Raw genomic sequence first — 69921 nt, 5'->3', positions numbered from 1 at the left:
CTGATCCTTTGGGATTGGAAGAACCTTTTCTTTTATATGATGAAGTAAGATTCTCAGGAATCATCATCATATCTGACAGGTGTGTCTGGACGGAGGCCTGAGTCTGGGCACTTTAAGGGAACTGCGTGGTTTGGACTTCTAAGTGACCAGTGAGGTACTGTAGAAGCTGTTTTGTGCTGGTTGGTAAATCTAAGTATTGGAATATCCACCAGCGTTTGGGGTTTGTCTGCCCCGTTTAGTTTGCAGTTCACCCTGATTGAGTGACCTCAGCTGGCTCCCACTGGCAGCCCCGTCACATCCCCGGCGGGCCTCGGGACCAGGGTGGAGTAGAGGCTGGTCCACCGGGGCTCCTCACCCTCCAGAGGGGGCAGGAGGTCCTGCCACTTGGTGTTGGGGCGGGACACGAGGGTGAGGAAATGAAGGGTGTGGAGCACGAGCGTGTAGAGATGCTTCCCTGGCGCGGTTTGGAAATGGACTGGCTGCAGATCGTGCAGCCGGCTTGCGGCGGAGGGGTGGGGGGGTCGGTCAGGTCCACGGGGCAGGGGCCCGATGAAAAGGTCTGGAGGACTCGGGGTGGGGGGTGGGCGGGGCGTGCCCTCACGCAGGACCTGGTCGAGGTAGGCCTGAGCAGCGGGCGGCAAAGCGGCCTTCACCTCCTGTAGTACGCGCCGGGGAGTACAAGGTCTGGAGAGCCCCATACGCCGAGCGAGTGTCAGGGGATCCAGCCAGTCTCCCCGGTCGTAGTCCAGGAGGTCTCCGACCCTGGTGGCTTCTGCCAGGACCAGCCTCTGGCGCACCGTGGGGGACTCCGCCACCTGCACATGGAGCTGGGGGTTGTGTAGCAGGGGCTCCGCGAGGAGATCAGCCCCCTCGGTGGCGGCCATGGACCTGGTCGCGGAGAACAGCTTTCAGGTCTGGAGGAGGTCCTGGTAGAAGACCGGCAGCCCGGAGAGGTCTCGCGGAAGACCCCTCGGATCGAGATAAAGGAGCTGCCGGTCGTACCGGAGCCCTCGGAAGCGGCGCAGGAAGGCATGCGCCAGGGCTCTCCACGCCGGACTACCCGCACCATAAAGGAGCCTCTGCAGTGCCTGGAGGCGGAAGACGTGGACCTGAGTGCGGAGGCACTTCAGGCCCTGTCCTCCCTCCTCCAGGGGCAGGTGGAGCACCCCTGCAGGGACCCAGTGCAGTCCTGGCCAAAAGAACTCCAGAACCACCTTCCGGAGGTCGGCCAGGAACACCGGGGCCGGGACCAGGGTGTTGAGCCGGTACCAGAGCATGGACAGGACCAGTTGATTGAGCACCAGGGCCCTCCCTCGGAGGGAAAGGCACCGGAGGAGTCCTGTCCATTTCCGGAGCCGCTCCGCCACCCTGCCCTGCAAACCTTGCCAGTTCTCTGGCGGAGACGGATGTGTGGCAGAAAGGTAAACACCGAGATAGAGCAGCGGACCCGCGCTCCACCAGATGGCCTGAAGCACGGGTGGGAGGGAGCTCGCCTGCCACCCGTCCCCGACCACCAGGCCAGAGCTCTTGACCCAGTTGTCCCGGGCAGAGGAGGTCGCCGAGTACACGGCCTGGCAGGCCTCCACCCGCGCCAAGTCGCCCGGGTCCTGGACCACGAGGAGCACATCGTCGGCGTACGCCAACAGGACCAGCCGCAGCTCCGGCTCCCGAAGCACCAACCCCGTCAACCTCCTGTGGAGGAGACAGAGGAAGGGCTCGATCGCCAGGGCGTACAGCTGGCCCGAGAGGGGGCACCCCTGCTGCACTCCCCTCCTGAAGCTGACTGGCTCGGTCAGGGTCCAGTTGAGCCTGACCAGACACTCTGCGGAAGCGTACAGCACCTGGAGAAAACCCACAAACTGGGACCCGAAGCCTAACGCTTGCAGAGTGCCCAGGAGATACCCGTGGTCCACCCTGTCGAATGCCTTCTCCTGATCCAGGGACAGGAGGGCGAACAACAGATCATCCCTGCACCCAAGCTCCAAGAGATCCCAGACCAGATACAGGTTATCGAAGATGCTACGACCCGGGACGGTGTAGGTCTGGTCTGGGTGGATCACGTCCTCCAGCACGGCCCCCAGCCACAGCGAGATGGCCTTGGCTTTGATCTTGTAGTCCGTGCTGAGGAGCAAGACGGGACGCCAATTCCGTAAGTCGCGGAGGTCCGCCTTCTTCGGCAGTAAGGCGAGCACGGCTCACCTGCACGAGAGAGGGAGGACCCCGCTCCGCAAGGACTCGGCCCAGACGGCGACCAGGTCCAGGCCGAGGATGTCCCAGAACACGCGGTAGAATTCCACGGTCAGCCCGTCCGTGCCCGGAGACTTGTTGGTGGGCATGCGGCGGAGGGCTTCCAAGAACTCAGCCAGAGAGAGAGGCAGCTCTAGCTGGTCCCGGTCGCCCGCGCTGACCGTCGGGAGCCCATCCCAGAGCACTCTGCAAGCGGCTGGATTGGTCGGATCCGGGGAGAAAAGGCGCATGTAGAAGGTCTGGGCCCTCTCGCACATCTCCGCCGGATCCGTGAGGGGGTGCCGTCCTCTGCCAGAAGGCAGGTGACGTGCTTCTTGGCCCCCCTCCGTTTCTCCAGGGCGTAGAAGAAGAGGGAGCCGCAATCCATCTCCCGAAGGAGGTGGATGCGGGATCAAACAAAGGCGCCCCGGGCCCGATGGTCTTCGAGGACCCGGAGCTCCTCCCACTTCTCCCAGCATGCTCCGCAAAGGGATGGGTCCTCGGGGCTGGCGGCCAGACGCCTCCAGCTCTAAGACCTCCCGCTCCAACTGCCCTATTGCCGCATCCCTCCGTCGGCTGGCACCCTGGGTGTAGTCACGACAGAAGAGCCGGGCACGCACCTTCCCCACATCCCACCACCGCCGCGCTGAGGGAAAGGCACGCCGCTGCCCTCGCCAGGCCAGCCAGAACTCCCGGAAGGACACCACGAAGCCCCCATCCTCCAGCAAGCTGTTGTTAAAATGCCAATAGGCCGGCCCCGGCCTCTCCGCACAGAGAGAGGCCGTCACGATGACGAGGTGGTGGTCCAAAAAAGGGGCCGGCCAGATGCTGGAGGACTGGACCCATGAGAGATGGAAACGTGACAAATAGATGCGGTCCAACCGAGAGTGGCACGACCGATGGGCTTCCACCCGGACATAGGTGAACGTGGAGACATCGTCCAGGTGGTGGTCGCGCCAGACGTCCACCAGGGAGTGATGGGTGACAATCTCCCGGAGGACATCCACGGCGGCCGGGCTCTGCTCGGTTCCCGAGCAGTCCCGCTCCTCTAGGACGGTGTTAAAGTCCCCGCCCAGGACCAGGCACTCACGAGGATCCAAGGAGCAGAGGAAGGCGGACGCCTGCTGATAGAACCGCAGCTGCTCCGGGGCCAATGTCGGGGCATAGACGTTCACGAGGTTGACCACAAGCCCCTCCATGCGGACCCGGAGGTGCAGCAGGCGGCCTGGCACAGCCTCGGTGACCCCCAGCACCTCGGGCCGTAGGTCGGGGGAGAACAGGGTAGCCACTCCAGCCCGACGGGTTGTGAGATGGCTGAAGTAGACCCGGTCCCCCCACTCCAGCCGCCAGCTAGCTTCGGTGGCTGGATCCATGTGGGTCTCCTGCAGGAAAACCACAGAGTACCCCCCCTCCCGAAGGAAAGAGAGAACCTGGCTCCTGCGGAAACCCACCCTACAGCTCCGGGTGTTCAGTGTGGCAAAGGTGACGAGTGCCATGAGGAGGGCTGGGGGGGGATCCTCGCCAGCAGGGGCGCTCACGGCCCCCGGTGGGCCGTGCAGCAAACCGAGGCCCACCCCGAAGATGAGCAAGGAGTCACGGAAGCTGCAGACCCAATGGTAAGCCGCGGCACCCTGCTCCCCGGTCCTCTTGCCCTCCCCCATGAGGGCCCTCGCGGCCTGGAAGATCTGGTGGAAGTCCCCCCAGCGCTGGAGAGCAAGCAGGACCTTGTTGCGGGAGCCCCGGACGTCCTCTAGGAACTCCTGCAACTCCTCTCTCAGCGTATGGGGGGGTGGGGTCACTGGCCTCCGGTGATCCACCGGTGGGGCCTCTGGCGCAGCCCCGTGGCCTACTGGGGCGGGCAAGCAAGGGGCGGACCCACGACGTGGTGCCCGATGGGCCGGCGCCACCTGGTCCGCCCTGGACCCTGGCTTAGTGGGGGGCGGCGGAGGGAAGAGTGCAGCCCCTAGTGGGTTGGGACTGTGAAACTCAAAGGCCGCTCCCTGGAGTCATCCTCCGGGAAAGGGAAGGAGACAGCCCCAGGGGCGGCAATAACATCATGGGAGGTGGAGGGGGTAGGGACGGGGCCAGGAGTAAGGGCAGGGCTGGGGTCAGGAGCAGGGGTGGGAGGAGGGACAGAGATGGGACCCTGGGCCGCAGGAGCTGGACCAGCAGTAGGTGGCTCCTCGCGGCCAGGCACGGGGGTTTGAGGGGTAGGGAGGGGGTCCCCAGTGACACCGGGCTCGGGCTCGACGGCAGGTAGAGCAGCCTCGGCATGGAGAAATGCAGAACCCTCAGGGGGGCCCCCGCCTGGGAAGGTACTCAGTTGCCCCGCACCACCGAGGGGCACCCCTGGTGGCCCGTCTCCCGGCCACAAGGCACCAGCCGTTGCCGCAACAGGCTCGGCGGCCAGCAGCAGGGTGCCATCCGCAGCCGGGCAGGTCGAGGAGTCCAGGGAACCCTCAGAGGCAGGCGCGGACACGGCAGTCAGGATGATGGAACACAGGGAAGGGGAAGCTGGGGTGAGGTCGGCTAGGTCGAGGCCCGCTGGCAGGAGGTCGTCCTCCCCCGGGGTGACCAGGGTCAGAGCCAGGGCCTCGATCTCCGCAAAGATAGAAGGGAGCTCACCTCCCACCACCCCAGGGTCCTCCCCACTCACACCTGAGGCAACGTTCACCTCCGGTATTGCAGGGGCCACAGGCAGCAAGGGAACAGGAGGGGCCTCATCGGAGGCCTCTGCAGGGAGGGACTGTGGAGGAGGGATGGTGGTACCTTCTGGTGCTGCCACGTCTTCCCTAGCCGGCACTGGCAGATGGGCCGACCCCATGGGCATGGCGGAAGGCTCGGTGTCTGCGGCCCCCTCTCTGGTCTTATGGGGGGCTTCCGCCTCAGGTGGCACGAGCGGAGCACGAGCCGTCCGCTTGCCCCGCTTACCCTGTACCCGGGTCCAGCCCTCCATGGCATCGCCCGCGGGCTGGTCGACAGGGGTTGGGGAAGGGAAGACAGTTTGGGGGCTTGGAGAGGCACAGGTGGGACAGCAGGAGGGAGGGAAGAGTCCCCCTGGGGAGAGCCCCCTCCCATGCCCAGTAGTACCCCTGCCGCACCCTCCGCCACAGGCCCCGCCAGAGTGCAGGCAGCAGAGGCAGGGCTCTTCCGCTCATCTGGGCACACTGGAGGACGTACCCCTGAGGCCCGAGCGGGAGCAGTGATGGGCTGAGGAGGGGCAGCTCTGGGTACTGGGCAGCCAGGGGCGCCGGCGATGACAGGGCCGGCACCCTGCCGGGGCTCGGGGGTCCTGGGCGCTCCTCCGTGCCGGGCCAAGGGGAAGTCCCTCCGAACGTGCCCCGTCGCCTGGCAGAGGTAGCACCGGGCCTCCCCTGTGGTGTAATGTACCCGGTAATGGGCCCCCTGATAGGGGACCAGGAAAGACCCCTCGAGTGCCTCTCCGCCACGCGCCACCGGCGGCAGTTGAAGCTTCACCTGCCGGCGGAACGAGAGGACATGACGGAGGGTGGGGTCTTTGCAGCCCAAGGGGAGAGGGCTCACCACGGAAATGGGCTTCCCCAGAGTAGACAGGGCGGGTAACAGGGTGACATTGGGCAGGAAGGGAGGGACGGAGGTCAGGACCATACGGACTCCCAGGTCCTCCAGCGGCTCCAGGGGGACGAACACGCCCCCCACCGCCAGGCCGTTCTCCACCGCCTCCTGGGCGGCGGCCTCCGAGGCAAGGAAGAAGACCACCTTGCCGTACATTTTGGAGGCTGCCACGATGGCCGTGGGCCCCACCACCCTCGCCAACGCCCGCACGTAGGTCTCCACGTGGGGCGAGGCGGGCACCAGGAGGCAACGGACGCCGTGCTTCCTGGTCAAGGTGGGGAAGGGGCCCCGGCCGCTGTAGATGGTAGCAGAGGCGGCGGTCGGGGGAGATGACGTAGCGGCAGGCAGGGGGGGTGCCGCCACCTGGGCGTACACTCTGGGGTCCGAGGAAGGGGCACCCGCAGAGCTGGTGGAGGGGACAGCGGGGAGGGACGCCGCGGCTGGTGGCGGGGCCGCGGCAGCGGTGGCAGGCTCCGCCATGGAGGGCTTAGTCTTCCTAGCGGGGCCCTTTCCCTTCTTTTTGCCCTGGCCCTTTCCGCCAGCTGGGGGGGCTCCCCCAGAGTTGGAGGGGGCGAGGGACGTGGCAGCAGCAGAGAGCACCCCATCTCCCGCCGCTGCCGGCGCCTCAGCGGGAACGGTGGCAGGTGGTCCGGCAGCGGCGGTTGAGGTCGAGACTAGGAGGTTTTGGGGGGGAGCAGGTGGGGAAGCGGGGACAGGCGTTGTCCCAGGGGTCCCACCCACCGCGACTCCCACCACGATGGGTAGTGAGGGAGGAAGGGAAAACACCAGAGAAAGGGAGGAGGGGGGAAGCAGGTCAACCACTCCTCCCTGCTAGGCTGTGGGCAGGGGAGGAGGGTGCCAAGATGGGCGGGGGGGCAGGTAAGGGGACTATCAAGGACTTGGGGGGGGCGGTCAGTCACCGACACAGGATTGAAATCCGGCACCTCTAGCTGCACTAGGGGAGGGGAGGGGAAACAAGAGCAATGGGGGGGTGCAGTGCAATAGGGGCAAACTTAAACAGGGGAGAAGCACAAGCGCACTGATGGGGGCATGGGCGTACGAGGGGAGGGGCTAAGCAGGGTGAGGGGCCATGGAGGGAGGGGAGCAACCAGGCTGGGAGTGGGGCAGAGGGACCAAGGGGTTGGCTTCAGGGCTGGGGCGGGACAAACCAAGCTGCAAAGGGAGACGGGCGGGGCAGGCAAACAAACTGAAGCTGGGCAGGTGGGGTGGGGAAGGCTAGGAGGGACAAACGGGGCAGGCAACAAGGGGCAAAGCTAGGGGGCCTGTTGCAGAGGGGAAGGGGTCAGTCCAGGGAAGGGGGAAGGGCGCGTGCACCCACGAGCACTTGTGCAAAGTCAGTATGGGGCTGGCTGCCGCTGGAGGCCCAAACGGTGGCAATAGGGCGTGGCAGGCCAGGCGAGCAGCTGAGTCCCAGAGGCAGGAACCGAGGCAGATGGTAAGTGGCCCGCGGGGGTGGTGGAGGGGGCAGCGGTGGTGGTGGGGGTTGGGGAGGGGACACAGATGGACCAGGGGGCAGGCTCGACGCCACACTCCCCATGTCCCCACAAACACAGTCTAAACCCCCACCACTAGAGCACAGTTAGAGAGTTACTCAGTCTTTGATGGCCCCCTCCACGGTGGTCTCTAGAGTCCTGTGCGCTCCCCAGCAGCCAGTGGTCTTCTCAAGCCTGGTCTACACTAGGAGGTTATGTCGAATTTAGCAGCGTTAAATCGAATTAACCCTGCACCCGTCCACACAACAAAGCTATTTAGTTCGACATACAGGTCTCTTTAGTTCGATTTCTGTACTCCTCCCTGACGAGGGGAGTAGCACTAAATTCGGCATGGCCATGTCGAATTAGGGTAGGTGTGGATGGAATTCGACGCTAATAGCTCCGGGAGCTATCCCACAGTGCACCACTCTGTTGACGCTCTGGACAGCAGTCCGAGATCGGATGCTCTGACCAGCCACACAGGAAAAGCCCCAGGAAAATTTGAATTCCTTTTCCTGTCTGGCCAGTTTGAATCTCATTTCCCATTTGGACATCGTGGTGAGCTCAGCAGCACTGGCAACGATGCAGAGCTCTCCAGCAGAGGTGTCCATGCAATCTCAGAATAGAAAGAGGGCCCCAGCATGGACTGATCGGGAAGTCTTGGATCTGATCGCTGTGTGGGGCGATGAGTCTGTGCTTTCGGAGCTGCGCTCCAAAAAACGGAATGCGAAGATCTACAAGAAGATCTCCAAAGCCATGACAGAGAGAGGATACAGCCGGGATGCAACGCAGTCCCGCGTGAAAATCAAGGACCTGAGACAAGGCTACCAGAAGACCAAAGCGGCAAACGGATGCTCCGGATCCCAGCCCCAGACATGCCATTTCTATGAGGCACTGCATTCCATTCTAGGTGCGGCCGCCACCACTACCCCCACCACTGACCGTGGACTCAGAGGATGGGATAGTGTCAACGGCCGGTTCCTTGGAGATGTTCACAGACGGGGAAGATGAGGAAGGAGATGAGGAGGACGAGGCAGTTGACAGCGCTTACAACGCTGATTTCCCCGACAGCCAGGATCTCTTCATCACCCTCACGGAGATCCCCTACCAACCCTCCCCAGCCATTAACCCGGATCCTGAATCAGGGGAAGGATCAGTCGGTAAGTGCTTTAAACATGTAAACATTTATTTTTAACAGAACAGGAATATTAACAATGGGGAAAGAAGGTCAATATGTACGGGGATAGAACAGAAATCCTCATGGGAGATCTCCACGAAGCTCTCCTGGAGGTAATTGGAAAGCCTCTGCATGAGGTTCCTGGGGAGAGCGGCCTTATTGCGTCCTCCGTGGTAGCACACTTTTCCGTGCCAGGCTATCATCAGGTACTCGGGTATCATTGCCTCGCAGAGCATGGCGGCATAGGGTGTGACGTTATTGATATAAATGGGGATCATATAGAACATGGGTTGCAACCAAGGTCCTGTAGTGGCACCAAATCCTAAGTAAAGGGGGTCATATAAGGTGTCTAAGACCAGGTTCCGGGTTGCTGGTTATAATTATGCTGTCTGTATGTCTGTATCATTTTTAGTTGAAGTTATGAATGTTGGCTCTATGCTGTCAGTATTTCAAGTTTGTGCTGTGCTTCTGGGGGAAGCCTCCCAGACAAGCTGGTGTTAGCTCTGCCTAGCCTGTTTGATGGCCCATTAAGGACCATTAAGGACACAATGGACCCATGGAGAGAAGGCAGACACGCCTTGTGACTCAGCAAAGTATGCAGGGACTGGCTCAGGTGACTCAGGGCTCCATTTTGCTGTAAATTTCCACAATGAAGACAAAGGGATTCTTACACCTGGAAAAGTCTATATAAGCCTAATGCCTCATCTCCATCTTGTCTTCAATCCTGCTTCTGACCTCTGGAGGGACTTTGCTACAAACTGAAGCTCTACACCAGGGACTGAGGACCCATCCCAGCGGGGGATGCATTCCAGAGACTTAAATTGAACCTGCAGTTTACTCCAGCACTGCTGCAAGCCTGAACTAAGAACTTGGCCATTACTGTATGTAATTGATTGCATTTAACCAATTCTACCTCTCTTCTCTACCTTTTTCCCTTTGTAAATAAACCTTTAGATTTTAGATTCTAAAGGATTGGCAACAGCGTGATTTGTGGGTAAGATCTGATGTGTATATTGACCTGGGTCTGGGGCTTGGTCCTTTGGGATTGAGAGAACCTTTTTCTTTTATTGGGGTGTTGGTTTTCATAACCATTCATCCCCAGGACGAGTGCACTGGTGGTGATACTGGGAGACTGGAGTGTCTAAGGAAATTGCTTGTGTGACTTGTGGTTAGCCAGTGGGGTGAGACCAAAGTCCTTTTTGCCTGGCTGGTTTGGTTTGCCTTAGAGGTGGAAAAACCCCAGCCTAGGGCTGTGACTGCCCTGTTTAAGCAATTGGTCCTGATTTGGCACTCTCAGTTGGGTCCCGCCAGAATCGCTCCGTCACATAGGGCCCTGGTTTTTGCTGGCTTTCACGCAGCATGCGGTCTTTATCTGTGTCACTGATCCTCATCAGGGTGATGTCGCTCATGGTGACCTGCTTTGAATTAGGGGAATGTTAGTATTGGGACTGCTTGCCTGTTCCTTTACATAACTGTAACTGGCGGTTTACAGCCACGCGGTGGAGGCGGGACAGGGGCCGCATACAGGGATCTTTCCCGGGGACAGCTGCAAGGGGGTGGGACAGGGGCAGAGTTCATGCTTTCTGGATTGCCGGCAGCAGGAACTGGCCAACGCTAGGAGCATTGCTTTGACTGTGAAAACTGTCACTCCACCCCTGCAGAGTGCTCCATTACAAGAAGGCTCTCATTCCCAAAATTTTGATAAGTCCTTTCCTTCCCGCCTCACCCAAGCCCCCATCCCAGTTTCATCCCCTAACTGTCTAGTTGATAATAAAAAATACTTTTCTGTTAATTACTGTTTCCGTCATGTTTTTAGAGGAGACTGTGTTTGAAGGGGGGGAAGGGGGTTGGTAATTGGACAGGACAGTCACCTTTACCAGGGTACAGACATGGGGGCAGGTTCAGCAGCAGGTCACACACACAGTGCAGTCACTAGGCACCCTGGTCAGTCTGGGAGGTGGTTTTCATGTTCGAGGGGGGGCTATGTGACTTTGTGGCGGGGGAGGGCGGTTAGAGATCTTATGCAGCGGTCCTTATCCTGGATCACAGAGCCACGCAGCAGGGGATCTGTAACCATCCTCCCCTGCCACAGAGTCACATAGCCCCCACACACAGAGTCCCGAAAAGGAGTGGTGGCAGGCTCAGTTGAAACAACCAGTCCGCCACTGCGGACCGCTCTAGGAGCAGGAGCCTGTCATTCCTCGAGTTTAGAAGCGGTCTTTACATCACTACTCACCCTACCCACCACAGTCTGCGTCCCAGTTTCAACCCTTTACCGCGAAATCAGTAATAAAGAAAACAGTGTTAATTAACAAAGTTCCATGAATTTTATTTTTAAACGTGTGTTGGAAGGGGGGAACGGGGTGAACGGGGTATGTAACTGCAGAGGATAGTCAACATTAACTGGGTAAAGAAACGGGGGCAGGTTCAGCTTCTCTGTAAACAAACGTAATAGTCACAGGTTACCCTGTTCACTGAGGAACCTAGCTTTCGAAGCCTCCCGGATGCACAGCGCTTCCCGCTGGGCTCTTCTAATCACACGGCTGTCTGGCTGGGCGTAATCAGCAGCCAGGCTATTTGCCTCAACCTCCCATCCTGCCATAAAGGTCTCCCCCTTGCTCTCACAAAGATTGTGGAGCACACAGCAAGCTGCAATAACAATGGGGATATTGGTTTCGCTGAGATCTGAGCGAGTCAGTAAGCTTCTCCATCTCCCCTTGAGACGTCCAAAAGCACACTCCACCACCATTCTGCACTTGCTCAGCCGGTAGTTGAAGAGTTCTTTGTCACTGTCCATGGCGCCTGTATAGGGCTTCATGAGCCAAGGCATTAGCGGGTAGGCTGGGTCCCCGAGGATCACTATAGGCATCTCCACATCCCCAACAGTTATTTTGTGGTCCGGGAAGAAAATACCTTCCTGCAGGCGTCTAAACAGACCAGAGTTCCTGAAAACACGTGCGTCATGAATCTTGCCTGGCCATCCGACGTTGATGTTGGTAAAACGTCCCCTATGGTCCACCAGTGCTTGCAGCACCATTGAAAAGTAGCCCTTTCGGTTAATACACTGGCTGGCCTGGTGGTCCGGTCCCAGGATAGGGATGTGAGTTCCATCTATAGCCCCACCGCAGTTTGGGAATCCCATCGCGGCGAAGCCATCTATGATGACCTGAACGTTTCCCAGGGTCACTACCTTTGAGAGCAGTAGCTCAACGATTGCATTGGCTACTTGCATCACAGCAACCCCCATGGTAGATTTGCCCACGCCAAAGTGGTTCGCTACTGACCGGTAGCTATCTGGCGTTGCAAGTTTCCAGAGGGCTATGGCCACTCACTTCTGCACACTCAGGGCTGCTCGCATCCAGGTGTCCTTGCGCTTCAGGGCAGGGGACAGCAACTCACACAGTTCAAGAAAAGTTCCCTTACGCATCCTAAAGTTTCGCAGCCACTGTGATTCATCCCAGACCTGCAGCACTATGCCGTCCCACCAGTCCGTGCTTGTTTCCCAGGCCCAGAATCGCTGTTCCACAGCATGAACATGACCCATTGCCACCATGATGTCCACGGCGCAGGGTCCCGTGCTTTGTGAGAGGTCTCAGACTTCATGTCCTCACCGCACTGCCATAGCCTCCTCGCCCGATTTCTCAGCATCTGACTGTGAAAAAGGTGGACGATAAGGTGCGAGGAGTTGACAACGGCCATAACTGCAGCGATGATCGCAGCAGGCTCCATGCTCACAGTGCTGTGGCATCCGCACAGTCACTCACCAGAAAAGTGCGCGACCTGATTGCCAGCCGGCACTTTCAGGGAGGGAGGGCGGGAGTGACAGTTGAATGACGACAGTTACCTAAAACCACCCTCGACACATTTTTTCCCCCAGCAAGCATTGGGGGCTCGCCCCAGAATTCCAATGGGCAGCGGGGACTGCAGGAACTGTGGGATCGTTGCCCACAGTGCACCGCTTCCAATGTCGATGCTTGCCCCGTTAGTGTGGACTCTCAAAGTCGAACTACTGTCCTTAGTGTGGATACACACGTTCGACTTTGTAATATCGGTTCCACAAATTCGATTTAAGTAGAATCGAACTACTCTGGTAGTGTAGACATACCCTCAGTCCTTCTCTTCCTTCTCCAGGCTCCAGCAGCGCCCCAGTACAAACACAGCTCCAGCAGCAGCAGCTCCTCCTCCAGCAAGGAGGTGGCCAGGCAGCAAGGACCCCCCAACAGGTGGTAGCTGTAGTGGTGGTGGTAGGGTCCTGGCTTCTCCCTCCAGAGAGGGGGGGGGGGAGTGGGGGCTGGCCAGCAATGCCCCCCCCACCTCTCGCTCACTCACTCAGCAGCAGTGGCAGCAGCAGTTCAGGGAAGGAGCACTCCAGCCAGCAGCAGCAGTCCAGGAAGGGAGAAGGAGCTCCAGCCAGCAAGGCAGCCAGAGAAGGGGGAGCACTCCAGCCAGCAGGGCAGCCCAAGCAGACAGAGTGCTCCCGGTAGCGGGGTGCTTACCCTGCTCCTGCTCTGAAGGGCTTGAACCAACCCTGGGAAGGGGCTGGGGCTGGGGCTGGAGAAAGCAGCCTTTAGGCTGGACTGATTGGGGAAGTGGCTGCATCTGGGGCCACGGAAGCCAGAAGAAACGGCCAGGGAAGCCAGAAGAAATGGCCAGGGAAGCCAGAAGAAAGACAGTCTCTCTCTGTCTGTGGAGGGAGAAGGGCCTGGCTGCAGGGAGCTAGACTGGGTACCTGAGTGGAGCAGGGCTGGGGAAAGGCAGAGGAGCTGGGGAGCTCCAGCCTGGAAAGCTCCAGGCTGCGGCCTAGCAGAGGGCTAACAGGTACTGGGGGTTGCAGAGGCAGCCCAGGGGTAGACCAAAGCAGCAGGTCCAAACCCTCCTTGCCAGTGATGAATAGTCTGATACTGCAGTCTGCCCCAGGATGTGGGTCTAGACAATGGCTGGCAGTGGCCATACATTGAGGCAAGGTGGGGATAGAGGGTGGGGGTTCCCTGAGAGGGGAGACCCTGAGAGAAAGGGGTTACTGCTGGGGGGCAGCGCCCCATGTAAAAGGGCACCAGGGTCCAGGGAGGGACTTGGGGCCAGAGAACAGGTGGATCACTGGCCTGCAGAGGGTGCTCCGGGCTGGAAACTGAGCTAATTCCCCGGAGTCACCAGCAGGAGGCGCTGCAGGGGTGAGTTCGGCCTGTCTACACCCCTGAAACATATAGAGTTAAATTTAGGAATCTTAAGAGGGATATTGGTATAAGTAATGGGGAATAGGTAAACAAAATGAAAGATTTGTTGGGAAAATGGGTGAGGGGTAAAGAGGTGGCAAGTTTTGAGGGAATGTTGGATCTTGTTGCTTAAGAACATTTCCTAAGCATATGTAAGGCTGATGTAAAGCAGTGTCTATGGGACAAAGATGTAAAGTGCATGGTGTGGAAGGGGATGCTGAATGCTTTGAGGTCAGACCCAGGAAGGTAGAAGCTATGTGAGCTTCTTGCCCTGGAGATAGTATGCTCAGAGAGAGAAGGCTCCCCTAGAGTCCTGGCTGGCTTGGTATGGAGTAGTTCCAGTGCATTGTCCCAGTGACTCTGTGACAGAGCCCAGAGGAGGAAACTAGGGAAGGAATAGTGGGGGTACAGGGATGTCTCCTCACTAGTCACTTAGAGCAGAATGCCCAGGAGGATGTCTGGGGCAGCATCTGTGCACCCAGGCACTCAGCCTGTGACCCAGGGTAGGTCCATACTTACCCGCTGGGTCGACGCGGAGAGTTCGACTTCTCGGAGTTCGAACTATCACGTCTAATCTAGACGCGATAGTTCGAACTCCGGACGCACTCCCGTCGACTCTGGAACTCCACCACCGCGAACGGCGGTGGTGGAGTCGACGGGGAGCCGCAGACTTCGATCCCGCAGCATCAGGACGGGTAAGTTAGTCGAACTAAGTTAGTTCGACTTCAGCTACGCTATTCACGAAGGGCAGGTCTACACTAAGAGCGGGGGTCGAACTAGGGTACGCAAGTTCAGCTACGTGAATAGCGTAGCTGAATTCGAAGTACCCTAGTTCGAACTACTCACCCATCCAGACGCCGCGGAATCGAAGTCCGCGGCTCCAAGGTCGACTCCGCCACCGCCTTTTGCAGTGGTGGAGTACCGAAGTCGACCCCGGCGCTTCCGGAGTTCGAACTATCGCATCCAGATTAGACGCGATAGTTCGAACTCCGAGAAGTCGAACTCACCGCGTCGACCCGGCTGGTAAGTGTAGACTAGCCCGTAGCCGAAGTCGCGTACCTTAGTTCGACCCCCCCCCCCCCAGTGTAGACCAGGCCCCAGGTTTTGAGAAGAAGCTGTGTAATTGACCTCCTAGAGGGGAGCAGTTGCACAGCTGACTTCTCAGGGACAGACAAAGGGGTGGTGGAAGGTACTCCAATCCAGGTCCCAATTTTTCAGGATGCTATTTCTGATAAGTTTTTGGAAAGTAACTGTGTCTCTTTAAATCAAGATGCAGCTCCAATGCCTATGATAATAGAGGAGTTGGGACCAGGAAATTGCTAGGTGGTAGTTTGCCAAAATACAAATGACCCAACTGACAGAAAAGGGGATGTTTTCCCCCAGGCTGGTGAAACATGGAGCAGTTATGGGAAAGCTGCTGTGAAAAGGTGAATCTGATCAAAGGGTAAACACACCTAGCCCAGAGAGCACATATCACAGCCCTCAAGGGGATAGGGAAGGACTCAGTGCTGGGAGGGGAACCACTGGGTAACCCGAAAAGGGGAGCTGGATTTTTTTGTATATGTACAGTCCTGGGGTTGGGAGACCGCTCCTCAAAGGGCCAGTCAATGTGCAGGAGCCCCCTGAACACTGATCTTGCCAGACCTCGGGGCACCAAAATTCCAGAAACATGATTAAATTAAGAGCCCACACAGAGGGGAACACTGGAGGGAAGGAAAAGCCAGTGACTGATTACACAGGAGAAAGTCAAAGGACTCCAAGGGTAAAGAACAAACTACCATAACCTCAAACTAGAATATCTGAACAGAGGGCGTGGTATCATAAAGATACTTGTAAACAAGTATCTGAGACAAATTTTGGTACTAATGTTAAGTTTTGGGGATAAGAATTTTGACATGGATGTTAAACCTTATGATAGTGCTACTTTTCAATTCATACCTGTAAACAGGTTTAAAGCTTATCACAGCAGAGAAACCATAAAAAACCTAGTTTGCTGTGTGTGTGAATGGGGAAACTAAGGCATGCTGTCTCATGGCCTTAATGGCTGGATGCCAAGAGAACTATAACACTGTCTTTGAGCTAGTCCAAGGGTGGGCAAACTTTTTGGCCTGAGGGCCACATTGGGGAATAGAAATTGTATGGCGGACCATGAATGCTCACAAAATTGGGGTTGGGGTGTGTGGGGGGGGAGTGAGGGCTCTGGTTGGGGGTGCGGGCTCTGGGTTGTGGCAGGGGATGACAGGTTTGGAGTGCAGAAGGGTGCTTCAGACTGGGATTTAGAGGTATGGAGAGCGGGAGGGGGATCAGGGTTGGGGCAGAGGTTTGGGGCATGGGGAGAGTGTAGCTCAGGAGTGCAGGCTACAAGCAGTGTTTACCTCAAGAGGCTCCCAGACACAGCAGCACATCCGTTCTCTGGCTCTTACGTGTGGAGCGGCCCCCGACCCTCGGAGTGGGGCCATGCATCTGCTTCCGGGAGCCACGTGGTGCAGCTCCGAATCCGGTGCCCCGGCTAGAAAGCGTGGGCTGGCTTAAAATGGCTTGTGGGCTGGATCTGGCCTGCGGGCCATAGTTTGCCCACCCCTGAGCAACTCAGTGACTAACCCTCTTGCAGTAAACTAAGGGGGGAGATGTGACGCTCTGTATGTCGGGAGAACTCCCAGAACCCCTATGTTCATCCTTGTAAAATGATTATGTGGTATCCAATGCAAAGTTTGTCATGTTGGGTGTCTTCAGAAGGCTCATGATGCACTGAGCATTGTTGTTATAGTGATGTTATAGTAATTGTTGTAGTAGTAATGTTATGTTATAATTTCATGTATATAGTTATGAGGCTGAAAATGTATCCTCATGGCTTAAAATAAGTCCAGGCAAAAACTCTCTAAGAGCAGAGAGGCAGTTCACACCTCATCAAGGCATGTATGGGACAAAGCCAGCCCAGCCTCACAGGAACAAAGGATGCTGGCCTAGGCAGGAACAAGGATCTGTTGGATTTTCAAGTGAGTCACCCCCCCCCTTCCTTTGGTCAGTTTGGGACTGCAATGAGGTAGTGCTCAACTGACTCTGAAGTCAGGGGAGGGCGGGGGGGGGGGAGCCAAGAGGGAAGAAAGAACATGATAAAAGGGAGAGATGTTTGCCATGCTCTTCCCCTCTCTTCCACCTACACCTACAGATACCACACCAAGTGACTGAAACACTGAACAAAGGGGAGAGCCTGGCTGAAGAGCAACCAGCCAGCCTGTGGTGAGAAGCATCTAAGTTTATAAGGGCATTGAAAGTGTTAAGATCAACTTAGAATGTGTTTTGCTTTTATTTCATTTGACCAAATCTGACTTGTTATGCTTTGACTTACAATCACTTGAATTTTATCTTTGCAGTTGTAAGCAGAGTCAGGATGAGCTCTAACCTGACATCTGGTGGGGAAGTATGGGGAGTGTGGAAAGGAATTTCAGGTATTTGCATTGGCACACCCACTCCATCTAGCATAGCCCACGGCAGCCTGGGATGGTTATTTTGGCAGCTCTGGGATCCCCAATTTCTTTGTTATTGGGGCAGGAGGAATAAAGTGTTGTCGCCCTGATTATGTGAATGAGGAGCTATGAGACTGCGTTAGGACAGATGTCTCACTATCCATTAAGTAGCACTTGCTAGACAAGGGACATTGGTGTCAAAACCCAGTGAATTGAGAGAGGTTGGGGGACTGGTGTGTGTACCTGATGGTATGGGCCTGGAACACCAATTGCACTTCCTCCTCTCTCCACTGTTGAAGAGCAGAGCTAATTTTGAATCCTTTAGGAGTCCATCTAGAGGCTGCTGACCTGAATTCATGTTGGGCCAATGGTGCACCAGCACCGGGGCTCCCCTACTACAAGCTGAAATCATTAAAAGAGCTAAGCTTACTGAGCTGAGATCCCTGAGTGCTGTGTTAACTAGTGGGGGAGCCTGAAGATCTATCGCTAGGCGGCTGGCAGAGCGGAGCAGTTTGCAGCATGTTGGAGCAGCCCATGGAACAGTGAGCAGAGTGGAGCGGTTTGTGGGGACGGCTGAAGCGGTTCACGGGTCGGCTGGAGGAGCAGCACAGCTGGAGGAGTGGAGCCAGTCATGGTGAAGGCTGCAGCTGAACTCCACAGAGAGGCGGAGCAGTTGGCTCCTGCCCACGTAAGGTGCCCCTTAACACCCTGTGTGTGCCCCCCCCCATTTCCACCCGGGCTGGGGGGTAAAACTCCGCAGATTAACTGTTGAACTCTGGGGTGGCACTGACCAGAGACAGAGACTTTTGGGTTGTTGGACTTTGGGGTGATTGGACTTAAGACCCTAAGAGTGAAAGGACATTGCCAAACGTACTTGGAGGTGGATTGTTTTTTTTGTTTTTGTTTTTCTTGCTTATGGTTTGTGTTATAATCTGGTTTGTCGTGTTTCTCCAATGGTGATGCCGCATTGTTTCCCTCCTTTATTAAAAGGATTTTGCTACACAGACTCCGTGCTTGCGAGTGGGGAAGTATTGCCTCCTAGAGGCACCCGGGGGGGGAGGGTATGTAATTGTCCCAGGTCACTGGGTGGGGGCTCGAGCATTGTGTTATTGAAACGGAACCCCTGGATACTGAACCCAGCCCTTGTTGCTGCCAACTCAGAGGGGCAGAAGGGTTACACAGTTAATAAAGCTGTTTGTTTATTCTACCTAGGAGGGTGGTGAAGCACTGGAATGGGTTACCTAGGGAGGTGGTGGAATCTCCATCCTTAGAGGTTTTTAAGGCTGGACTTGACAAAGGTCCTGCTTTGAGCAGGGGGTTGGATTAGATGACCTCATGAGGTCTGTTCCACAGAATCACAGAAGAGACTGTTTGAGACCCCAGTTATAGTCCATTCATCCAATCCATACTTCTTTAACTTACTGGCAAGAATACTGTGGGAGACTGTGTGAAAAGCTTTGCTAAAGTCAAGATGTATCATGTCCACTGCTTTCCCCATATACACAGAACCAGTTATCTCATCATAGAAGGCAATCAGGTTGGTCAGGCATGACTTGACCTTGGTGAATCCATGTTGATTGTTCCCGATCACCTTCCTCTCCTCCAAGTGCTTCAAAATGGTTTCCTTGAGGACCTGCTCCATGATTTTTCCAGGGACTGAGGTGAGGCTGATTGGTCTGTAGTTCCCTGAGTTCTCCTTCTTCCCGTTTTTAAGGATAGGCACTATATTTGCCTTTTTCCAATCATCCAGGACCTCCCCTGATCGCCATGCGTTTTCAAAGATAATGGACAATGGCTCTGCAATCACATCAGCCAATTCCCTCAGCACACTTGGATGCATTAGATCTGGACCCATGGACTTGTGCATGTTCAGCTTTTCTAAATAGTCCTTAACCTGTTCTTTCACCACTGACGGCTGCTCACCTCATCCCCATACTGTGTTGCTCAGGACAGCAGTGTGGGAGCTGCCCTTGTCTGTGAAGACCAAGGCAAAAAAAGCAGAGTACTTCAGCTTTTTCCACATCATCTGTCACTAGGTTGCCTCCACCATTCATTAAGTGTCCCACACTTGCCCTGACCTATTTCTTGTTGCTAACATACCTGTAGAAACCCTTCTTGTTGCTCTTCACATCCCTTGCTAGAGGCAACTCCAGTTGTGTTTTGGCCTTCCTGATACACCCCTGCATGCTTGAGGAGTATTTTTATACTCCTCCCTAGTCATCTGCCCAAATTTTCACTTTTTGTAAGCTTCCTTTTTGAGTTTAAGCTCACCAAAGATTTCACTGTTAAGCCAAGCTGGTTGCTTGCCATATTTGCTATTCTTTCTGCACATCAGGATGATTTGTTCCTGCGCCCTCAATAAGGATTCTTTAAAATACAGCCAGCCCTCCTGGACTCCTTTCCCCCTCCTATTAGCCTCCCAGGATTCTGCCCATCAGTTCCCTAAGTGAGACAAAGTCATAGAATCATAGAATATTAGGGTTGGAAGAGACCTCAGGAGGTCATCTAGTCCAATCCCTTGCTCAAAGCAGGACCAACACCAACTATATCATCCTAGCCAGGGCTTTGTCAAGCCGGGACTTAAAAACCTCTAAGGATGGAGTTTCCACCACCTCACTAGGTAATCCATGCCAGTGCTTCACCACCTTCCTAGTGAAACAGTGTTTCCTAATATCCAACCTAAACCTCCCCCACTGCAACTTGAGACCATTGCTTCTTGTTCTGTCATCTGCTACCACTGAGAACAGCTGAGCTCCATCCTCTTTGGAACCTCCCTTCAGGTAGTTGAAGGCTGCTATCAAATCCCCTCACTCTTCTCTTCTGCAGACTAAATAACCCCAGTTCCCTCAGCCTCTCCTCGTAAGTCATGTGCCGCAGCCCCCTGATCATTTTTCTTGCCGTCCGCTGGATTCTCTCCAATTTGTCCACATCCTTTCTGGAGTGGGGAGCCCAAAACTGGATGCAATACTCCAGGTGTCTGCTTTTCTGAAGTCCAGGGTCTGTATTTTGCTACTCTCATTTCCTCTTTTTGTGAGGGTCCTGAACTCAACTATCTCATAGTCACTGCTGCCAAGCTTGCCATCCACTTCTACTTCCCAACCCTAACCTTCTATGATTCTAACTGAAGCAGTGCATTTGGTTTGAAGTGTGCCAGAGACTCCCCTTGGGACAACAAGCCTGGTAAATATCAATTTGTTTGTTTAAATTAATGAACTCATATAAGCTTGCAGTATCCAGCAGACATAACTGGACACTGCAAGATGGAGGTTCCTAAGTTTGTGTCTGGGACCGGAGATATTAGCTAGTGTCATTCAGTTGCACAATCCAAGGAGCAGCTTTATATGCCAGAGGCTGTGCATGAACAGCCCAGGAGTGGGGGTTCTTACAGCAGAGCAGGGTAAGGCTGGTTCCCAGAGTCAAGGATTGGGGTGACCTAGCAGATCACCAGTCCAGATAACACCAGAGGGGAACATCACACCCTTGACCCCTGTTCCTTCCCAGCCCCCGCTCCCCCAAACCCTGCTCCCTCGCAGCCCCTGCCCCTCACATCCCTACTCCCTCACAGTGCCTGACTCCCAATCCCTGTTACCTCCCAGCCTGTGCTTCCTCCCAACCCCTGGCCCCCGACCCCTGCTCCCTCCAAACCCCTGGCCCCTCTCAGCCCCTGCCCCCCCAACCACTTATCCCCCCCAAGCCTTTTCCCCCCAACCCCTGCTCCTCCTGACCCCTGCTCCCTTCCAGTGCCTGGCCCCCTGCTACCTCCCAACCCTTGGCCCCAAACCTCTGCTCCCTCCCTGTTGCTGGCGCCCAACCCCTGCTCCCACCCAGCCCGTGGCCCCTGACCTCTGTTCCCCTGGCCCCCAACCCCTACTCACTCCCAGCTCGCAGGCCCCAACCCCTGCTCCCTCCCAGCCCCAATCCGTGCTCCCTCTGATCCCCTGATCCCTTCCAGCCTCTGGCCCCTGGTCCCTCCTGGCCCCCAACCCGTTCTCCCTCCCATGGCCATAGTCCATATTCAGGGTGACTCCAGTCAGTGACTGGGGACTCAATTCTTATGGCTTAGGGTTTCCCCTTCTTGAAACCCAAAGCAGATCTGAGATGAAGATGGATTGTGTCCCAGGGTTTTTATACATTTTATACATCCCATATGGATCCAGCCAGTAAAAGCAATTGGAGGCTCACCTGGACTTTGCAGAACGGTGCAGGTGGGTTCAGAGGCAGAAGATCCATCCTTGTCGCCAAAATGTTGTATCAACCAGGCAAGGTACTAACAAACTTCAACAGGACTTTATTTTTACAGTGAAAACCTCTTTACCAAGCTACTGCTGCACCCTCTGTAATTCTCACTCAGCCTCCTCAACTCCTCCCCATTCCTTCCTGTTTCCTGTCCTTTCAGACTCCCAACAGCCCGTGCTCCCAGTTCTAATAATACAAGCAGCATCTAAATACCACATTCCCTCCTCTCTTGAAACTTTCCCAAATAAACATTGTTGTTCTAACCACAGGAACAAATAGGAAACAAGACATTATACTATTGGCAAAAATATTACACTGAAAACACTGTAGATACTACATAACATAGTCTCTAGCCCAGGCAGGTGGTCGTCTGGATCTGACAGGCCGTCTCTCAAGCCCCGGTTCCAGTCCAATGTCTTGTTGTGTTGGTTCTATGGTGAAGTCATCCAATGCAGACTGGGTGTTGTCATAATCTCCTCTTGGTGCATAGGCAGGTGCAAGATAAGAAGCATTCCATACCCGCCCATCAGAAAGTTGATAGGTGTAAGGTCCCTTCTCTATGATTTTAAGAGGGGCTGTGAATTTATGTATCAGAGGCGTAGCCGTGTTAGTCTGGATCTGTAAAAGTAGCAAAGAGTCCTTGGCACCGTATAGACTAATAGATTTATTGGAGCTTTCGTGGGTGAATAACCACTTCGTCGGATGCATGTAGTGGAAATTTCCAGAGGCAGGTATAATTTCCAGAGGCAGGTATATATATATGCAAGCAAGCATATATATACCTGCCTCTGGAAATTTCCACTACATGCATCCGACGAAGTGGGTATTCACCCACGAAAGCTCATGCTCCAATACGTCTGTTAGTCTATAAGGTGCCACAGGACTCTTTGCTTTTTGTGAATTTTATGGTCCCCTTTGCGTAAGATTCCAGGTTTTCGTATTCTAACAAAGGAACCACACTCAGACTTTGGTTCCTTAGCACCCCGTCGCTTGTCTGTGAAAGCCTTAGACTTTGCTTGGTTCTGTTCAACTGTTTTTCTCACATCATCCTCATTTGGGGCATCAGGTTGTGCCTTTACCAATCCAGCAATGTTCAGTTTAGTATTCATCTGTTTCCCATGCAGTAACTCTGCGGGTGATCTTTGCATTGTGACATATCGTGTAGCCCGGTATGCTTGCAAGAAATCATTAGTGAAGGGTATCCACAATCGCCCTTCCAGTTTAGCTGTTTGCAAACTCTCTTTCAAACTTCTGTTAAATCATTTGATTTCCCCTTTGGCCTGAGGGTAATATAGGGATGACCTTCTGTGTAAAATGTTCCTCTCTGCTAGAAAAGTTTCAAACTCCAGGGAAATAAATTGACTACCATTATCTGAAACCAGTTCTTTGGGGTTACCTTCCCTGCTAAAAACTGAAGAGAGGAACTTAATTACTGTTGCAGAAGGGATTTGCGATGTAAATGCTACCTCAGGCCATTTACTGAAATAGTCTAGTAAAGTGATGGCATAATGAGAGTCAATTGGAGCAGTATCAAAGGGTCCTACAATGTCAATCTCCACTTTTTCCCATGCAGATTCAGGAAGAGGAACAGGCTGTAATGGAGGGGTAGATGTCACTGCTGTCTTATTATGCATTTGGCAAGTGACACAGGATTTTGAGTGTTTCAGTTTGAGTCTCCATCCTTGGCCACCAATACAGATCCCATAGTCGTTGTCTGGTTCTGACAATTCCTTGATGAGTATCATGTACCAGGTCTATGAGTTTTGACTGTAATTCTTCTGGCCCAGTAGCCGGCGTATACCTCGTAGCACATAGCCATCAAGCAAAGAAAGTTCGTACCGAACTCTAAAATAAGGCAGCAAAACTGGGATTTTAGGGTTACTGGGCTATCGCTTTGTCAGAAATTCCTGTAGTTTGTGTTGACTTGGACACACTGAACAAGCAGCTTGAAATTGTTCTCTTTTAACTGCAGTAAGAGTGCTTGTAATAAGTGCAACTACTACATCCTCATCCTCCAGTGGACCATCTGGTGAAGGCAAAGGCAGGCGAGAAAGGCAATCAGCTACCACATTTTTGTTTCCAGGCTTATGTTCCAGTTCATAAGTGAAAGAGAGTAGCCTTGCAGACCATCTAGCAATATGATAGCCTGCTCTTCCCAGTCCTTTCATGGTGAGCAATGTCGTCAAAGGGCTGTGGTCTGTGCACAACTTGAACGTGTGGCCCCACAGGTAAGTTCTCAATTTTTCAGTAGCCCAGACACAAGCAAGTGCTTCTTTTTCGACTGGAGAATATTTTCTCTCAGCATTACTTAGTGTCCTTGAAGCAAATGCAACAGTCCTCTCTGTGTTGTCCTCATGAAGGTGTATGAGGACAGCCCCAAGTCCATAATCAGAAGCATCAGTATTTACAATTGTGGGCAATGCGGGACTGAATAGTGCAAGTACTAGACTATGTACAATCAAGTCTTTCACTGTTTCAAAACTAGCTTGTGCATCCCTTGTCCACACTAAGGTTGAACTTCTCCGTAGTAATTCTCGCAATGTTTCAATGACAGAAGCATAATTGGGAATGAATTTTGCACACCAGGAGGTAAGACCCAAGAAGGAACGTAGGATTTGCAAGTCTGTTGGAGGAGGAGCATTTGAAATTGCCAGGAAATGATCTAGATCAGGTTTTAGACCAGCCTGTGAAACTGTATGCCCCAGAAAGGAGAGTTCAGTTTTCTAAATTTGCATTTGGACCTATTGAGCTTGAGGCCTGCTTTGCTGATGCAGTTTAGTACAGACTACAGGTTATTGTCATGCTCCTCAGTAGTATTTCCAAACACGATAATATCATCGAAATAGCACTGAACTCCATGTTGATTCTTCAGAATCAATGACATCATTTTTTGGAAGGCACTTGGGGCTGATGCGAGACTATATGGAATACGTTTAAAACAAAATAGTCCCTCATGTGTAATAAATGCTGTGAGGTCTCTGCTATCTTCATGCAACATACCTGGTGGTATGCACTCCGCAAATCAAGAGTGGAAAACATCTTTGCTCCATGGAGTTCTGTAAATACTTCTTCTGTGTGAAGAAGTGGATGGATGGCTGTCAATCACAATAGCTTTATTCGGCTCCCTTAAGTCCACACAAAGGTGAATACCTCCACCCTTCTTCTGTGTCACTACTATAGGTGAAACCCATTCCAAGGAGTTAATCTCTTCAATAATGTCCTTTTGAACAAGTTGTCTAAGTTCCTCTGAAACAGCTGGCTGAGAGTCACGTCTGACTGCGGAATTGGGGTGCAGGGCCCTCTGGCTTCCCCAGGAGCCCCACCTGGGCGGACTCACTTGGGAAGCCCATAGTGTGGAAGGGGATGCTGAATGCTCCGAGGTCAGACCCAGGAAGGTGGAATCTGGGTAAGCTTCTTGCCTTGGAGACAGTATGCTCAGAGAGAGGACGCTCCCCCAGGGTCCTGACTGGCTTCATAGGGAGTAGTTCCAGAGCATCACCCCAGTGACTCCATGACATTGGGAAGGAGCAGCGGTCGGGGGCTGGAAGGGAGCAGGACTTAGAGGCCAGGGGCTAGGAGGGAGCTGGGGTAGACATTCACGTAGTGGGAGGGTGCCGGGGTTGGGGACTGGGAGGGAGCAGGGATTGGGGCCCACAAGCCTAGAGGGAGCAGGGGTCGGGGGCTGGGAGGGAGCAGGGATTGATGGGACAGGCATGGGAGGGAGCACTGGTTGGGGGCCAGGAGGAGGCAGGGACCAGGAGCTGGTTGGGAGCAGGGCTTGGGGACCAGCGGCTGGGAGGGAGCAGGGGCTCAGAGGGAGCATGGGTTGGGGCTGGGAGGCAGCAGGAGTCGTGGGGGCAGTGTGGTGTTTAGATGCTGCTTGTATTATTAGAACTGGGAGGGAGGGGCTGTTGGGAGTCTGAAAGGACAGGAAACAGGAAGGAGGAGGGAGAAGTTGAGGAGGCTGAGTGAGAGTTACAGAGGGTGCAGCAGCAGCTTGGTAAAGAGGTTTCCACTATAAAAATAAAGTCCTGTTGAAGTTTGTTAGTACCTTGCCTGGTTGATACAACATTTTGGCGACAAGGATGGATCTTCTGCCTCTGAACCCACCTGCACCTTTCTGCAAAGTCCAGGTGAGCCTCCAATTGCTTTTACTGGCTGGATCCATATGTTTCAGACTTATCTGCTTGCAATTAGTGCTACAGAGATTTCTGAAGTAAGAAAGCATGCTCTGCTAATCCACTGCCTTGGAGCAGAAGGGCAGCAAATATTTTACACTTTTCCCCTTGCAGATGATAAATATGAGACTGCACTCACTGCATTAAAGAACTTTTTTTTTGCCAAAAGTTAATGTAGTAGCTAATCACTACAGATTTCGCCAGCGTGAGCAAAAACCAGGGGAGACTATAATGCAGTATATTGTCTGATTGTAACTTGTGGCTTTGGTAAAGTTAAGCTTTGGGAATATGGATTTAATTTATAAATTACCCTGTGCTAATTGCCATGATGTTTGGGAGAAGGAAAGTTAAGCTTATTGTTTTTTCAGGCCAAAAGGCTGCTGGAAATGTATAAAAACCCTGGGACACGATCCATCTTCATCTCAGATCTGCTTTGGGATTCAAGAAGGGGAAACCCTAAGCCATAAGAATTGAGTCCCCAGTCACTGACTGGAGTCACCCTGAATATGGACTATGGACTATATCTAAAAGAACGTTTGGCAACTATAAACTGACCATCTCTGCTGTGTATCTGGACCTCAAGAAATTGAACTCAAATCTCTCTATATATTGATCTTTCAACCAACTCCCTCTCTTTTCTTTTTTAATAAATTTCAGTTTAGTTAATAAGAATTGGCTATAAGCGTGTATTTTGGGTAAGATCTAAGTTATAATTTGACCTCGGTCTGGGGCTTGGCCCTTTGGGATCAGGAGAACCTTTTTACTTTTACTGGGATATTGGTTTTCATACCCATTCAGCCCCATAATGAGTGGCATTGGTGGTGATACTGGGAAACTGGAGTGTCTAAGGGAATTGCTTGTATGACATCTGGATAGCCAGTGGGGTAAAACCAAAGTCTTCTCTGTTTGGCTGGTTTGGTTTGCCTTGGTGTGCAAAGGAACCCCAGCCTTGGGCTGTGCCTGCCCTGCTCTAAGCAATTTGTCCTGAATTAGTACTCTCAGTTGCGTCCCATCAAGGGCAGCATAATTACAGAGGAGGTGGAGGGAAAAGGGGAGCGCTCTCCAGGGGGATGGAGGGGGAGGTGTCCGAGGGCGCAGAGGGAGCACTGATCAGGGTGCAGAGGGAGAGGGGAAGGAGGATGGAGGGAGAGGGGGAGTGTGGGCCAAGGGAGCAGAGTTGGAGGGGGAGTGCTGTCCGAGGGGGAAGAAGGGCAGGTGGAGCGTTGATCAGGGGGCGGAGGGAGAGGGGGAGCGTGGGCCAAGAGGCAGAGAGAGAGGGGTAGTGCTGTCCAGGGGGAGGGAGAGGGAGCGCTGTCCATGGGGCGGACGCAGGGAGGAACCCTGTCTGAGGGGGCAGAGGGAGAGGGGAAGCACTGTCTGAGGGGGGCAAACAGAGTGGGGAGCGCTGTCTGAGGGGGCAGAGCGGGGAGTGCTGTACAGAGAGCCTTCTAGCATGCTTGGTCCAGACCACCTTGTCTGGCTTTCCCTTCTTGCATAGCTCAGTGATGGGGGCGGGCCCGGCGGCTATGGAGCTAAAGTGGGGCACGAATCTTTGACAGTACCCCGCCATCCCAATAAACCTGCTTTTTGGTTTGCGAGCAGGCCAGTCTCTGATCGCCTCCACCTTGGTTGGTTCTGGCTTTAGGCAGCCGCTCCCCACCCGGTGGCCCAGGTAAGATACTTCGGCCATCCTCACCTTGTACTTTTCAGCTTTTATGGTCAGCCCAGCCTCCTGGAGTTGGTCCAGCACTTATTTAACCTGGGACACATGGTCCTCCCAGGTCTGCCTAAAGACACAGATGTCATCAACGTACGCCACGGCAAAACGCTTCATCCCCCTCAGTAGCTGATCCACCAGGTGCTGGAAGGTAGCAGGTGCCCCCTTGAGGCCGAAAGGCAGGGCCAGGAACTCATAGAGACCCAGAAGAGTGATAAAGGCAGATTTCAGCGTGGCATCTGCAACTAGTGGCACTTGCCAGTAGCCCTTTGTAAGATCCATAGTGGTAAGGTAGCGAGCTCCACCCAGCTTTTCTAGGAGATTGTCAGGCCTGGGCATGGGGAAGCATCAGACATAGTGATGGCATTAAGTTTCCGATAGGCCACACAGAACAGGTTTGACCTGTCCTTTTTGGGGACCAACACCACAGGAGATGCCCAAGGGCTGGAAGATGGCTGGATCACCCCCAAAGTCAGCATGTGACTCATCTCTCTTTCCATATTATGAGCAGTTTTCCCTGTAACTCGGAAGGGGGAGCATCTTATAGGAGGATGCAATCCTGTCTCCACCTGGTGGAAAGTCAGATTAGTGAGTCCAGGCTGATTGGAAAACAGCTGTCGGTACAAATGCAGCACCCCTCTGAATTCAGCTTGCTGGGCAGGTGTTAGCTGATCAGAGAGGGGAATTGTTTCCAGGGAGGAACTAGCTCCTGTCTCAGGGACTAGATCTACTAAAGGGTCATCTCCAGTGGTGAGCTGGAGCCGGTTCACACCGGTTTGCAGGAACTGGTTGTTAAATTTAAAAGCCCTTTTAGAATCGGTTGTCCCCATGGACAACTGGTAAAGCTCCAGCTCCCAGCCCCCGGCAATGGCCCCAGCTCACCTCTGCTTCCTCGGCTCCTCCCCTGAACGCTCTGCCCCCCTTCTCCTCCCCCTCCCCTGCTTCCCGTGAATCAGATGTTCGTGCAGGAAGCCTGGGAGGGTTCAGAAACAAGCGGTGGCTTCGCAAGGTAAGCTGGGGTGGGGGGTAGGGGGCGCGAGGAGGGCTTCAGGGAGGCGCGGTGTGGTCTGTGCAGTCCTGCTCTGGCCGAGCGGCTCTGGCCCCAGTCCTCTTCCTGGCCCGGCCCCGGCCGAGCGGCCCCGCAGCCCCGGCCCGGGCCCAACTGAGCGGCTCTGGCCCCGGCCGAGCCGCTCCGGCCCCAGCCCAGCCCTGTCTCCGGCCCCGGCCCTGGACCCTTTCCCCAAGTTACATGGCCCCTCAGCAGTTGGTGAGTTTGCATCACACCCACAAGAATCTAAGGGCTAGTCTACACTTACGAGCCGGGTCGACGCGGTGAGTTCGACTTCTCGGAGTTCGAACTATCGCGTCTAATCTGGATGCGATAGTTCGAACTCCGGAAGCGATAGTTCGAACTCCGGTACTCCACCACTGCAAAAGGCAGTGGTGGAGTCGACCTTGGAGCCGCGGACTTCGATTCCGCGGCGTCTGGACGGGTGAGTAGTTCGAACTAGGGTACTTTGAATTCAGCTACGCTATTCACGTAGCTGAATTTGCGTACCCTAGTTCGACCCCGCTTCTTAGTGTGGACCAGCCCCAAAAGGCGGTGGCGGAGTCGACCTTGGAGCCGCGGACTTCGATTCCGCGGCGTCTGGACAGGTGAGTAGTTCGAACTATGGTACTTCAAATTCAGCTACGCTATTCACGTAGCTGAACTTGCGTACCCTAGTTCGACCCCCGCCCTTAGTGTAGACCTGCCCTAAGGGTAGGTCTATACTTACCCGCCGGGTCGACGCATAGAGTTCGACTTCTTGGCGTTCGAACTAGCGCGTCTAATCTAGATGCGATAGTTTGAACTCCGAACGTGCTCCCGTCGACTCCGGAACTCCACCACCCCGAACGGCGGTGGCGGAGTCGACAGGGGAGCCGCAGACTTCAATCCCGCGGCGTTTGGACAGGTAGGCAGTTCAAACTAAGGTAGTTCGACTTCAGCTATTCTATTCGCGTAGCTGAAGTCGCGTACCTTAGTTCGACCCCCGCGCAGTGTAGACCAGGCCTCAGTCCCAGAATCTCTTCACCCCCTGAATGTCTTCCCACTGACCCCCACCTGCCACTCTCACTGGGGATCAGAGGGGCAGGGCCTGAGCCCAGGAGTCACAAGCAGACATAACTGCTGGGCTTGGAGTAGAAGCCCATCTACCTTCCCCGCTCTCCTGGCCAGATCTGCCCCAGAAACTGGCTGGGTGACGGGTTCCCAGCTCGCTCTCTCAGCTTGTGTTACAGGCCGTCTCCCCTTCACCCGTTAACCCTTCGAGGGTTCTTTTGGACAGAAATGTCCTGTGTCCTTTGGGCATGACACCACCTTGTGTTATTTTTGGCCACAGTAATTAAATTTCAGGTCCCTCAAGTCCCATGAAGGGGGTTGGCCCCCCCCCCGGCCTTCATGGGCACCCCTGAGTTGGGCTTCCTGGAGTCCCACCTTTGCGAGATCTCTGGGTGACTCCCCTTCTGAGTCCCCCATGTGGGTCTCCCGCTCCCCCCCCCAGATCTTCTGTCCACAAACTCATCCGTGAGTGTACCCGCACTGCACAGATCTTTAGGTTAGCTTCCGGTCCACTAACCATATCTTAAGGTCTGGAGGGCAAATGTCATACAGCTGCTCCAACCCCACCAGGTTATATACGTCCTTGACAATAGTGGCCCCTGTGCCCTTTCCCCACTTGCAGAGATATTCCCCCAGCAGGTCGGCGACCTCCTTGTAGTTGATGCCTGAGGTCTTGCGTACACCCTGGAATCATTTCATGTACGCCTCAAGGGTCAGTTCAAACTTCAGCACCAAAGCCTGTTTGAACAGGTCATAGTCCCCCATCTCAATACCATCCATTTGGCTGAATGCCTCTATGGCCTTGGGACCCAGCAAGGACAGGGGCAGCAGGTTTGTATAATTTTTGGTGGTGACCAGAACAAGTCCAAGTCCACCCCCCTCCACACACACACCTGCCTTGTAAGCCAATCTACAGTAACTCCTCACTTAAAGTCATCCCGGTTAATGTTGCTTTGTTGTTACATTGTGGATCAATTAGAGCAGTGGCTCTCAAACTTTTTTTTCCGTGGACCACTTGAAAAGTGCTGAGGGTCTTGGCGGACCACTTAATAATCTTTCCAAATGTTGTATGTACCATTAGCTAACTATTGCAAAAAACCCTAAATAATAATTAACTTTTTTTGTTATACACATAAAAGCACACAACTCATATTTTAATATCCGTAATCTTAACCTTTCTAAGGAGATGGATGTTCCCTCTCGTCCATGCCGCAGCAGCTCCCAAGCTGAGACTGGGAAGAAGGGGGTTCTCTCCCTCTCTTCCCCACCGCAGCAGCCGCTGAGCTCTGGCTGGAAAGGAGCAAGGGTTCTCCCCTGCCACAGCAGCCACAGAGCTGAAGCTGGGAAGGAAGGGGATCTCTCCCCAGCAGCCGCAGCCCTGAGCCTCTTTCTCTGGCCGCCGTAGCCCCACACATCCCAAATTCCCCCCACCCCCTCTTCTCACACCACTGCCCCCTCCTACCTACTTCCTACTCCCCCCTCCAAGGCCACCACCTCACCTTACATGTGCATCTTCTCCAGGGTCCAGGCACCTAACTAGAGGAGCCACACCTGCGTGGCTCCACTAATTAAGTGGGTGGTCCTTCATTCTCTCATGTGCAGCCGGCCAGAAGTGCACCTTAGAGGGAACTATTCACGGACCACTTGAATGGAGCTCGTGGACCAGTGGTGAGGTCCGTGGACCACAGTTTGAGAACCTCTGAATTAGAGAACATGCTCGTTTAAAGTTGCGCAATGCTCCTTTATATTGTTGTTTGGCAGCCGCCTGCTTTGTCCACTGCTTGACGAAGGAGCATCCCGTTGGAGCCAGCTGGTGGAACCAGGGTGGGCCGACAGCCTCCCTATCAGCTCCCCTAAGTTCTCTGTGCGGCTGCCGCCCTTCAGACTATCAATTGCTGGGCAGTTCAGGTGTCCCTCCCACCCACTGCCCTGGGCTGTTCCTGCCCTCTGTCTTGGAGCTGCTCTGGGAGCCTCCAGCTTGCTGTGCAGGTAGGGTGATCAGATGTCCCGATTTTATAGGGACAGTCCTGATTTTGGGGTCTTTTTCATATGTAGGCTCCTATTATCCCCCCCACCCCCATCCTGATTTACAGATACATGCTGTCTGGTCACCCTATATGCAAGGGCAGGAAGGGGAAGAGGGGTGCTATTGTCAGGGTGTCCCCTTCCCCCATTCCTGCCCCCTATCTCCTCTTCACATCCACTGGGGGGAACTCAAGTGGGAAGCCCCCCTCTTGGCTGGGGAATTGGGTCTGGTGGACCCCCTGCCACTATCCCAACTGCCTCCTCCTACTCCCAGGCTCTCTGGAGATCCAGGAAACCCCGCTGGGATCTGAAGCTTGGTCCTCAGATTTGTCACTCTCTACCAGTTGGGCAATAAGCTGCTCCATAGTGAGCCTCCACATGCTCAGCCCTCTCTCCCTGCACAGATGTGCCAAGTCCCTCTTACGGAGCTGGTTATAGGCCATTTCTGTGCTGGTTCCTTCAATTCTCTCATTTTATCGCTGGCAGCTGCTCATTGCAAAGTGCCTGAGCTCACAGCCAACTATCTACAGGGATCAGAGGGGTAGCCGTGTTAGTCTGGATCTGTAAAAGCAACAAAGCATCCTGTGGCACCTTATAGACTAACAGACGTTTTGCAGCATGAGCTTTCGCGTTGTCACGGACTCACAGGTCGTGCCCACTCTTGGTCCCGTATGGTCCCTGGGGGGAACCCCCTTCAGTGTCACAGCCCTTCTGGGGGTCCACTCTCTCTTGGGGGTTAAGCCTCTCCACCTCCTGGAACCACACCTGTCTCTCGCTGTGGGCCCCCTCAGGGAGTCCACTCGCTCTGGACCCCCGGGGCCTCCACTCCCAGAGGGAATAATGCAACCCTTTTTTCTAGACCGGAGTGACTCTCAGCCAGCATAAAACAGGAGGGTTTATTGAGCGTCTGAACACAGCATAGGAAACTCTCAGGGCCCTCAGGCCTGGCCTCCCTCAGCACAGTACATCTAAGTCTCCCCTGCATCCAGGTGGGCTCCGGCTACTCTCTCCAGCTGGGCATCTGATATCGCCTGGCCCCAACAGCTCCTCCCCCATCCTTTATCTTCCATCCCAGGTAAACAGATTGCTGGGGCCCTCTCTCTTCTGACCTTTGCTCTCCTCTGGCTGGAATCAGCTGGTCAGGTCACCAGGGTCCTCTCTCCTCAGCCCTTTGTCCTCCCACTGGCCAGAACCAGCTGACTGCCAAACTGGGGTGGGCCTCTTAGTCTCCACTTCATCAGTTGTTAGGGTCCCCCATCTCCAGGCCATTGTCCGGGGGTCCCAGCTGCTAGGTGAGGTCACACCTGGTCCTCTGCAACAACAAACCCTCTCCCACCACCTTATTAAACATGCAGCACACAGGGAAACTTAGGCATGCACACACTATTCACGTAAAACACTACGAAAATCCCCAACTTCGTCACAACTCCCTTGTTGGTTTTTTATTTCGGATAATCTTAAACTCCAAAGATAGATGCAGGTAGCGAGACAAATCTCTCAACTGGTCTCCGGGCATCCTAAAACTGGTCAACAAAAGGTGCCCAATGGACAAGGGGGGTGTCACGAGGTCACCAGGTCCATACAAAGCCAGTCAGGACTCTGGGGGAGCCTCCTCTCTGAGCATACTGTCTCCAGTTGCAAGAAGCTTCCACAGCTTCCACCTTCCTGGGTCTGACCTCAGCACATTCAGCATCTCCTTCTACACTGGGGCTTCCTGCAGTGAATCTGCCTGGGTGAGGCTTCTGGGGAAGGACCGCAACTCCACAGTCGGACGTGACTCTCAACCAGCCAGTAAAACAAAAGGTTTATTAGTTGACAGGAACAGTGTGGGACAGAACTTAGTACAGAAATCAGTGACTTTCAGCAAAGTCCATCTTGGGGGTGGGGGAGGGGAGCCCAGAGCCCCAAGCCAACCGAGACTGTCTCGCTTCCAGCTACCTGGCCCTTGCCCAGCCCATTGCTCCTCCTCTGGCCTTTGTCTCACTTCCAGGGCCAAGAGTCACCTAGTCGCATCCCCCTCCGGGGTCTCAGGTTACGAAGGGGCGGCCATAGCATCCATGCAGGCAGCTGGAGCAACCTCCGCAAAAGTCACACACGCTTATTTCCACCACCTAGACATTGTTGCAATAAATAGGGAAACTGGAGCACACACAATATTCATGCAAAACAGTAAGACTCACATAGGCTTACATACAACATAACAAGGGAGAATCCCCAGTACGTCACAGGAGTGCCACGAGGTGAAGAAACCAGCTTGTGGCTAAGCTCGGTGCAAAGAGGAACAGTGAATCTATGGAGCACGGCAAGCCAAAGGGAGGCAAAGAACAGGACAGTGTGAGTGGAGCCGGACTTCCAGCCAAGACGGAGAAGTTGATTCTTCTTGCAGTGACCCAACCTATTGTAAATACTCTCTTCTGTGTCTGTTCATAGCAATGCATTTGATGCTAGCCGCACAGTGTGGCCAAGTTCCCCAAGTCTCGTGAGCTGGTCCCCCTGAGGTTATTACCAAGAGTAGGTCTTTGGCAGTTGTCTCTATTATTTATTCTCTGCCCCTCCTCCCAGTTAGCACAGCTTGGCCTAGCTGGGTCCCTACACCTGGGCTGGACAATGGAGCCAAGCTCATTCAAAATGATTCTATTCCTGGAAGCCCACGTTACCCACAAGTGAATGGGGAGGTGGTGGGAGCTGTACAGAAAGCCAAGAAAATCCTGCAGCAGGAAGATCCATTCCTTGCTCCTTTGGGCTGCAGATCAGCATTGATAACAGCTCCTTGCTGTTGTCTAGCACAAGGCAGCTCAGAGCTATTGTTCGGGCTTTGCCAAAGAGCCTAGCTCCCAAGTGGCAAGGCACGAAGAAGGGCCAAATCAGATAAAGGCACCAAGAGCTTACGGACGGGGCGGCTCCAGGCACCAGCACGCCAAGCACGTGCCTGGGGCGGCAAGCCACGGGGGGGTGCTCTGCCAGTCGCCGTAAGGGCGGCAGGCAGGTTGCCTTCGGCGACACGCCTGCGGAAGGTCCGCTGTTCCTGCGGCTTCGGCGGACCTCCCGCAGGCATGCCGCCGAATCAGTGGGACCGGGGACCTCCTGCAGGCAAGCCACCGAAGGCAGCCTGCCTGCCGTGCTTTAGGCAGCAAAATACTTAGAGCCGCCCCTGCTTATGGAGGCTTTTACAACAGACCTCGCTCAGCTTGAGAAGCGCCAGGGTTAGCGCCCGGGGACTGTGTTTGGGTCAAACCAGATGGAGAGAAATGCGGGAGAACTCCAGAATTCATCGCCAAGCCCACCAGTGGAGAGCGCCTCAGGAATCATAATGTGCCTGATGAGAGCGCGTCTTCATCACCCCACCAAAGGAGAGGCAAGGGCTATCTAGAGGCCAAACTATGTTTTCTCTCAATCAGTCGGGGCAAAGGAGAATCAGGGAAATGGGGGGGGGAAATCACAAGTAAATCGGAGTTAGTTGTTCGATTGTTCTCCACTGACAGGGCCTGGGATCCTAATAACACTCCCATTGTAGGTAACGATGGACATTTCTGAAAGTGCAGAATCTGGAATAGAAAAAACAAGGCCATAGAATCTAGCCCCTCCAGCCATTCCCTGTCCTGTGGCTCCATTTGGAGCCTCTGCAAGGAGGAAAAGTTCTTCAGCTGCTTAGCCACATCTGTCGCAGGCAGGACATGGGCAATGAGCCCCGGTAGCTGGAGCCAGAGTGAGAGTTGGCTGGGTCAGGGAGGTCAGAACTAGGAATCAGATGCTGGGGTCACGCCAGGTTGGCTGGCAGGAAATCATGCCCTTGGAGCAGGAAGCATGAGGTCCACAGTCCAGAGTGGGGAGGAGTCCAGTTGTTCAGACAGCTCCTGGGCCTGCTTCTGGCTTAAGCCCCCGCCCCAAAGCTGTGCCAGGTTGAGCTCACCCCGGATTCTGGGCAGTTCTCTGAGCCTCTCTCCCCAGTGCAGGGCACCCACAGCCGGACAGGGCTGCTCACGGCTCACCCTCCAACCTGGCTGCAGCGAGTCCCTGCTGGGCATGTGGCAGTTTGCCCTGCACCAGCGGGGACTCTGTGCCAGGCCTGGGGCAACCGAGCTCTGAGCAGAGCCCAGGGAGGTGACCCCAGGCCCAGGTGTTTTCCCAGCCATGCTGGAGCAGCTGGCCAGGAGCCTCCTGCAGCCTCTCCCTGCATGTCAGGCTATGCCCAGCTCTGGCACTGACCCCTTCCAGCCTTGACCACACCTCCTGATCCTCCGGTTTCGGCCTCTGGCTGCCCCTGCACTCCAGCTACAGTTCTGGTTCTGGCCGGCCTCTGTTCTTGGTTCTGACCCTGGCCTGGCTTCTGATCTCATCTCCAGGGCTGTCCTCAGCCTGCTCCCAACATATGGCATTGCCTGCTGCTCCAACCATTAGGCTTGTCTGTTTCACCAGGTGCGCCCTTTTCAAAAAACAATTCTCAACACCCTATTGCTGCACCCATTGCTCCTTCCACCCAACAGCCTCCAGGCCAAGGGGCATCTGTGTAGCCCCCTGCCCCAAGCCATGGCTGTGTAACTGCTCCCTCCAAGCACTCAGCCACAGGCTCAGCCCTGGCCTGAGCTGCAGGCTGCCTTCCTGGCTGGTCAGAGGCCACTCGCCCCTCAGCCCTGGGCAGACCTAGTTTCCTCATGCCTTGGGCACTGTGCCTGCTTGTGCCCCATTCTCCCCAGTATCCCTGTCTCTCTCCTCCCCCCACCCCCCCAGGCTCGGGTCATCCCTGGCAGGGTCCCCTGCGGTGGAGTGGAAGTTGTTTGTGATTCCTCTGTGTGCCGTGGTTTCCCCATGCATGATGACAGGGGTCGGTCTGTGCTCAGGGTGTGTCATGAGCTGAACTGATCCAAAAGCCTAGCCTGGGGGAAGCTCCTTCTGGGCTGAAGGGAGTGGGCATGGTACTCCAAGCCCGCTATGGACCTCCCTACACGTGCAGGTGGGCACTGTTGCAGCCTCGCTAGGGAAGCAATGAGCCCCATAAGAGGGCTGCTTGGGATGGGCAGTCCCACAAAGGAGGCTTGCTTCGGGGCAAGGGCTGGGCAGAGCTTTCCTAGAGCTCTGGGAGTCAAGGATCAGTATGGGCCTGCCCCGCCCAAGCTTCCCCATCAACCTGCCACCCAGCAGTCTCTGCAGGGAGCTGGGTGGGCCTGGGGCACAGGCAGGGGAGGAGAAGAAGGGCTCCTCACCCCAGTCTCAACCTGTGCTCATGGGAAAAGAGTCCCTGTTGTGGGGTGACAGACCCCAGGGCTGGGCTGGGGCAGGTCCCTGGCAGGGGCGTGTAATAATCCGGTACGGGGGCCGGGCCCTCTCAGGGGCCGCCGGGAGCCAGGCCGCCTCACTACACGGCCTGGATCAGTCTTCGGGTTCTGAAGGTCTCAGGGCCCCGCCCCTCAGGCAGGGGCTGAAACAGAAGGCACACGGTCACTGCAATGGGTCCAGGGGGCTCAGGTCCTTCCTGCAGGCTGAGCACCACAAAGTTAATGAGCTAAGCCCAGGCCCTCAATCAGGGCGGGGCAGCAACACAGTCAATTCTAGGCTCAGCTCCTTACAGCCGGAGCTGAGCAGTAATACCAGTTCAGGGCTCAGGTCCTTACTTCAGGAGCTGAGCAGCGGCATCAGTCTCAGGAAGCCCAGGCCCTCAATCAGGGCGGGGCAAGAAACAATAGTTCAAGGCTCAGGTTCTTATAGCAGGAGCTGAACACACAGGGGCACTAGCAGGCCCAGGCCCTCAGTCAGGGCGGGGCACCAAACACTCAGTACTAGGCTTATGGCTCAGGTCCTTACCTCAGGAGCTGAGCAGTAATAATAGTTTCAGGGCTCAGGTCCTGGCCTCAGGAGCTGAGCAGGAATAGTCCGAAGCCCAAGCCCTAGGTCAGGGCGGGGCAACCACAATAGTGCAAAGGGCTCAGGCCCTCGGGCAGGGGCTGAGCAGCAACAGGGACAGTTCAGGGCTCAGGTCCTTGTACCAGGAGCTGAGCAGTCACAACAATACAGGGGCTCAGGTCCTTGTGTCAGGCTCCGAGCCACAGCAGGTAAGTGCAGGCTTTTCTGCCTGACCGCTGGTAGGAGGGGGAGTCTGCCACCCGTGAGTGGGGTGGCAGGGGGGACACAGGCCCACCCACTCCACTGTGTCCCAGCCCGGGGCCCTAGCAGCAGCGTGGATCCGCTGCAGTCAGTGGGGATCCTAGCCGCAACACACTGACATGGGCACGTCCGTGCCCTCAGCCGGACAAAGGTCGGCTACCCCCTGGGCTACACTCCATCTCCCCCTCCTCGGGTACCTGCTCCCCGCTGGGCTCTGCAGCGGGGTCCCATACCATGGGCTCCTCGGCGGGCTGAAGACGGTCTAGGTCAGGCTGCTCCTCGGGGTACCTGGCTCGGGGCAGGCTCGGCCAGTCCACCTCAGGGTACCTGGCTCGGGGCAGGCTCGGCCAGTCCACCTCAGGGTACCTGGCTCGGGGCAGGCTCGGCCAGTCCACCTCAGGGTACCTGGCTCGGGGCAGGCTCGGCCAGTCCACCTCAGGGTACCTGGCTCGGGGCAGGCTCGGCCAGTCCACCTCAGGGTACCTGGCTCGGGGCAGGCTCGGCCAGTCCACCTCAGGGTACCTGGCTCGGGGCAGGCTCGGTCCGTCCACCTCAGGGTACCTGGCTCGGGGCAGGCTCGGTCCGTCCACCTCAGGGTACCTGGCTCGGGGCAGGCTCGGTCCGTCCACCTCAGGGTACCTGGCTCGGTCCAGCAGGAGCCCAACCAGGAGCATCCGTCCTCTCCGGCTGCTGGGCTCCAACTGAGTGCTGAGGCCGGGCTTTTATACTTCCTGTCCCGCCCCTTGACTTCCGGGGGGCGGGAACAGGTGGCAGTGGCTCCGCCCACTGAGGGGGTTGTTCCGGTTCCTCTCTCTCAGGGGCCGCCGGGAGCCAGGCCGCCTCACTACAGGGCGGCTCTAAGTATTTTGCTGCCTAAAGCACGGCAGGCAGGCTGCCTTCGGTGGCTTGCCTGCAGGAGGTCCCCGGTCCCACTGATTCGGCGGCATGCCTGCGGGAGGTCCGCCGAAGCCGCAGGAACAGCGGACCCTCCGCAGGCATGCCGCCGAAGGCAACCTGCCTGCCGCCCTTACGGCGACTGGCAGAGCACCCCCCGTGGCTTGCCGCCCCAGGCACGTGCTTGGCGTGCTGGTGCCTGGAGCCGCCCCTGGTCCCTGGGGTGGGTGGTGCAGACCTCAGGGCTGAGGAAAGCCCCTTGGGTGGGAGGCGCAGACCCCAGGGCTCGGCTGGGCTGGGGGAGCCCCCAGGGCAGGGAGCACAGACCACTGAGCTTGGCTAGGTGTGGGGAGGCCCCTGGAGTGGGAGGTGCAGCCCCCAGGGCTGTGCTGTGGGATCCCCTGGGGCAGGAGACACAGACCCAAGGGCTCAGCTGGCCTGGAGCGGACTCCTGGGGTGGGAGATGCAGACACCAGAGCTCGGCTGGGCTGGGGGAGGCCCCTGGTGGGGGGGCACAGACACCAGAGCTCAGCTGGGCTGGGGGAGGCTCATGGGGCGGGAGGTGCAGACCCCAGGTTGAGGGTGGGTGCCCTGGCTGGGGCTGTCTCTGTGTGGGCGGGCGGTGTGTTCCTGAGCGCAGCTAGGGCCCGGATATATGGGTGCTGCACTGGGCGCTGCCCAGCATCCATAGCAACAGCCTGGCAACCTGCTCTGGCTTCCCAAACAAGGGCAGGCAGAGCTGAGCTGAGCTGCATCCAGTCTCTCAGAACTGCCTCTTGGGGATTCATGGGGCCGCATGGGCACCAGTCCTTCCTGCTGCTCCTGGCCCTCTGTGCCACAGGTAGGCAGCTTGGAACTGAGCGATGGGCCACCCACTTGGTGACAGGGGGAATCCACCTTCCAGCCTCCCTTACCCGGGCGCTGAGGGCAGGTGGAGGGCATGGCTCTGCCCCAGGGAGGCAGCACAGCCAAAACCCTGTGTCACCGGCAGCCCTCCCATTCCAAGAAGCCAGCACTGCCTGAGCCCAATGGCAGCGGCAGTCCCGCGCCCCAGGGACCCAGCACCACATGAGCCCAATGGCACTGGCAGCCCCCACCCCATGAAGCCAACGCAGCCAATGTCCCATTGCACCAATAGGGTCCCCACAGGGTGCAGTCAGTGTTGAGGAGCTATCCATCCAGGGAGGGGTGCCAGAGGCTGGGAGAAGTTGCAAGTCTTAGCTGGACAGCAATGGGCATGAGCCATCCTGGATAACAGTGTCTCCTTCTGCTTCCAGGGGCCTTCGTCAGCGCCACAGGTAAGAACTGAGTGGCCATGAACTGCAACCAGCAGCCCTAGTGGCCCGCATGCACGGATGTGTGCCCAGGTGTGTGTGTGGGGGGGTGTACACCCACCCAGGTGTGTGTGTGTGTGTGTGTGTGTGTGTGTGTGCGTGCGGGTGTGCCCATGCGTACGTGTGCCAGGTGTCTGCTCCCCCTCCCTTGTCCTCCCACTCGGACTGCACTCCCCTTCCGTCTCCACCCCCACAACAGTGCTCCCCCTCTGCCCCATTGGACAGCGTGCCCCTTCTCCCTCCTTCCCCCAGACAGTGCTCCCCCTCTACCTCTATCCCCTGGGACAGTGCTCCCTTTCCACCTCTGCCCCCTCAGACATCTGCCCCCTCAGCCAGAGCTCCCCCCTCCCTCTGCCCCCTTGGAAAGGGCTACCCCTCCCTGTCTGCCCCCTAGGACAGCACTCCCCACCCCCTCCATTCCCTTGGCCTACACTCCCCCATTCCCTCAGCCCCCGGGACAGAGCTCCTTCTCCCTGTTCGCCCCCTCAGACAGCGCTGCCCCTCTCTCTCCGCCAACCTCAGACAGCCCTCCCCGTCTGTCACAGAGTCCCCGGGCGATGCACTGGAACTATTCCATATGAAGCTAGTCAGGACTCTGGGGGAGCCTTCTCTCTCTGAGCATACTGTCTCCAGGGCAAGAAGCTCACACAGCTTCCACCTTCCTGGGTCTGACCTCAGAGCATTCAGCATCCCCTTCCACACTGTGCGCTTCCCGCAGTGAGTCCGCCTGGTTGAGGCTCCTGGGGAAGCCAGAGGACCCTGCACCCCACTCCACTGTCAGACGTGACTCTCAGCCAGCTGGTAAAACAGAAAGTTTATTAGTCAACAGGAACACAGCATAGAAGAGAACTTGTTAGCACAGAAATCAGTGACTTTCAGCCAAGTCCATTTTGTGGGGAGGGGACCCCAGAGCCAGGGCTCTGGTCCTCCCCCCTGTGCCCCAAGCCATCAGAGACTGACTTGCTTCCAGCTGCCTGGCCCCAGCTATGCTCGTTGCTCCGCCTTTGTCTCGCTTCCTGGGCTAAGAGTCACCTGGTCGGATCCCCACCCTGTGTCTCAGGTTACGAAGGGCCTGCCATAGCATTAGTGCAAGCAGCTGGAAAATCCCTTGCAAAAGTCATACCCCCTTATTCCCACCACCTAGACATCGACGCAATACACAGGGAAACTGAGGCACGCACAGCATTCATGAAAAAAAGTAAGACTCACATAGGCTCACATACAATATAATAAGGGAGAATCCCCACTTCATCACACCCTCTCCCTCGGCCACCTGGACTGTGCTCCCCCTACCCTCCTCCCCCTCAGACAGTGCTTCCTGTATCCCTCCGCCCTGCTAGACAGCTCTCCTGCCCCCTCCGCCCCGCCTAGACAGAGATCTCCATCCCTGCCTCTGGATAGCGCTCCCATTCTCCAGCCGCTCCCTTGGACAGCGGTCCCCCTCTCCCTCTGCCCCGTGGACAGAGCCCCTCCTCTCCCTTCACCCGCTGGACAGCACTCCCCTTCTCCATCCACTCCCTTGGACAGCACTCCCCCTCCCCCTCTGCCCTCCTGGACAGCACTCCCCGCTCTGCCCCCTCAGACAGCGCTCCCCGCTCCGTCTGCCCCCTCAGACAGTGCTTCCCCTCTCCCTCTGCCCCCTCAGACAGGGTTCCCCCCTCCGTCCGCCCCATGGACAGCGCTCCCTCTCCCTCCCCCTGGACAGCACTACCCCTCTCTCTCTGCCCCTTGGCCCACGCTCCCCCTCTCCCTCCGCCCCCTGATCAACACTCCACCTGCCTTTCTTCCCCCTCGGACAGCGCTCCCCCTCCAACTCTGCTCCCTTGGCCCACACTCCCCCTCTCCCTCCGTCCTCCTCCCCCTCTCCCTCTGCCCCCTGACCAGTGCTCCCTCTGCGCCCTCGGACACCTCCCACTCCATCCTCCCCACCCAAGAGAGGGAGTTGGTTGAAAGATCAATATACATAGAGATTTGAGTTCAATTTCTTGAGGTCCAGATACACAGCAGAGATGGTCAGTTTATAATTGCCAAACGTTCTTTTAGAAATAGTCCATAGTCCATATTCAGGGTGACTCCAGTCAGTGACTGGGGACTCAATTCTTATGGCTTAGGGTTTCCCCTTCTTGAAACCCAAAGCAGATCTGAGATGAAGATGGATCGTGTCCCAGGATTTTTATACATTTCCAGCAGCCTTTTGGCCTGAAAAAACAATAAGCTTAAATTTCCTTCTCCCAAACATCATGGCAATTAGCACAGGGTAATTTATCCATTAAACAGTACAGGTTACCACAAGCTTCAAAGAGACATATAGACAATAATACTGTTTCACTCAAGTGTCTTCAAAAATATTAATACTCCTTTTTTAAAATCTTTGAATCAAAGCCATGACAAGACTTGTTTTCTTACATCACAAGACCTGAACAAACAGCTACACTGCAGGCTTGCATTTCAAAGCTCTATTCATTTACATATCTTCCTAACAAGTCTTTAAAGTTTGGCCATGGGTCATGTTAATCTGTGAGTTAATTAATTCTTTCTGGCCCTGTGTCGCCTTTCAATGAGATATTATATGTTATGCTATATTACATTCATAATGTCTCACCCTCTGACAGCGCTCCCCCACCCGCTCCGTCCCGTGGACAGTGCTCCCCCTCCTTCTCTGCCCCCCTTGGACAGCGCACTCCCTCCCCCTTCCTTCCCTCTCCGTCTAGACAGCACTCCCCCTCCCCATCGATCCCCCTCGAACAGCACTCCCCCTCTCCTTCCTTCCTCCTGGACATGTTCCCTCTCCCCCTCCTTCCCCCTGGACAGCAGTCCCTCTCCCTCCCCCTCAGACCACACTCCCGCTCTCCCTCCACTCCCCTAGACAGCGCTCCCTCTCTTCCACCACCCCCCTGGACATTGCTCCCCCTCTCACTCTGAACCCCCCACAACCCCAGACAGCGCTATCCCCTCTTCTCACTTGTCATTAGCCGCATAGCCCGCACAGGTGTGGGGTGGCATGGCCCAGGCCCTGTCCGCGCAGGCACCCGTGGGCACAGGTGCAGCCACACACACTCAGCTGTCCCTGCTGCTCTGGGGGTTTCATGGGTGCCTGCTGTGGCGAGGGCTGGATGGGCTCATTGTGCACCTCTCTGTGCCAGTGCTGTCCGGCCTGCCCACCACAGTGAGCGTGATGGAGAGTGCAGGACCGGGTACGATCATCGTGGAGTTCAACTTGACCTGCCAGAATGAGAGCAGCGTCCCCACCCCTGCCCCTACCCTGCAGAGCACCCCCCCGACCTCCTTCTTTAACCAACCCACCATCACCCGCCACACGAGCCGAACTGTCCACTACAGCGTGCAGGTACGTGCTAATGTCCACAGTCCCCAGGAGGACAGACCTAGGCCCCGCTGGCAAGGCATTCCAGCCTGGAAGTGCCCTGTGGGGCTCTGCTGGCAGGTGCAGACCCCAGACACCGGCAGCGTTAGTCCAGGGCAAGGTCAGCCTGGAGGCCTGAGCTCAGTGGGGACAGGATCTACAATGGGAACAAGGGGCCAATGTGCTGTCACCCTGCCCCCAAGGGCGAGGGAGGGGTATGTGCACCCCCTGAGGGCGGTACATGATGCTGGGCAGTAAAGACCCAGGCGCCAGGGTCCCGGGCAGGCCAGTCCACACACAGCCAGCTCCCCCAGCCTCTGAGCCAAAGGCCCATTCTGAGCCAGTCAGCACCTTTCCAGCCCAGGCCTAGGAGCTGTTCCCAGCAGGGTTGTACCATCCTGGCACCCAGCATCCTGGAAGGGCAAGGGGGGTATTTCAGACACACAGCCCTGGCTGCCAGTCCACTGGCTCCTGGCACCCCTTGGTGCCAATGGCCCAGAACGCATCCTGTGCAGTGCCAGGTCCCAGCCCCAAGCTCCTGCTGGCCCAGTGCATCCAGCGCCAAGTCCCGGCCCCCACTTCCCCCCTCCCCCCCCCCCCCCCGGGGACAGCAGGCTAGCAGCAGAGCCACTGGGAGCAGAGCCTTCACGGCCTCCACCAGGGGCTCCCCATGGTTCCAAGGGGGCCCAGGGTTCTGCTCTTGGTGAGGAGCAGGCCAATTCCCTGTATGGCACCCAGGGGTGAGAGAGGTCAAAGAGGGAGACACAGGGGGACTAGGAGGGGGCTGCGGGCTGGGTCTGAGGCTGGGGAGTCTGGAACAGGAGCCCTCCCTGCATGCGGGATCAGGGGCGGGGAGGCAGGGCCCCATTACATGCGGGGTCAGGGGCAGGGCCTCTCTGACATGCAGGGTTGAGGGCGCCCCGTTACATGCAGGGTCAAGGGCCAGAGCCCCGTTTCATGCAGGGTCGGGGGGAAGGCAGGACTCTCTTACATGCAGGATTCCAGGCAGGGCCCCATTACATGTGGGGTTGAGGGCGGGCCCCGTTACATGCAGGGTTGGGGGCAGGGTCTCGTTCCATGCGGGATTGGGAGGAGGCAGGGGCCCGTTCCATGTGGGATCGGGGGTAGGGCCCGCTGAATGGGGGAGGCTGGCATAGCCTGTGCTCGGTGCCAGAGCCTGCTGAGTGCTGGGGTTTCTGCTAGATCACGCTGAGCCCCAGTGCGGCGCTGGATGCGCGGCAGGTCAATCAGTACACACTGACCCTGGAGGCCACCTGCCCAGGGGAGACGCCTGCCAACGGCCAGCTCTTCGTCCAGGTCCACACAGTGGATGCCCCCCCCCAGTGCATGGCCAGGTTTGCTAGCCAAGGTAAGGCCCACTCTGTGCTCTGCCCTGCCCAGCCCCTGCGCTCTGTGCCCAGCCCCTTCCCAGCCCCTGTGCTCTGTGCCCAGCCCCTGCACTCCCCTGCTCAGCCCCTGCACTCCCTTGCCCAGTCCCAGTGCTCTGCCCCAGCCAGGCCCTGCACTCTGCCCTGCCCAGCCCCAGTGCTCTGCCCCAGCCAGGCCCTGCGCTCTGCCCTGCCCAGCCCCTGTGCTGTGTGCCCAGCCCAGAGCTAGTGCTCTGTCCCACCCAGCCCCTGCACTCTGTGCTCAGCCCCTGCGCTCTCTACTTCCCAGTCCCAGTGCTCTCTCCTGCCTGACCACCCCTTGCACTCTGCCCCACTCAGCCCCTGCACTCTGAGCCCAGCGCTCTCCCCTGACCAGCTCCAGTGCTCTGCCTTGCCCTGCCCCTGCATTCTTTCCTGCCCAACCCCTGCACTCTATGCACAGCCCCTGTGCCCAGTGCTTCTGCCCCACCCAGCCTCTGTTCTCTGAGCCCAGCACTCTCCCATGCTCAGGTCCTGCGCTCCGCCCTGCCCCTGAACTCTGCCCTGCCCCGCCTCTGCGCTCTCACCTGCCCAACCCCTTCCCTCTGCCCCACCCAGCCCCTGCACTATGAGCCAAGTGCTCTCCCCTGCCCAGCCCCTGTGCCCTGTGCCCAGCACCTGCGCTCTGTGCCCAGTGCTGCCAGGGGTGTTGGGGATCCAGACCAGGATGGGGAGCCCTGCCAGGGCAGAGGGGGCACTTCTGGTGCTAACAGGACTCGCCTCCTGGCTCTTTCTGCTCTTCGCCAATGGGACCCAGTGCAGAGCGTGGGGAGGTGGGTCCAGGGTGGGTGGAGCAGCCTCTGAGCCCACTCCACCTGTCTCTGTGCTTTGCTGCAGTGGGGGAGCTGGTGCAAGTCCCAGAGGATGTGGCACCCCTGACGCCCATCTACACCGTGGTCCTGCGGCGGCCGGCTACCGGGCTGAGTGTGAGCATGGAGCTGGGCCTGGCCTCCCATCCCAGGACAGGTGCTATGGGATGGCCCTGCACAGCCTGAGCCTAGAGACTGGGGGTCTGACAGGGCCCAGGGGTGGGGGAGAGGCTGTGGGGGCAGGGGGATCGGATGGGGCCCAGTGGCAGGGGAGGTGCTGTAGGGGAAGGGGGATCCAACAGGGCCCAGTGGTGGGCGAGGGACTGTGGGGGTGTGGGGATCCACCAGGGCCCAGTTGTGGGGGAGTGGCTGTAGGTGCGGAGGGATCCAACAGGGCCCAGTGGAGGGGGAGAAGCTGTGGGGGCAGGGGGATCTGATGGGGCTCAGTGGCGGGGAGGGGCTGTGGGGATGGGGAGAATCCGAGGGGCCCAGTGGCAGGGGACGGTCTGGTCCAATGGGACCCAGTGGTTAAGGAGGGGCTGTTCTGAGCTGGGGGGTCTCGGTAAGGGGTATCTGGTTCTCTGGCTCAGCCCCTCTCTCCATGGCAGTTCACCATAGAAGACAATGACTCGCCCCTCACCATCGACCACACTGGGCAGGTGCTGGCACCAGGATCGGGCTTCATCCCAGCCCATGCCGGCCAGGTGAGTGCTAGGGTCTGCCCCTGCTTGGGCAGCCTCCAGCCCTGCCTTCTCAGGGTAAGCCCATCACCCCCAGGCCTGCTTCTGGGGCATGCCCTCCCTGAGAACCCCCTGTCACAGAGTATGGGGGAGTCAGGCCCTGCACCCCTCTTCCTGGGACTCACAGTGATTCTCAGCCAGCCAGTAAAACAGAAGGTTTATTGGACAACAGGAACGCAGTCTACAGCAGAGCCTGTAGGCACAACCAGGACCCCTCAATGTGGTCCTTCTGGGGGTTCAGGGAGCTTAACCACCCAGCCCCAAAACCGAAACTGACTAACCCTCTCCAGCAGGCTCTCTTCCTTTGTTCAGCTTCCCGGGCAAAGGTGTTGACTCCCCCTCCCCACTGCCGCGCCATGCGGTCATACCAGACCTTCTGCTTCCTCTGGGCTCAGGCCAGATTCTCCCTGGCCAGGCCCATGAGCTCGGCAAGTCTTTCCTGGAAGGTCAGGATATACGCCACTACTGATTCTCCATCGGGAGTGGCCTTTCCCTCCCATTCGTCTCTCATCAGGTCTAGGGGCCCCCTTACCCGCCTTCCATACAACAGTTCAAAAGGCGAAAACCCGGTAGATTCCTGGGGTACCTCCCTATACGCGAACAGCAGGTGAGGTAAGTACTTGTCCCAGTCCTGAGGGTGCTGGTTCATAAATGTTTTTAGCATCATCTTTAGCATCCTGTGAACCTTTCCACCAGCCTGTTAGACTGGGGGTGATGCACTGAGGCCCAGTTGTGCCGGACCCCACATTTCTCCCACAAGCACCGGATCAGGGCCGACATGAAGTTGGACCCATGGTCTGTTAAGACTTCCTTGGGGAACCCCACTCGGCTGAAAATGGTCAGCAGAGCATCTGCCACAGTGTCTGCTTCGATAGAGGACAAGGCCACTGCCTCGGGGTAGCGGGTGACAAAATGTACCACCAGAATGTATTTCTTCCCCCACCGGGTCGTCTTGCTGAGAGGTCCCACTATGTCCATGGCCACCGTCTGGAAAGGTTCCTCTATGATGGGTAAAGGCCTCAAAGCCGCTTTCCCTTTGTCCCGGGCCTTCCCCACCCTCTGGCAGGGGTCACAGGATTGGCAATACTGTCTGACATGGGTAAAGACCCCAGGACAGTAAAAGTTCTGTAGCAGCCTCTGCCTGGTGCGCCGGATTCCCTGGTGTCCTGCAAGAGGGATGTCATGGGCCAGGTACAGCAGCTTGTGGCGAAACTTCTGGGGAACCACCAGCTGCCTCCTGATCCCCCATGACTTGGCTTCCCCTGGGGGAGCCCATTCTTGGTACAGGAACCCCTTCTCCCACATGAACCTCTCCTCATGGTCTGTACTGCACTGAGGTCAGCCAGGTCCCTTGGCCTCCGCAAGGAGGGATCTTTCTGCAACTCGGCCTGGAACTCGGCGGCTGGGGAAGGGATGGGGACCTGCTCTCTCTCATCGGCTGGGTCAGAAGCCACAGCCCCCCTGAGCCTTGCCCTTGGGTGTTCCCTCCTCACCAGGGTAGGGTTCTGTGCCTCTGGGGTGACAGCCTTCCCGAGGTCAGGGTGTAGTGCCCCTCGCCGGCTCTGGCTATGGGTCATGACTAAGACGTTCTGGGGGTTGCTTGGCCAGTCCTCTAGATTTCCCCCCCCCCATCAACACCTCAGTGGGCAAATGGTGGTGCACCCCACCTCCTTGGGGCCCTCTTTGTCCCCCCATTTCAGATGCACCCTCGCCACAGGCACCTTGAATGGGGTCCCGCCCACACACATCAGGGTCAGGAAGGTGTTGGGCATCACCTGATCTGGGACCACCACCTCGGGCCGGGCCAGTGTCACCTCAGCGCCTAGAGGTGCTCAGAGCCTAGAGGCGCTCATCCATAGACTTTCCTCCCATCCACCTCCAGGGGAACAAGGCACTCGCTTCGCAGGGACAGCCCTGCGCCCACCCTGTAAACCGAGAACCCTGAGTCTGGGGCATCCAAACCCCCAGAAGAGCCAGCCTGGGGACCTCCTTTCTCCTGAGCAGTTGATAAGCTACCAGCCCCCCTTGCCTGGGAAGCCTGCCCCTCGTCTGGCTGGGCTTCTACCAAGTTAACCCGGTGTGGAGTCGGTCTGCTCAGTCTGTCCTTGAGCCTGGGGCACTGGGACTGTATGTGGCCTCTCTGGCCACAGTGATAGCAGCTCATGTCCCGTTGGTCCCCTCGAATCAGTTGTCCCTGACGCTGGGTGTTCCCCATGAGAGGGAGTTCTCCCTATTCCCCCTTTGGGAGGTCCCAGGATGAGGCTCTGTGCATTGCGGTGGGCCTGTTCCTTTGGGACTCCTCTCTGCCACCCCACCCCCCCCCCGACCGGCTCTTCACAAACTCATCGGCCAGACGCCCTGCATGTTGCGGGTTCTCTGGCTTCTGGTCCCTCAACCACAGCCTCAGGTCGGATGGGCACCACTCATACAGTTGCTCCAGTACCAGCAGTTTAACCAGGTCCCTCTTCATCTGGGCCCCATCTGCCCACTTGCTGGCGTATCCCTCCATGTGGATGGCTAGTTGCAGATATGAGACCTCAGGGGTTTTATACTGACTCCGGAACTTCTCCCGGTACATCTCAGGAGTCAGTCCAAACTCACGTAGTAGGGCCTGTTTGAATAGTTCGTAGTCCCCTTTCTCCATCCCTTCCAGTTGGTGGTAGAATGCCACAGCTTTGGGGTCCAGTAAAGGGGTGAGAACCCGGAGCCTGTCCGCAGCATCAACCTGGTGCAGCTCGCAGGCCGTCTCAAAGGCATCCATGTCCTCCCCCTCCTTACGCTGGGCCAGGATGCACTTATCAAAGCTCCGTGCAGTCTTGGGTGCCCCCTCACTCACCGTAGCTGGGGGCCCGCTGCTCCTCAGCCTCGCCAGTTCCAGCTCATGATGATGCTGTCTCTCTCTTTCTCCTCCTGGTCATGTTCCTCTGTCGTTCTTTATGTTCCCTCTGTCTCGCTTCATATTCCCTCTGTCTCTCATGATCCTCCAGCTCTCTCAGTTTTAGCTCTTTCTCCCATTCCAGCCGCTTCCGTTCCACGGATGCCGAGTGTCGCCGGGACGATCCCCTGCTGGCCAGGGGTGTCACAGTGCTCTCGGTATTCGCTGTGCTCCTCCCCACCCTTCCCCTAGGTGTCTTGGGAAGTCCTCAGCAGCCGGCTGACCACTCCTAGCTGGGACAGACACTGGTGCCTGCGCTGCATCTGCCAGGCTGCTTCCCTCAGAGACAGGGATCAGTTCATTCGAGTGATCTCCCTCCTCCAGCTGGGCAATCAGCTGGTCTTTGGTGAGCCTCCCTCTGCGCAGCCCCCTCTGCTTGCACAGCTCCACCAGGTCGCACTTAAGCCGCTTGGCATACATCTTCCTGCTGGCCACTCACAGGCCAGGTGCTCACTGCTCCCCACGGTTTCCAGGGAGACCTCTAGAGTGCCAACCCTTCTTGAAGTCACCACCTCTCTGCCAGGGTTGAGCCGCAGACTCCTCCGCCCCTGGGACCACTCGCTGCAATTCCCTGGGGGACCCTGTTACTGCAAAAGTCCTTCTCACTGGTCACACACTCCCAGGGGTTAATTACCCCTGAAATCGCCCCTTTGTGTTACTGCTCCCCAGTCACTTACTGCAGGAAGCGCCGTCCATGGGGTGCAGTAGATCCCACCTCTGCCACCAGTTGTCACGGAGTATGGGGGCGTCAGGCCCTGCACCCCTCTTCCTGGGACTCACAGTGACTCTCAGCCAGCCAGTAAAACAGAAGGTTTATTGGACAACAGGAACGCAGTCTACAGCAGAGCCTGTAGGCACAACCAGGCCCCTCAATCTGGTCCTTCTGGGAGTTCAGGGAGCTTAACCACCCAGCCCCCAAACCGAAACTGACTAACCCTCTCCAGCAGCTCTCTTCCTTTGTCCAGCTTCCCGGGCAAAGGTGTTGACTCCCCCTCCCCCCTGCTTGGCTCAGGTACGGTCCATCACCTAAAGTCACCCCCTGCTCTCCCATCCCCCACACAGACAGTTCCTACTTCATCACACCCCCCCATCCCCGGGTACTCATCTACCCCCAGACCCCACCCAGAACACCCCACCTCCTCTCCCCAGGCCAGGGTTCCCTCCCTGCACCCCCATGGCTCTGAGGCTCCCCCTTCTCTCCAGCCATCTGGGGAGAGCTGATCAGTGCCCATGGGGCTTCAAGCCCCCCGAGCCCAGAAGCGCCCTCTCTGCCCTCGCCCATGGGCCCGCAACGCAGCGCCAGAGCTCAGCGGCACCGCCCCATGCAGCATGGCCCAGGCCAGGGTCCTGCCAGCCTCACCCAGCACCTGTGTCTCCAGGCGTTCAGGCTGCAGATCCTGGTGACTGACAGGAGCAGGAGAAACTGCAGTGGGGCCGTGACAGTGAGGGTGCTGCCCGTCCACCACCCCCGCATCAACTTCACGTAAGGGCACAGGGTGTGGGGCGTGGAAGTGTGGGTCACAGGGGTACTGGAGGCAGGGGTGTGGGGTAATGTTCCCAAGGTGTAGAGCGCAGGGGGCAGAGTTGTGGGATGTGGGGTGCAGGGTGATGTGTGCAAGGGTCAGGGGTATGGGGTGCAGTATTCGGGGCACAGGGGGCAGAGTTGTGGGGCAGGCAGATTTGGGGCACGGAGGTGCTGGGGGGCAGCGGTATGGGGCGCAGGGGTGTGGGGCACAGGGTGATGTTTCCAGGACGTAGGGCACAGAGTTTTGGGGTGTGGGGATTTGGGGTGCGATGGTGTCATGGAGTCATCGAGGCGATACTCTGGAACTACTTCCTATGAAGCCAGTCAGGACTCTGGGGTTGCCTCCTCTCTCTGAGCATACTGTCTCCAGGGCAAGAAGCTTACATAACTTCAACCTTTCTGGGTCTGACCTCGGACCATTCAGCGAGATCTTCCACACTGTGCACTTACCGCAGCGAGTCAGTGATTCACATAGGCTCATATACAAAACAACAAAAGAAAATCCCCGCTATGTCACAGGGCATGTGGATTACAGGGTGATGTGCACAGGTGATGTGTGCAGGTGTTATGCTTATAAGAAGCACACGGGATCTTTTTCAGGGGAAAAGGCAATACACTACATTTCCTGAAGATACAACAATTAGCATATGCTTTCAATTACACACACACTCTGTCCCATCAGTCGATGTTATAGTTACCAGTCCAGAGTCCGGATCAATCTAGTGGCCAGCTAGGTTGATCACGGGTAAGTAGGAGCCGGGTTCTGTTGGTCGTGATACGACGCTCCGGGGAAGTCTTGGCAGGACAAACCCAAAGTTTCAGGGTAAGGCACTCTGTTTTTATGTTAGTCTGGATCTGTAAAAGCAGCAAAGAGTCCTGTGGCACCTTGTAGACTAACAGATGTATTGGAGCATGAGCTTTCATAGCTGAATACATGCATCTGACGAAGTGGGTATTCACCCACGAAAGCTCATGCTCCAATATGTCTGTTAGTCTATAAGGTGCCACAGGACTCTTCTGTTTTTATAGTGATTTTCCTTCACTGGGACCAATAAGTTTTGCATGGTCATACTGTATTCAATTGTTGTTTGACGAGTACTTGTTTTCTTAAATTGTTTTTCTCATCCTTTATCTTATTCTTTCATGAAGTCTCTCAGGGAGTTATCCCATGGTGTTTTGGGTCACAGCTATCCTGTCCGCATTGATAGGTGCCTGTCTCATCTTTAGAGTCGTCAATCTGCCCTCCTCTCACATTTCAATAGGGGCGTGTTGCAGCCTTCTTGCCCCCATGTGTCTGTCTCCAGTGCTCCCTAGAACATCTGGTTTGGTGTTGGCCTTCACACTTATCTCTTAACACACATATTCCTTATTCACACACAAAACAGAATTGATTTATGCAGAACATTTTGAATGGGAACATCAAATTGCAATGCAGAAGAAAAACAATCATGGCTATATTAGTATCTTATTATTCTTTATCCTTCTAAATTATACAAAATACAATCAATAAATCCTACTACTACACTGGGAGTAGGGGTGAGGGGCATGGAGTGCAATTATTTGGGGCATGGGGGCAGGAGTTTGGGGTGGAGGGGTGTGGGGCACAGGGTGATGTTCCCAGAACTTAGGGTGCAGGTGGCAGATTTGTGGGGCATGGGGATTTGGAGTGCGGGCGGTGTGTGTGGGGTGCAAACTCATGTGCTCAGGGCAGAGGTGTGTGGCAATGTATTTGGGACACAGGGAACAGGGATGTGTGGCACAGGAGTGCCACAGGCACAGGGAGATGTTCCCAGGGCATAGGGCGCAGGGGGAAGATTTGGGGCACAAGGGGGCAGGGGTGTGGGCTGCAAGAGTGTGGAGTGATGTTCCCAGGCGTAGGGCGCAAGGCTAGGCCTGGAGGGGCAGGCATCAGGGGGCCGTACGCAGGCAGCACAGTGTGGCTGGGCAGCAGACCCATCAGCTATGCTGGCGGGGGGGGGCTCTTAGAGAGCATGTGGGGGCCCCCCGGTCCTGCTGGGGACCATGAGTGGGGCGAGGGTGCCTGGGGCAGGTGTTGAGTGGGTGCCTGGTGGTGGCTGGGCTGACCTCTGCTGTGTGGTGGGCAGGGTGGAGTGGCGCCACGTGGCCGTGCTGGAGAAGAGAGGTGCCATGCAGCTTATCACGCAGATCCAGGCCCAGGGGGACAACGTGCGCTATGAGATCATCACCCCAGCCGCCCACAGGCTCTACACCATCGATGCAGGTGAGCCATGCTGCTGCCCCAGGCCAGGCATACGGCCCTGGGGCTCCCTCATAACATGGAGGGGCCATGGCACATCTCTGGGATCCCTCAATATCGTGGTGGAGCTGTCGCCATTGCCGTGTCTGCCCCCCCATACCGTGGCAGGGCCGTGGCCAGGGGCGCTGTCTCTGTACCGCTCCATAACGTGGCAAGGCCATGGCTGGAGGGCATCTCTGAGATCTCCCAATACCACTGTGGCAAGGCCGTGACCAGGGACGTGTCTCTGCCTCCCCCATAACATGGCGGGGCTGCGAAGCTGGCAAGTTTCCCTGAGGGCAGCCCTTCCCATCAATCCCTGTCCCTGCCTTGGGGTACTGAAGGCTGCAGAGGCCCCGTCCTGGTGCTGACGATGTGGTGGCACCCTCCTGTCCTTGGCAGTGACTGGCGAGCTCCGCAACACCTACGAACTGGACCTGCAGCGCTCCCCAGAGGTGGCACACACCCAGCTGCTGGTGCGGGCCTACAACATGCTGCACCCCAGTGACAGCGACACCATGGGCCTCAACATCACTGTGCTGTCCACCAACACACTGGCACCCCGCTGCTCGCCCGCCGTCTTCCTGTAAGGCTCCCTGCCCCTGCCCCCCATCATGGCTGGGAGCCAGATTCTGCCCCAGGTTCTGCCCCGCTCTGGGAGGGCAGTGAGGTCTAGTGGTTGTGGGAGGGGGTGTGTGGAGCCAGGACTCCTGGATTCTGCCCCAGCTCTAGGAGGGCAGTGAGGTCTAATGGCTGGGAGGGGTGGAGCCAGGACTCCTGGGTTCTATCCCCAGCTGTGACATACCCTACGTTGCAACGCTGGCCAGGTCCCTGTAGCTCCCCTTGCAGAAGGGGCTGCTGCCTGGGGTACGGTGAGATCCTAGCCACAGGTGGCCCTGGCTGAAGTGTCATGCAGATGGGCCCTGAGTGCTGGCTGCAGTGTGGCAGGGGTTCTGGGGGCACGCCTGGCACTAGGGCAGGACAGAGGCCCCCCCCTCCCTTTGCCACTGGTAACCCCAGTCCTCCTTCTGCCAGGGCTCAGTTATCTGAGGACATTCCCATTGGCTGGACTCTGGTGACGCTGACATGCATGGACCCAGATGCCAGGAACAGCTCCCTGCGCTACCAGGTGGAGGGCGACCAGCACTCACGCTACAGCTTCCGCATGCAGGGGCCACAGCTGCAGGTGAGCCCAGTGGGCAGGCCCTGGGCACACCTGGCCAGTGCCAGTTGCCTTCTGCAGCCAGCAGGGCACCATGGGGCACTGCTGGGGCCGGGTCTGTGGGATCCGGACTGCTCCACCTAGCAACCCGCAGGGAGCCCAGCTGTGAACTGCCTGGGCTCTATCCCCAGCTCTGGGAGGGGGATGGGGACTAGTGGTTAGAACTGAGGGAGCAGGGCTGGGAGCCAGGCCTCCTTGGCTCTATCTCTAGCTCTGGGAGGAGGCAGGGGAGGGGGCTGGGGGGCTGGGAGCCAGGACTTCTGGTTTCTATCCCCAGTAGGGCCCATGTGGGGTTCAGGGGGAGGCATGGGGATGGCAGGGCCCAGTGGGCAGCCCTGACTGTGGGAGTTTCAGTGTCCAGCCCCTGCACCTCTGAGCTGCCTGAGTTTGAATCCCACAGGTCAACGAGACCCTGGACTACGATTCAGCTGCCAGTGCCCGCTTCCAGTACGTGGCCACCATCTTGGTGACAGACAGTGGGCAGCCCCCGCTGAGCAGTGAGTGTCCCCGCTCCGCTGATCCCCGACCTGGCCCAGGACCCTCGGTCCAGTCGCACAGGCAGGGCAGGGGCAGTGGGAGCTGGGCAGCGCCAACTGAGGGCAGCACGAATCCCAGCATAACCCTTAGCCAGAAGGTGCATCCATAGGGGACACAACTTCCAGAATACAATGGGGTCGCGAAGCCCCTCTTTACCACCCACGGAGCTGTCAGCAAGAAACACCCTTTCCAGTCCCCAAGAGCCTGGTCCGGGTGTGTGTGTGGAGGTTGTTACCCTCCATTCCCAGACAGCCCTCTCATCTCCCCCCCCCCGAACCCCAGACAGCACAGCCTTGTGGGGCTGGTCCCCCCATCCCTAGACGGTCTGGCCACAGGGGCTGATCCCTCCCACATCCCCAGACAGCCCAGTCCCCAGGAGCTGATCTCCCCCCATCTCCAGACAGCCTGGCCCCTGGGGACTGGTCCCCCCTCATCCCCAGACAGTCCAGTCCCCCGATTCCACACCCATCTCCAGACAGGCCAGCCCCGGGGGTCTGGTACCCCCCATCCCCAGACAGACCGGCCCTGGGAGGCTGGTCCCCCCATCCCAGACAGCCCGGATTCACTGGGCAATGCTCTGGAACTACTCCCTATGAAACGAGTCAGGACTCTGGCGGAGCCTCCTCTCTGAGCATACTGTCTTCAGGGCAAGAAGCTTACACAGTTTCGACCTTCCTGGATCTGACCTCAGAGTATTCAGCATCTCCTTCCACACCGTGTGCTTCCTGCAGCGAGTCTCCTGGGGAAGCCAGAGGACCCTGCACCCCAACTCCGCAGTCAGACGTGACTCTCAGCAGCATGTAGAACAGAAGGTTTATTAGTCGATAGGAACACAGCATAAAACAGAATTTGTTAGCATAGAAAGCAGTGACTTTCAGCCAAGTCCATTTTGGGGAGTACTGGGTCTCCTCCTCCCCTTTGTCCTGCTTCCTGGGCAAAAGGTGTCACCTGGTGGCACCCCCTCCTGGGTCTCAAGTTACAAAGGGCATATGTGCAGGCAGTTGGAGCAGCCTCACCTGCCCCACAGGTCTCAGCCAAAGTCACACACCCCTATTCCCACCACCGAGCTATTGGTGCAGCACACAGGGAAACTGAGGCACACACAGTATTCATGCCAAAACGGTAAAACTCACATAGGCTCAACAGTAAGACTCACAACATAACAAGGGAAAAATCCCTACTTCGTCACACCCTCCATCCCCAGACAACCCGGCCCCACGTAGTTGACCCCCTCCCTGGCCTCTGTGTTGCAGCCCGTGTGCCCGTGCTGGTGACGGTGACTCCGAAGAACGAGCATTCACCTGCGTGCCCAGCCAGCACCATGTTCAGCGTGCCAGAGGATGCAGCCTTCGGTGACACAGTGGGCCGGGTGAATGGCACAGACCTAGACTACCCCTTCAACAACATTGAGTACAGCATTGCTGGAGGTGCTGGCGCCAATCCGCCCGCCTTCTACATTGGCCCACGCACCGGTAAGCTGCCATGTGTCACGGAGTCCTCAGGCGATGCTCTGGAACTGCTCCCTACAAAGCCAGTCAGGACTCTGGTGAAGTCTCCTCTCTGTGAGCAGACTGTCTTCAGGGCAAGAAGCTTACATGGCTTTCACCTTCCTGGATCTGACCTTTGGAGCATTCAGCATCCTCTGCCCCTCCCTGTGCTTCCCACAGCGAGTCCGCCCAGGCGGGGTCCTGGGGAAGCCAGAGGGTCCTGCACCCGAACTTCACAGACAGACGTGACTTTTAGCCAGCCAGTAAAACAGTAGGTTTATTAGATGACAGGAACACGGTCTAAAACAGAGCTTGTAGGTACAGAGAACAGGACCCCTCAGCCTGGTCCATTTTGGGGGCAGTGAGCCAGACAACCAAGTCTTCCCCTCACTCCACATCCCCAGCAAGCACCAAACTGACTCAGCCTCCAGCCCCTTCTTCTCTGGGCTTTCGCGGGCCAGAAGATCACCTGATTCCATTGTTTTCCAACACCTTTAGTTATCACCTTGCAGGGGGACGGGCCCAGGCCATTAGTTGCCAGGAGACAGAGTGTCGGCCATTTATGCACACTGGCCCTTTGCAACAATCACACCCCTTATCCCACCGCCTATAGACTTAAGAAAAGCATGGGGGAAACTGACGCATCCCTGCAGTATTCAGAGGAAATATTAAGGACAGTCCCACTTTGTCACACCATGCCAGTCTGCGTGGGCCTGTGCTAGTCTCTCCACCTGTCCCTGAGCCTGTTCCCCTGCTCCCCACCTCATTACCCCTGCACGCGCCCCCATTACTTCATCCGTCCTGACCCCATTACCCCCACCCTGCTCTGCCCCCATTACTCCTCCCCCACCCTGCCCCTTACCCCTCCCACCCCCCCATTACTCCCTCCCCACCCTGACCCCATTACCCACCTCACCTTGCCCTGCCCCTGTTACCCCTTCACCCACTCTCGTTACTCCAGCACCGCCCTGACCCCATTATCCCACCCTGCTCTGCCCCATTACCCCTCCCCACCCTGCCCCCTTACACCCTCACCATCCCCATTACTCCATCCCCTCCCTGACCCCTTTACCCCACATCCACTCTATCCCTCCACTCCTCCCCCACCCTGCCCTCCAGGCAGCTCCCTCCTCACCTGACCCTAGCCTTGACCCTGAGTCCCTCTCTTGAGGAGCCCAGGCTGTGGGTGTCTCCCCAGAATGTTTCTGCATGGCTGCTCCTGTGTCATGCAGGTGAAATTCACGTGCTTGGGCCCCTGGACTACGAGAGCAAGCAGGTCTATATCCTGACCGTGCAGCTGCGGGATGTGGCCAATGATGCAGATCCACGGCACCAGCGCAGTGTGCTGTGTGACATCACCATACAAGTGCAGGTGATGCTCTGCTGTGCGCCTCCTGCCTGGACCCAGGGCGAGTCCCACAACTCATGTGCGCCAAGGGGCTGGTTAAGGTTACTCAGGCCACCTTAGCTTTGGCGTTCCCTAATTCTGGAGCGCTTGGCTCTGCCAACTCAGCATGTCCTCAGCCCGGTGGTTCGGTCTGTGCCGTTCCAAGGGTTCTACAGGAGAAAACGGATCAAATCCCATGAAGGTATCTGCTAGGAGCCTCGGATTCTTGGCTTCAGCCCCTGGCCACAGGAGGGCAGTTTGCTCTTTATTAGCACAGGGGTGCTTTGCCTTTCCACAGTGCTCAGGCATGGAGAGGGCGTGGCTCTGCAGAAATCCTCAAATCGGCCCGCTCTTCCCATGAGCCATGACAGCAGCCAGGCACCTAGAACCCTGGCGTCCCCAGCCAACCCTGCCAAAGGCCCAGCTGGGAGCCCTGTGCCTGTGCCTGGTGCACAGGGGGGCTCCCGGACGCGCCTGCCTCCTGAAGTGGAGGGATGAGGCTCTGCCACGTGGCTGAGGTGGGAACCCTCGTGGGTGGAGGGCCCAGACCAGGAAGCCTCAGGGTCCCTCCAGGTGGTGATGAGGCTGCAGGAGGCTGTCCTGGTGCTGTGCAGGGACGGGCTCTTCAGAGCCTCAGGACCCAGCCCACTCAGTGCACTGGCAGCCAGCTCCCCAGCTGTGACCAGAGACAGAGAGCAGCATGGAGTCCATCTGCCCCCTGCAGTGGGCTTGAGAGAAGCTGGAGGGAGTAGGGGAAACCAACAGCCCATGGGCATGGTGCCATCCACAGACCTTTGGTGGAACCAATAGAAACATGGGTTACAGGCTGCTGCTGGCATGGCCCTGCCCAGACCCACTGGCAATGGGACTGCCCCTGGGATGCCGCAGGGTTGGCCCTGCCCATGCCTACCAGCAATGGGGCTGCCTCTGGAGCGTCACAAGCTGCTGCCTGGCATGGCCCTGCCTGTGCCCACCGGCAATGGGATGCCCACCCCACCTTCCTCCTCTAGCACAGATCTGCCTGGCAGGAGTGAGAGGTTGGGAGCACAGTATAGGGTTGTGACACATACGGTACTGCTCTGGCCCTACCAGCAGAGGGCAGTGCCCTGGCTTAGCGTGCTGTCACTGTGTTTCTGGAATGTCATGCTGCCCTGGTGCCCAGGGTCCATCCTGCGGCCTAGTTCGCAGGAAGGAGAGCTGGGAATTTGCCTGGCTCAGGGATGGCCCGTTGCCCTGGCCTGGGGCTGACCTGCCCAGCTAGGGGAATCCTGATCCCACCTTGGGCCCCGAGTGCCACTGCAATGCACCTGCGCCACAGCCCTGGGGTAGCTGTTCCCAGCAGAGGCCTCTGTGTGCCCCCAGGACACAAATGACCAGCCCCCACGCTGCACGCCCCCCTTCCAGGAGTTCTTCATCTACTCCACCCGGGACCCCAGCCTGCCCCTTGTGCAGTTGCAGTGCTCCGACGAGGACAAGAGCACCGTGCTGCCCCTGACCTACACCCTTGTGGGAGGTGAGTGGGTCACGTTTCCATGCCCCTGGCCTAACCCTGGAGGAGGAGCTGGGCGTCTCTGTGCCCTTGACCTATCTGTTGGGTGGTGGGGGGGGCTCTGTGTCCCTGGCCTAGCCGTGGGTGTGTGTGTGGGGGGTAAGCTGGGTGTTTCCATGCCCCTGTCTTACCCATTGGGGGTGTGAGGGAGGAAAGAGGCTGGGTTTGGACCTCATAGGGGCTCACGTCTCAGTCCATGCTCTGTGGGGACCTGGCAGGGCCTCAGAGGTAGTGGGCATAAGGGGACTCTGTGGTGGGGCAGTGAGGGGGTGCCCTCCACACTCGGGGTTTGGGGCAGGATCCTCTCCGCACTACTCCCCCGATGGGCAGTGGAGCCCAGGCTCATCAGGCCCTTTCCTTGCCAGGCAACACCAATGGGCGCTTCCGGCTGGCAGGCAGCACCCTGCTGCACTCCGCTTTCTCCTACCCACCCGACAGCATTCGTGAGCCCCACACCTTCGAGCTGCTGGTGGAAGTGACGGACAGCCTCAGTATGCCACACCACAGCACCACAGCCACACTGGTCGTGCACGTGACGCCCTGGGCCACTACCACGCCCAGCACCACCACTACACGCACGGTGAGCCAGGGAGCTCCGGGGTGCCCCCAACTCAGCCCCTGCCCATCAGCCTGCTCTGTTCTCCGGGGTAGCCATATGGCCCAGGGTAACTCCCCCACCCACCCCCAGCCTGTTCTGGCCCCCCAATCTGGCTGCTCCCATGTCCCCTCTGGAGGGCTGCTTCTACCCCCATTTGTTGTGGGCACAGCCCCGGCCTTGGCAAGGGGGCAGGGATAAGCCTGGAGCTGAGGTGCCCGCTGGAGGGCTGGGCGGAGCCTGCGCTGGGATGTGGGGAGCAGTCTCCTTGCCTAGGGCTCCAGTCTGTGTCCTGGAATCACCCCAGAGCCCACGCTGTGCCAGATTTTCCCGGTGCCCCCCCTTTTCTGGCAGGGTGTTGGGCACAGGGAGGTTAATGCAGCCGCCTGTGACACAGTACCCCAAGCCATGCTGAGGCCCAGTGCCCTGCGTTGCAAGTGCATGGAGCTGCTTTATCTCATGAGCGCACTGCCCACAGCCCGCAGAGCTCCCTGCCCCAGTATGCCCACACCCCAGCTTGATAGGCCTCCCAGCACTTTGCTCTCTGCTAGCAGACCCTGCAGAAGGAGCCGCTAGTTGTCACCCACACCGAGTGGTTCTGGGCACCCTCACCCTGGTTCGTGGCATTGCTGACCGTCTCCATGGTGTTGCTGCTGGTGGCGCTGGCATGGCTGGCCTGGAAACTCCTGTGCAGGTGAGTGTTAACACGCAGGGCGGCATAGGCAGGGCTGCCAGGCAGGACACACCCTGCCATGGCCAGTGGCCACCTGGCCGGGAGAAACCTTCAGGGCTCCATGTCGCGAACAATCCACCCACCCCCTGCTCCTGGCCCCTAGGACAACAGGGGCCCCGACCCCTGCCCTCCCCTACTCCCCACTCACCACTTCCCTGTGCTCCTCATTGCAGGCCTTCTCCGGGCAAGTCAGCGCAGCCACTCCTACAGGACAGGTGAGAGCCTCTCCACAGCCTCCCCACTGGCCCAGCCTGAGGAAATGCAGGGGACCCAGCCCTAGAGCTGGGGGTTGGAGACCCCATTGGAGCCAGTCCTGGGACAGGGCCATTCCTGTTACCAGATTTGCCCGTTACTTTGGGGAATGCTAGTTTATTAGGCTTCAGAGTAGCAGCCGTGTTAGTCTGTATCCACAAAAAGAATGAGGAGTACTTGTGGCACCTTAAAAACTAACAAATGTATTTGAACATATGCTTTCGTTGTCTACAGCCCACTTCATCACATGCATAGAATGAAACATATAGTAAGAAGATATATATACATACAGAGACTATGAAAAGGTGGGAGTTGCCCTACCAACTCTAAGAGGCTAATTAATTGAGATGAGCTATGATCAGCAGGAAAAAAAAACTTTTGTAGTGATAATCAAGATAGCCCATTTCAGACAGTTGACAAGAAGGTGTGAGGATACTTAACATGGGGAAATAGATTCAGTTTGTGTAATGACCCAGCCACTCCCAGTCTCTATTCATGCCGAAATTAATGGTATCTAGTTTGCATATTAATTCAAGTTCAGCAGTTTCTGACTGGAGTCTGTTTTTGAAGCTTTTCTGCTGCAAAATTGCCACCTTTAAGTCTGTTACTGAGTGACCAGAGAGGTTGAAGTGTTCTCCTACTGGTTTTTGAATGTTATGAATCCTGATGTCAGATTTGTGTCCATTTATTCATTTACTTAGAGACTGTCCGGTTTGGCCAATGTACATGGCAGAGGGGCATTGCTGGCATGTGATGGCATATATCACATTGGCAGATGTGCAGGTGAACGAGCCCCTGATGGCATAGCTGATGTGATTAGGTCCTATGATGGTGTCCCTTGAATAGATATGTGGCCAGAGTTGGCAACGGGGTTTGTTGCAGGGATTGGTTTCTGGGTTAGTGTTTTTGTTCTGTGGTTTGTGGTTGCTGGTGATTATTTGCTTCAGGTTGTGGGGGGGCTGTCTGTAAGGGTTACTCTTCTGGGGGGGTGTGTGTTCTGTAATTCTATCAATGTACTGCTTGTGTCAATCGTGTTTTCATATGGAGCTCTACTTCTCCCTTCTGCAAGTCCCCTCCCAATGGAGCTATCCTGCAGGACCTAGGTTCCCCAAGGCTGGACTCCTCCAGCCCCAGAATCAGATGAACACACACACACACACACACACACACACACACACACACACACACACACACACACACACACACACACACACACACACACACACACACACACACACACACACACACACACACACACTTTAACAGAGCAAGTCTGAGTGGACGGAGTCAATCAGCACTCTCAAGCTGACCCTGTATATGGTCCTGGACTCAGTGGGCTGGGCCAAGAAGCACTTCCAAGCTGCCACCCTTATATGCCACAGGTACAGCACTGGAATAGAGTAAGCCTGAGCAGGCTGGGTCAAACAGCACTTCCAGTCTGCCACCCTCATATGTCACAGGTTCATCATGTCCCTATCCCCACTTTTACATTACAATTGTTCTGGCAGTAACCCACTTGATGAGCAAACCCCACCGTATTTTTGGGTGCTACAGGGACCTTTAGCTTAGGTAAGAGGAACGTTGCTGCAGCATAGATGAGGGAGCCAAAACCACAAAAGAGTAAAGTTCAGAGAGAGGGAGGGAAGCAACCAACTTAACCATAAAAGTTATTGAATAATAGTGATAACCACACAAGGAGAGTCTAAACAAACATAACAATTACATTATTAAAGATTATAAAAATCAGATATAGAAAACTATACTTGATCAAACAAGTCAGGGTTAAAAAGTTATATGTGAAAAGAAAACAGAGCGAGAGAGCTGGGGTCTCACCACTCCATGAAGCTTGAACTGGTCAGGGTTCCCAGGTGATGGTAGCTCAGGGTTCTGAGTGCTGGAGACAGGAAGAGTCCCCAGCACAATCAGGAAGGAGAAGATGAAGTTCCAGTGGAACTGTTGCAGAGTTTGGATCCAGACATCAGAACCAGGGGCAGCTCTAGCCATTTCACTGCCCCAAGCATGGTGGCACGCCGCGGGGGGTGCTCTGCCGGTTGCGGTGGACCTCCCGCAGACGTGCCTGCGGAGGGTCCGCTGGTCCCGCAGCTCCGGTGGACCGTCCCACAGCAAATGGCACCTGCCTTCCATAGGGCCCTGCAGCTCCCGGGGGGCTTGGCACCCTACCGCACCATGCTGTTTCCTTATGCCCCTCTCAGAGTGACCAGCCCTGTACACCACAGCCTGCCCTGGTACCTGTTGCCTGGCATGGGACCCAAGCCTCACCCGAGGAAGCTCCTTGTGCTCCATAGCCTGAAGGCACTGATGGCAGGGGCTACCCCACTGCCAGGCTGGGAGCTCCAGTGCCTTGGCATCCAGCAGAGGGTGCCCAGGCTTTGGGAGGGGCATGCACCAGCGCAGGTGGTAGGGGCCTGGCTCTTTGGGGTCCTGCCCCACATGGGGCCCATGCCCTGACTGTCCTCTCACTCCCCTCAGGGCCTCGTTAGACTCACATCTGGCAAAGAACAACGCAGCCCCGGGAGAGCTGGAAAAGGAGACCAGCCGCGCCAGTGTCCTCAGCCTGGTACTGATGCCTTGTCCAAGCATGTGCCAGGCAGCAGCCCTGCCAAGGCTGCCCCCAGAGCACTACCCCCAGCCTGTGTACCTGCCAGGCCCCCACTGCCACCTCGCACCCCGAGGCTGGGACAGCCTGCGGTTGGCATGGCCCACGACAGCTCCTCCAATATGTTGGGCACCTTCCCCAGGCAGAAGGAACAGTCTCCGTGCCTGCCCTGTCCCCAGCACCAACTGCTGGCCCCGCCCCCCAGCACCACCTGCTGGCTGTGCCCCGCAGTGCGCCTGCCCCATCCCCCAGCACCTCCTGTTTGCTGTGCCCTCGAGTGTGCCTGCCCCGCCCTCACCCAGCACCCCTTGCTGGCTGTGCACCCCAGTGCACCTGATCCATCCCCCAGCAGCCCCTGTGGCTGTGCCCCTGAGTGCGCCTGCCCCGCCCTCCCAGCACCTCCCGCTGGCTGTGCCCACGAGTGAGGCTGCCCTGCCCCCCAGCACCCTCTACTGGCTGTGCCCTCCAGTGTGCCTGCCCCATTCCCCCCTCAGTGCCCCTGCCCTCACAGCATCCCCTGCTGGGGAAGGTAAGTGTTGCCCTATTCATACAGCTCTGGTTCTCAGGTGGAGTTTGGGGCTCTGCACTGAATAGCCACTCTCTGCTCTTGTCTCCACAGCAGGAGCAGTTTGATGGCCGCGCCCAGGACCCCAGTGAGTGCCAGGCCCCGGCCCTCCCCAACCTCCAGCCAGTGCCGACCCCCTGCCCTCCCCCCACCTCCTCCTAGCTACTTCCACCTCCCTATCCTCCCCCACCTCCTGCCAGTCAGTGCCAGCCCCTTCCCCCCATCTCCTTCCTTGAAGTGCCAGCTCCATGCCCTCCCCCACCTACTCCCTACCAGTGCCATCCCCCTCCACTCCCCCCTCCTCCCAGCCTGTGCCAGTCCTCTGTCCTCCCCACACCACCTCCCCCTTGCCAGTGCCAGCCCCCACCATTCCCCTGCTCCTTCCAGCCAGTGCAGGCCCCCTGCTCTCCTCCCAACCAGTGCTACTTCCTGCTCTCCCCTGCCCTCCTCCCAGCCAGTGCCTTCCCCAACCTCCTTCCAGACACGCCAGCCCCCGGCCATCCCACACCGCCGCCCAGCCTGTGTCACCTCTGCCCTTCCCCACCACCTCCCAGCCACACCTGGCCCCCTGCCCTCCCTGCACCTCCCCGCAGCCAGTGACGTCCCCCTCCACTCCCCCCACTCCTCCCAGCCTGTGCCAGTCCTTCCCCCACTTCCTCCCAGCCAGTGCTACCCCCCGCGCTCCCCCGACTTCCTCCCAGCCAGTGCCAGGCCCCAGCCCTCCCCCACCGCCTACCAGCCAGTGCCTGTCCCCTGCCTCCCCCAACTCCTCCAAGCCAGTGCTGGCCCTCTGCACCCTTCCTCCTCCCAGCCAGTGCAAGCCCCCTGCCCTCCCCCACTTCCTGCCAGTCAGTGCCAGCCCCCTTCCCTCCCAGCCAGTCCCAGGCCCCAGCCCCACCTCCTACCCACCAGTGCCGGCCCCTGCCCTCCACCACCTCCATCCTTTCAGTGCCAGCTCCCTGCCCTCCCCCACTAAGCGAGAGGGTATGGCTGGAACCAGGGCTTTGCAGGTGAGCCGCCACCAGGGCCGGCTTTAGCAAGAGCGGGGCCAGATTTGTGGGGCTTGTACTCACCAGGCTGCGCTCCGAGTCTTCTGCGGCACTTCGGATTGCCGTGCTCCTTCCAGGGAAGCGGGGCCACCGGGTTTGCCGCACTCCAGTCCTGGAAGCAGGGCCACATGCTTAGAGCTGTCTGCCTGGCACTCCAACCGAGGGAGCGGGGCCACGGGACTTGCCACGCTCGGGTTGGCGCTCCAGCTGGGGGAGCGGGGCCTCAGGACTTGCTGCGCTTGGGCCGGGGGAGCGGGGCCAAGGGGTTACTGGGCTCTGGCTGAGGTAGCGGGGCCGCAGGGCTTGCAGGGCTCCGGCCAGTACTCCAGCCGGGGTTGTGGGGCCATGGGCTTGCCATGCTCTGGCTGGGTGCGGGGCCCTCTTAGGCATGGGGCCTGATTCGGGGGAATCAGGGGAATTGGCCTAAAGCCGGCCCCATAGCAGTCTTTGCCCCCTCTTGTGTTGTCAGGGGAGAGCTGTGCATGTGGGCAGGGGCGGTCAAAGGGCCCTTCCAGCCCCACCGCCTGTGTGCAGAGCCCGGCGGCTGCGCCTGGCGAGAGCCCAGGAGGGATGTGGGCCCTGCCCAATGTGATGTGCGCCGTACTTTCTGTCTCAAGTTACAGGTCAGGATTACCTCTTCAACAGCAGCACCGGAGCGCGCCGCTGGGTCTGAGCAGACACCACCCGCCTTGGTCTGAGTGGACACAGCCCCTCCCCTCCACTGCTCCCTCACCCTGCACTGGGTCTGAGTGGGCACAGCCCGCCCCCCGGGTCTGAGTGGTCACAGTCTCCCCCTCCCCGAGTCCTCCCAGCACAGCTTCTGTGGACAGGCCATGGCTGGGTCCCTAGAATGGGGCAGGCTGTAAATTTCTGCTCTGTGCGCTAACCAAGGACCATCTGCGTGAGGTCCCAGACACCCAAAAAACCCTCCTGCTTGTACCCTCCTGCTGAGTCACTAAAATGCCGGGGCACAGTTCTCCCTTTGGGGGTTTCCCTCAGTGCCCATCGCAGGGGGACTTGCTGTGGGGAGCTCACAGAAGCAGGGGGCATGGAGGCTCCAAGGGTCAAACGTAGCTGGTGATGAAGCTGTGTGTCTTACCCTAGGCAGCGAGACACAAAAGGGGCTGGCACACTGAGGGGTCCTGCCAGGACAGCTCCAGAGCCAGGAGGCAGGGTCCCACCCAACAGAAGCGAAGTCGTCCTGGGGAAGAGGGGTACCAAGTTAAGCACCGGGTTCACTGGCCATTTGGGCTCGGCTAGAGGAGAGCAGGGGATGTATGGGGCCAGCCATGCCCCGTGTCATTCACTGCACCGAGCAGTGATTGGGAAAGGGGAAGAGCCGTGCGGGTGCCTCCAATACAAAGGGCCGTAGCTCAGGCCAGAGGCGCTGAGAACGGTGTACAAGGGAGGAATCTGCTGAGGTGCCAGTTGGATTTTACCTTTATAATCTAACAAACGGACTTTGCCAACTGGAGAAGGGCCCTGGCTCACAATGCACAGGATAGCAGCACCTGGCTCGAACCAGCCCCTCTGCACCCCTGAGCAAACCAATGGCTACCAGCCACCCGGAACTGTCCTGAGCAAACCACCAGCTGCCAGCCCCCCGCAAAAGTGTCCTGAACCAAACACCAGCCACCAACCCCACCTCCCACCACTCCTCCCCCAATTGTCCTGAGCAAAACACCAGCCGCCACCCCCTGCGACTGCTTTCAGAAAAACACTGGCCGCTAAACACCACCCACCCAATGGTCCTGAGTAAAACACCAGCTGCCACCCCCACCCCACCCCTCCAACTCTCCTGAGCAAATCACCGGCTACTAACCCCACCAACTGTTCTGAGGAAAACACCAGCTGCCAACCCTCTGCAGCTGTCCTGGCAAACCATTGGCCACCCCCGACAGCCAACTGTCCTGAACCAAACACCAGCCACCTACCCCCCACTCCTGACTGTCCTTAGCAAAACACTGGCTGTCAGCCCGCTCCAAACTGTCCTGAGCAAAACACCAGCCGCTAACCCACCTGTGACATTGCACTCCATAATGTTTATTGGAAATATGCTTATGAGTGTGACTATAATGTAACTGGAATATGCTTTATGCAAAAGGTCTCTTTACAAAGCTTATAATCTACTGAGTGTGTTCATCCTATTTGTATGTATACATTTATCATTCTTGTATCGAAAGCTAGAAATATAAAGTATAACTCTGAGGTCCTATTGTAATTGCGCAAAGTATGGGCCATTAATGGTGGTGTAGAATCTTGATGGCTCCCAGGGCCGGCTCCAGGCACCAGCATCCCAAGCAGGTGGTTGGGGCGGCAATCTGCAAGGGGCGGCAAGTCCATGTGTTTTTGCCCCCAAGCAGCGTGCCGAATTGCTGCCACGGACGGCGGGGGCAGTCCGTGTGCTGTTAGGGCAACACATGCCTTTCCGCGGCGGCCGCAATTCGGCGGCAACTTCTATGTTCAGCTGTCTGCAGCGGCCAGGGGCGGCTCTAGAAAGTAGGCTGCCCCAAGCAGCGCGGAGCGCTGCGCCGCCCTTCCCCGGTCCCGCGGCGGGTCCCCTCTTCCCGCGGCTCCGGTTGAGCTCCTGCCGGCATGCCTGCAGCAGGTCCACCGGAGCCCGGGACCAGCGGACCCGCCGCAGTCGTGCCTGCGGCAGGTCCGCTCGTTCCGGGCTCCGGTGGACCTGCCGCAGGCACGCCGGCGGGAGCTCAACCGGAGCCAAATGCCGCCCCCCACGGGAAACAGCCGCCCCAAGCGCCTGCTTGGCGCGCTGGGGTCTAGAGCCGCCCCTGGCAGCGGCGCAGCTTCTGTCTTCTGGCTGAATTCAGTGCGCTGCTTGGGGCAGCATAAACAGTAGAGCCAGCCCTGATGGCTCCCATTTACTAGAACAATTGACGCTAAATGGCTCTGTTTACCTGCAAGCCTGCCTCTATATGTGTAGACCAGACCAGCCTGTGGGTAATGAAAAAATGAGATCTTACAATGAAATGTGACCATGTCACCTGGTACTGGAATCCATCTTAAACCTGGTGCTTTTCCATTTTTAGAAGGAGGGGGTGGGGGACTCAGAGAGACAAAAGATTCCCGCCTTGTGCCAAAGCTAGAAAAGGGGGTGGGACAGAAAAAACAAGGTCCCAATCATGAGAAAGCCCCTGCTTTTCACCAAGATGGCTGCTGGAGCTAAGGGCTGCACCAGGGGAGAGGATTGGGCTCAGAGTAGGAAGGAGTTTAGTCTGTGAAAGAAGCTTATTGGAACCTCTCTGAGGGTGAGATTTACCTGTTAAACAGTTTCTTAATGCATTAAGCTTAGACTTCTGAGTTTTGTTTTATTTTGCTTGGTAACTTACTTTGTTCTGTCTGTTATTACTTGAAACCACTTAAATCTTACTTTTTATACTTTTTATACAATCACTTTTGTTTATTAATTAACCCAGAGTAAGTGATTAATACCTGGGGGAGCTGTGCATATCTTTCTATCAGTGTTATAGAGGGTGGACCCTGTATAAGCTTTATCTATTTACCCTGTATAAGCTTTATACAGAGTAAGATAGATTAATTTGGCGTTTGGAGCCCATTGGGAACTGGGTGTCTGCATGCTGGAGATAGGTGACCTGCTGAGCAGTTTTTGGTTAAAGTCTGCAGCTTTGGGATGTGGACCAGACCTGGGTCTGTGTTGCAGCAGTCTAGCATGTTTCGCTCAACAAAACAGGGTTCTGGAGTCCCAAGCTGGCAGGGAAAACGGGCTCAGAGGTAATCTCAGCACTTCAGGTGACAGTCCCAAGGAGTTCTCTGTGACCAAACCCATCACACACACACACACCCCGACTCTCCTGAGCAAACCACCAATGCCCCTCAACTGTCCTGAGCAAAACACTGGATACCAGCCTCCCCGAGACGGTCCTGAACCAATCACGAGCCAACAGGACCCACCCCCCGAACTGTCCTGAGCAAAACACCAGCTGCCAACAACCCCCCAAAGGTTTTTGAGCCAAAGGCTCTGGAAAGGCTTCTCTATAATGGCCAGAGGCCTCAAAGTCGCTTTCCCTTTGTCCCGGGCCTTCCCCACCCTCTGACAGGGCTCACAGGATCGGCAATACTGTTGGACAGTAGTAAAGACTCCAGGCCAGTAAAAGTTCTGTAGCAGCTTCTGCCTGGTGTGCCAGATTCCCTGGTGTCCTGAGAGAGGGATGTCATGGGCCAGGTATAGTAGCTTGCAGTGATACTTCTGGGGACCACCAGCTGTCTCCAGATCCCCCACGACTCCACTTCCCCTGGGGGAGCCCATTCTTGGTACAGGAATCTCTTCTCCCACAGGAACCTCTCCTGACAACCTCCCCGCATGGTCTAGGCCACACTGAGGGCAGCCAGGCCCCTTAGCTTCCACAAGGAGGGATCTTTCTGTAACTTGGCCTGGAATTCAGCATCTGGGGAAGAGATGGGAACCTGCTCCCTCTCGCCAGCTGGGTCTGAAGCTGCAGCCCCTCTGAGCCTTGTCGCTGGGCACTCCCTTCCCACCAGGGAAGGGTCCTGTGCCTCTGGTGAGGTATCGTCCCCGAGGTTAGGATGTAGTGCCCCTTGCCGGCTCTCGCTGTGAGTCATGACTAGGGCTTTCTGGGGGTTTCTTGGCCAGTCCTCTAGGTCATCTCCCATCAACACCTCAGTGGGCAAATGATGGTGCACCTCCACGTCCTTAGGGCCCTCTTTGGCCCCTCATTTTAGATGTACCCTTGCCACGGGCATCTTGAATGGGATCCCGCCCACACCCATCAGGGCCAGGTAGGTGTTGGGCACCATCTGATCTGGGGCCACCACCGCGGGCCAGGCCAGCGTCACCTCAGCGCCCATGTCCCAGTATCCATTTACCTTCTTCCCATCCACCTCTAGGGGAACAAGGCACTCGCTCCGCAGGGACAGCCCCACTCCCGCCCTGTAAACTGAGAACCTTGAGTCCGGAGCATCCAGCCCCACAGAGGAGCTGGTCTGGGAAACTCCTCCCTCCAGAGCAGTTAGTAAGGTGTCAGCCCCCCCTTCCCCCCACAAGGAAGCTTGCCCCTCTTCTGGCTGTGTCTGTTCCCAGTTAACCCGGTGCGGGTTCAGTCTGTCCTTGAGTTTGGGGC

The 69921-nt window shown here is 57.1% G+C and overlaps 1 protein-coding gene across 1 annotated transcript; it reads left to right on the top strand.

Annotated features, from left to right (window-relative positions):
* Positions 1-39206: 39206 nt before the first annotated feature.
* On the top strand, positions 39207-65474 carry CDHR4 (cadherin related family member 4). Its single transcript, XM_039482266.1, has 20 exons — positions 39207-39261; positions 39698-39718; positions 42898-43100; positions 44319-44484; positions 45380-45468; positions 45960-46055; positions 50406-50509; positions 52657-52793; positions 53211-53394; positions 53844-53994; positions 54431-54527; positions 55821-56039; positions 57287-57426; positions 58804-58954; positions 59356-59570; positions 60140-60279; positions 60492-60533; positions 63061-63148; positions 63807-63840; positions 65419-65474. The coding sequence occupies exons 1-20, from the start codon at positions 39207-39209 to the stop codon at positions 65472-65474; spliced, it is 2388 nt and encodes a 795-aa protein (XP_039338200.1).
* The last annotated feature ends 4447 nt before the right edge of the window (positions 65475-69921 follow it).

Source organism: Mauremys reevesii, linkage group 7, assembly GCF_016161935.1.
Source record: "Mauremys reevesii isolate NIE-2019 linkage group 7, ASM1616193v1, whole genome shotgun sequence".
In the NCBI taxonomy this organism is placed as follows: domain Eukaryota; kingdom Metazoa; phylum Chordata; order Testudines; family Geoemydidae; genus Mauremys; species Mauremys reevesii.
Note: the sequence above shows the minus strand (reverse complement) of the source record. Positions and strands in the feature narration are given on the sequence as shown.

Bases quoted from the DNA above. Each gene is read 5' to 3' on its own strand.
- CDHR4 (XM_039482266.1), top strand. From the start codon at position 39,207: ATGGGGCCGCATGGGCACCAGTCCTTCCTGCTGCTCCTGGCCCTCTGT. The intron at 44,485-45,379 runs GTAAGGCCCACT...GCTTTGCTGCAG, and splicing joins GGCCAGGTTTGCTAGCCAAG to TGGGGGAGCTGGTGCAAGTC. The intron at 53,995-54,430 runs GTGAGCCCAGTG...TGAATCCCACAG, and splicing joins TGCAGGGGCCACAGCTGCAG to GTCAACGAGACCCTGGACTA.